At 40.8% G+C, this 72089-nt stretch overlaps 1 protein-coding gene and 1 long non-coding RNA gene across 2 annotated transcripts; both read right to left on the reverse strand.

The window, feature by feature from the left end:
- Positions 1–5810: 5810 nt before the first annotated feature.
- On the reverse strand, positions 5811–7572 carry LOC307254490 (uncharacterized protein; the record flags this gene model as incomplete). The annotated part of the gene is made up of 2 exons (XM_080032884.1): positions 5811–6708; positions 7370–7572. 2 exons carry the CDS (start codon positions 7570–7572, stop codon positions 5811–5813), a joined length of 1101 nt encoding a protein of 366 aa, XP_079889010.1.
- Positions 7573–18863: 11291 nt separating this feature from the next.
- Positions 18864–50618, reverse strand: LOC307254808. The gene is made up of 7 exons (XR_013845001.1): positions 50520–50618; positions 32503–32631; positions 32305–32394; positions 21265–21524; positions 21062–21115; positions 20310–20443; positions 18864–19649 (listed from the first exon to the last, which is right to left on the reverse strand). It is a non-coding gene; the product is annotated as an uncharacterized lncRNA (long non-coding RNA).
- Between the last annotated feature and the right edge of the window lie 21471 nt (positions 50619–72089).

Genomic DNA, 72089 nt, shown 5'->3' on the forward strand with positions numbered 1-72089 from the left:
AATCCTGTTTGCCACAATCGTAATAGTTTGTTTATTATAACGAGTTTGCATGCCCGCTTTTACTAAGGAGTGGCTTCCGTCTGGCCACTCTACCATACAGGCCTGATTGGTGGAGTGCTGCAGCGATGGTGGTCCTTCTGGAAGGTTCTCCTCTCTCCACAGAGGGACACTGGAGCTCTGTCAGAGTGACCATCGGGTTATTGGCCACCTCCCTTCAAGCCCTTCTCCCCCGATCACTCAGTTTAGAGGGACGGACAACTCTAGGAAGAGTCCTGGTGGATCCAAACTTCTTCCATTTACCGATGATGGAGGCCACTGTGCTCATTGGGACCTTTAAAGCAGCAGAATTGTTTCTGTACCGTTCCCCAGATCTGTGCCTCGAGACAATCCTGTCTCAGAGGTCTACAGAAAATTTCAACTTCATGCTTGTTTTGTGGTCTGACATGCACTGTTAACTGTGGGACCTTATATAGACAGGTGTGTGATTTTCCAAATCATGTCCTAACAACTGAATTTACCACAGGTGGAAACATTTTAATCATAGTAGCCCCTCACCAAGAGAGAACAACACTCAATTCAATTCAACATTTAATTGAACACCATGTCTGGCATTGCTCAATCAGACAAACTTATTATTATTTTTTTTTTTAAATCTTTATTTAAAAGGGACAATGTACAGTTAGAACATAAATGTTGCCATTTGATGCACTATACCAGATTATAGCTTTAAGATAATTTGCATCTGTAGTCCCTTGGCAGGTCACAAAAATACAACACAGTAACAAGACAGATTATTAGTATACAGGGATAAAACACCACAACAACATGGCTACACACGTCTGCGTGCAACTCCCCCCACCTTCCTCATCCCACCCACGCTCACACACACAAAAACAAGTCTAAGGACCAAATTAGTGGTTGCAGAGCTGAGCAGCTTTTAACAGATTTTTTAGGTTAGATTTGAAGACTCTGAGAGAGCTACTGCCCCTTACGGCGTCAGGTAAGGTATTCCACTGGTTTGTGGCTCTTACAGAAAAAGCAGATTGCCCCGCTACAGTGCGGCGAAATGGTATGGTACAATCTCGTATGGAGGATATTCTAGTGGATCTGATGGAATTTGACGAGCGAGCGTGGACAAAAACACATAATGACTGTGGGGCCAAACCATTTAAAATTTTATAGACCATACACAAATTGACGAATAACCTAAAATTCTCAAAGCTCAATAACTCATGTTTCTCAAGTATCCTACAATGATGATAACGAATTGGCTTTTTGTCCAGTGTTTTTAAGGTTTGTTTGTATAAAGACTCCAGAGGTCTCAAAGTAGATTCACCAGCCTGCCCCCAGCAGGTGATACAATATGACATGCGGGACAAAATCATGGCGTGCATAAATATCTTGGCTGCATCCAGAGAGAGACAATTTCTGATGTGTTTAAAATTAACTAAATTGTATTTTATGGTTTTAACCATTTTTTTGACATGTTTCTTAAATTTTAAATTTGGATCCAGAAACAGGCCAAGATATTTAAATTCAGTAACTATATCAATTCGTTCACCTTTAATGAGAATCTCAACATCAGGGATTTGTACCATGGTTTTAGAAAAAAACATACATTTTGTTTTGTTTACATTTAAACTCAAACATGATTGATCAAGCCAAAGAGTGATTCTCTCCAGTGCAGTTGTTAACTTAGCAGCTGCTAAGTCAGCTGTTTTAGCATGTACATGAACAACAGTGTCATCTGCATACATCTGCAGATCGACGTCAGCACACTGTTCAGCAAGATCATTAATATAAAGACTAAATAATAAAGGACCTAATACCGAGCCTTGTGGGACTCCCATAGTACATGTCCTGTAACTGGACTGTGCATCACAGACTTTAACACATTGCCTCCTGTTTGATAAATATGACGACATCCAAGCCAGAGCTCTAGGCGAAAAATTAAATTTAGAAAGTTTTGATATTAAGACACTGTGGTTAACTGTAGCAAATGCTTTACGCAGGTCTAAAAATACAGCACCAACTACTCCGCCTTTATCGAGCCGTGATTTAATTTGCTCTATTAAATGTAAGGAGGCAGTCTCGGTTGAATGGTTCGCTCTAAAACCAAATTGCATACAATGTAGACCAAAATTGCTGGTGTTGAAATGAGGTCAGTTGTTCAATGACAACCTTTTCAGCAATTTTTGAAAATACTGGCAGTATGCTTATAGGTCGATAGTTACTAGCTTCAAGGCGGTCTCCAGATTTAAAAACAGGTGTGACAATGGCACATTTCCAGTCATCAGGAAAAAGACTACGTTTAAAAGAGAGATTAATTAGGTGAGTGACAGGACAGGATAAAATATCCTTATGTGACTTAACAAACTTGGTGTCAAAGTGAAAAGCATCTCTAGATTTTGAGCTTTTCAGAGAGCTGATGATTTTTTGTACTTGTGACACATTTGTTTCTACCAGTTCAAAGACCGGGGCTGTTTTATCTAGTAGTTATGTATATGTAGCCTGGAACCCATAAACAAATCTAATAACTATAGAGATAGGTGTGGGCTGAATTAATAGGCTTACTAAAAGAGTGCTTGTCAATGGAACGATGGAGTCATTTACTGGTGTATGTGTTTGTTAATTGGCTGCTGAAGCTCAGAGAAGGTTATATTTATGCTTCAGAGGTGGAGAAGGACTGGTAGGGGGGTTTGCAGTGAGGTGCCATGAACACTTTATTGCCCCAGAACAGAAGTTGCCATTGATCCTTGTGATGAGCACAGAATACAAGACACATTACAGAGTATGCATTGCCCTGCAGCCTATAAATATAAGCCCTGAATACACCTGCATGCATGCCCATATGCATATACAATAAAAAGCATATTTTACCAGTAACCTTATCACATTTTATCGCAGATAACATTTAACAACCTCCATATCTATAAAATAGTTTAGATCTCTGCAAGCCAAGTGAACCGTCAACAACTAATGAGGTATTGCAAAATGCTTCAATCATATGGTTTCAAGGATTTGCCTTTTGGCGACAGAGTGACTTTTATAGACATGGAAATAACTTACGGGCACCTTTTAAATGCTACATCTAGAGCAGGGGTTCTCTAACTTCTCTATAGCTTAGGGCCAATTTAGGAACCCAACATTGGACCAGGGGCCGCCGAAGGAAAAAACTGAAATCATTTCAATGACCAGGTTGCGTCTTTACAGTTTACATGTATTTGTCTGCATCCAGTAATGTGCAATTAACACATTTTAATTAATAAATGAAGGGCTAGGTTTCATTTCAACATTGGCGGGGACACATTCTAAGCGGGGTCTGGGGGACCATAACAATTTGAGGTTCAAACATTTCATTTTGTGCATTCTGGTTCATTTGTATGCAGTACTTTGTGCCTTCTGTATTTATTTATGGTGGACATGTTAAGGAAAAAACAACTAGCTCCCAGTGACGCAAATCTAATACAATATAAATCAGTAAGGCAACGAGGCATTCTGGCTCTACCAAACTTTCGTTTTTACTATTGGGCTGCCAACCTGCGCTGCCTTTCATGTTGGTCTTCCGTTCACAATCAGCCCAATTGTCCTGACTGGGTAGCCATGGAATTACATACAGATGATAATATGTCCGTGCCTGCATTACTTGGATCCCCACTTCCACTCCCCTCGATTAAATCTTTAAAATATCCGGTGGTTAAACACTCTCTAAAGGTGAGGTGGCGGCGTTGAAAAGGTGAGGTGGCGGCGTTGAAAAATCCTATTTTTGCATAGGGAACCATTGGTTTAAGTTAAGTTAAGTTACTTTATTAGTCAATGGTTGGTTACATTGAAAGTTGTCTTTTCGCATATCCCCTCTCAAGTTACCACACTTCGGAGGGGGTCAGAGCGCAGGGTCAGCCGCAGTACAGCGCCCCTGGAGCAGTTTTGGGGTTAAGTGTCTTGCTCAAGGACACAATGGTAGAGATGGTGGGCACCGTAGACGTAATACCAGCCTCTGCTAGTTTTACAACTAACACCCTCCTGTCCGGTGCCGGGGATCGAACCAGCGACCTCACGGTTACTGGTCGGCCACCTTTCCTCTAGGCCATCTTACCGCCATCTTTAGGCGCGAGGATCCGTTGGCCACGGCAGAGCGGCGCTTTGGGCGCTTTGGAAGCGTTACCAAAGCGTCAACGCGCCAGCAAAGCGTCAACGTGCCATGAAAAAAGATGAAAAAATTGAACTTTCAACGCTCCGTTGCGTGACGTTTAGCCGCATTGGCCAATCAGCGGTGAGCTTGACCCGACGTCACTGGCAGAGAGACGGAGGACAGAAAAATCTCAGACTGGAGGAGCAAATAATCACCGCTGTGTGTGCGAGACCGTGTCTATTTAACACGACGTTGGAGTCCTACAGGAACAGGAGGGAGCAGGCATGGGTCGACTTGGCGGAGGACATTGGGTTTCCTGGTAAGTTCAGTGAATAATGTGTATTTTGCTTGGCTTCAGCTATCGGCTGTGTATTACTATGAAACAAGTTAGCGCCGGTTAGCGGTAGCATCAGTTAGCGATAGCACCAGTTATCACTAATATAAAGTGATACTACTACTTTTACAGACTGTCCCGATTGTCAGGCTTCACAAAGTGAAATGTATATTATGTGCTTGTCAGTGGACGTATGTCGCAGGAGATGGAAGAGCCTCAGGGACAGGTATTTGAAGGAGAGAAAAAAGAAAGTGGAGGGAAAAAAGAGCGGGTCAGCGGCAGGGACAGAGAAGAGGTGGAAGTTCTCTGCGGTCCTTTCTTTCCTCGACCCCTTTGTCACTCCGAGGGAGAGCAGTGGCAACTTGCCTCGGGTGGCAGAGGAGGTAGAGGAGAACGGGGCTGCAGAGACGTCTCTGTCAGGGGCAGGAGAAGCAGAAGCAGATGAGGCGGCAGCAGCAGGTCCATCGCAATGTGCAGGTTTGTTGACAAGTGAAGACACGTATACAGCTTCTGTATTATGGTCACATTCTGTATAGAGAAAAGGTTTATAGTGCTGCACGATTATGTCTCCATCTTTAATGTGCTGTAATATAGATAATTCATATATCTTCCAAGCCAAAACAAATAAGACTTCTTTCTCAATAACATAGACCAGCCCTCAGGGAGTGAGTCCGACCCTGATGATGCCCCTGCTGCTGCTGCTCCTGTCCCTTTCCCTGCTGCTGGCCGAGTACCTGTCCCTGAGGCTCTTCCATCTCCTGCTCCTGTTCCTGTTCCTGTCCCTGGCCCTGGCCCTGCCCCTAGACCACCGAGCGGTATGTACAGGACAAAGATGTATAGCATTCATTTCAGGGGTTCAACTATGTTTATGGCTAACCGTTAAAGCTTTAACTGATATGAAGACTGTTAATGGATTACTACTATAAGTGAAAGTGACAACACTTCCAACCAACCACACATGCATGTTCAACAGGTGTATTGATAAAGTTTTGGCTTTTCACTTGTGAAGGTAGTATTGCACTAACTTACACATTATGTTTTACATTTTATACAGGGAGGAAGAGGAAGAGAGGAGGGGTCCTTAAAGACCCCAACACCCCACTCCAGGAGGCCATCCTCCAGGCCCTGCAGGCTTTCTCTGCCCGTGCTGCCCAGCCTCCCCCACCACCACCACCGGAGTCAGCTGCTACCAAGTTTCTCCTCGGCCTAGTTCCTTCCCTGGAGAGAGTGTCACCCGATAATATAACAATTTTAATAACAATCTAATAATAATGAAGGAATCATCTCTTTCGTTTTGTGTGGGTGGCTCTTAAAAGAGCCGTTTTGGGGTTGTAGTGCACTGCACTAGATGATGGTGTTCTGCCACGAGAGGGACCCTTCTGCAGAGAAGTAATCCGTGAAGGTCTCACGGATCCGGATGGCCTCTCTTGCTGGGTTGTTGGCAGCCACTCTCCCCAGCCCTGGCAGAGGCAACACCACACCACTCGGGAGGCCCTCCCTCACTGCTGCTGTTGGTGCTGTTCTCCGGAGGAAGTTGTGCAGCACGCAGGTGGCCTTGACGCATCTCTCCGCCAGCTCAGGACGGACCTCCATGACCCTCCTGTATATCCGCCACTGAGAGGACAGCATGCCGAAGGCGTCCTCCACCACCAACCGAGCCCGGGACAGTCGGTAGTTGAAGACGCGCCGCTCTCGGGGGACGATGCGTCCGGGGAATGGCCTCATGAGGTCGGCCCGTAGCGGAAAGGCCTCGTCCGCTACAAAAACATGAGGCAGGGGTCCTCTCTGCGCATGCACTGACAGTACTCTGTCAGAAGGGAGCTTAAGATTGCCAGCACGGAGGGCCTGACCAAACGCTGAGTTGGCCAGGATTCCTCCATCACTGGTTCTCCCGTAGCCCCCCACATCAATGATGCGGAAGCAGTAGTCTGCGTCGACAACTGCCAAGAGAACGATGGAAAATGTTCCCTTGTAGTTGAAGAACTGCGAACCGGAGTTCGCAGGGGCCTTCAGAACTACATGCTTCCCATCGATGGCACCGCAACAGAGAGGGAAGTTCCACCGCTCCTCGAACTTCTGAGCAATCGCCCTCCAGTCCTCCGTGGTGGGCACCGCCATGAACTCCTCCACCAGGCTGTCCCAGATCTCCGTCACCCCATCGGACACGATGGATGCCACGGTGGAGGCCCCGACCGGGAAGCTGTTGGCGATCGTGCGAAACGAGTCGCCAGTAGCCAGGAATCTGCAACACATGAATAATTTATTTTAGCCTTATTGAGAGTTTCAGTTGTATACCAAATCTGTAAGTCAATTATCTCACTGCACAGGTAAATGTCTTGACAAGTGTTTACACTGGATTTGCATCAGCTTATTTTACTTTCAAAAGCATGACAAGTAGGTCAATTTGGAATTTACTCACATAGTACAATAGGAGGAATGAATATGTTGGAGCCATGATGCATTCATTTATTTTGTTTGTATAAAACTGGTGACATGCATGTATATGAAGATTTGCCTTCATGTTGAAACACTGGGTGGAGCATTGACATAAATGCAGACAGAGCAGGTAGGTGCAAGAGGGAAACATGTGCAATGAGGAAAGCAAACTGTTTTATCACCATGTCGTGTCAGCACGCTTTCGTTTGACTTGTGTTGAATTTAACTCATTGAATATTGCCTGTGATGTCACAATGGCCTATGCCACGGGTTAGCATAGTGCACGATGCTTGAATAAATGGGTCACAACTCAAATATAAACAGCGCATTGGAAATAGACGTAGGCCTGTGCAATTTCAGAACACGCGCCCGAACAAGTTCTCCCCGTTATGTGGATAATGTTCGACTACAGAATGTGCTGCTTTTGATAAATGAATTGGGCTATGAAACCGCAACTTACCGGAGACATGGACAGGCGCTCCGCAGCTGGTATGGAGCGCCTGTAGTTGGTGTCCTGCCGGGACATCCTAGCACCAACCCGGGCTAGCAGGTCATCAAACTGGGCCCGAGTCAATCGAAAGTACCGCTGAAACCGGCCGTCATCCAGGCGGAAGTTCCTGCAGCAGGTGGTGAAACTCACCCAACTGTGGCCATCTGCGGAGGATGTCATGCACCCAAACACGGCGGCGTTTGGGTTTCCTCCGTTCCTCGGACTCCCACAAGAGATAGAGCGCAGCGATGGGGATGATCATCTCACAGTCAGCCATGGTTGATCAGCAATAGAAAAAGCGGGGGAAAATAAGTTTCGGGCGGGCTCATCTACGTAGGCCATGACGTAGGTGCTTTTGGGCGCGTTGGACAATTTTTTGACACAAAATGACCAAGCGCCAGATCGGGCGCGTTGGTCGCTTTGGCCCAAAGCGCCAACGCGCCCTGTGTGTTCTCACCTTAAGGATATGGGTTCAATTGAGGAAACATTTTGGGTTGCATAACTTCTCCCTGCTGAGCCCTATTGCATCAAACCACCTTTTCAGAACATCAACCCAAGATCCTGTCTTTAAAGAATGGCATAAGAAGGGTATTGTGCGCTTCAAGAACCTGTGTATGGGTAACACTTTAGCATCATTTGAACAACTAAGCAACAAATTCGGTCTTCCAAGGTCAGATTTTTTTCAGATATCTGCAAACAAGACATTTTGTGCTATCCAAATTGACCAGCTCTTCTACGTATACCAGCAGACACAACCCTTGTTGATTTTGTTCCATCTCAAAAGAGACTTGTGCGTTCTATGGCAGGATGTTGGATTTAAGACATGCCTCTATGGACAAGATCAAAGCAGCATGGGAAACGGACCTGGGCTTCTCTTTAGCGGAAGATACATAGAGCTCCATTCTTAAACATGTTAATTCCACCTCTACACTGTAAAAAAAATAATAATAATGTTTTACAGGGAATCGCTGGCAGCTGTGGTTACCAGAAAATTCCTGTAAAAAAATACAGCAGCACAGTAGATAACTTAACCAACAAAATATGTAAATTGATTTACAGTGAATTAAATCACGGCTGAATCACATTAAAAAACTGTTAATTCTACAAACATGTTTTGTTAATTTCGCATTACGGTATATAATAAGACTATTTCCTGTAGTTTTTACATTTAATAAATGGTAAATTTAACAGGGAAATATCATAAAAAAAAAACTAATTTAAACTGGTAGAACAACTACGGTGGCGCTGAGCATTCACCAAATAAAAAAAAGTTTCAGAGCAGGATCTCGTAATTACGAGATAAAGATCTCGTAATTACGTGATAAGGATCACCCTCTCATTCATCAATAACGATGTGTGTGTGTGTGTGTGTGTGTGTGTTTGTGTGCAGACGAGGTGAACCTAGCCATAGGAAAACGTAGGCAATAGCCTTGGTTTCCGGACTACAATGGGCCCCATAATCAATACAATTATTTTAAATATTTGTTTACTGTTCATTCATTAATCAGCGATCGCATTGGGAAATGAGGGACACACTTTCACTTTGTATATGCAGTTTGTTCATTATGAGCCACCGGAGCCACCGTACTGTGTTGCCTCATCCAATCAGAATGCCCGGTGGGCTAGTTCACTTTTACCTGCTGTTTGTTACTGTATCGGAACGCAGTTTTATTGAATGCTTTGATTAAATGCAGTCGTTAAACTCGGTGTAATCCATGACTCATACAAACACATAAGAACTTTCTACAAGGAGGGCATGACAATGATAGCCATGTCAACTTTGTGCAGATATGCAGTCACTGGGACTATTCAGGAGAAAAGCCCAGTCGGACCTCAGCAGCTGATCACGGGCGTAAAGCCGAAAGTGTGTCCCTCAGTAGCCTACCCGATGCGATCGCTGATTAATGAATGAACAGTAGCCTAAACAAATATTTAAAATAAGTTTATTGATTATGGGGCCCATTGTAGTCCGGAAACCAAGGCTATTGCCTACGTTTTCCTATGGCTAGGTTCACCTCGTCTGCACACAAATACACACACACAGACATCGTTATTGATGAATGAGAGGGCGATCCTTATCTCGTAATTACGAGATCCTTATCTCGTAATTACGAGATCCTGCAGTGAAACTTTTTTTTATTTGGTGAATGCTCAGCGCCACCGTAAACAACAGTAAAACTTTGCATTTTAAATGGTGTTGTTCTGTATATTATACATAAAATCTATTTATAATATGATGTATTTTTATGTTTTAATAATCAAGTTTTAATGTAAAATCTACTTATAAACCTGTAAAATGATAATACTACTACAGCAAAACATGCAAAAATAAATTTTGAGAAAAGACAAGAGAGGAAAATATCACTTATGGGGAATTTATTTAACAGCCATTGTCAATAAACAATTGGATGCATATTTTTTCTCCAACATAAACAAACAAAGCTACATGTTATATTAACTTTGACTAAATACAAGTTGAAATACTCCAGATGATTAGCCTTTTTAAAGGTCACATATTATGCTAACTGCACTTTTTAAATGTGTTCTAACATATCCATGGGTCCACGGTGTGCCTAGAGACTGCCAAAATATTTTAAAAAAACAATCTCACCTGTTCTCACTCTCCCCCTTTCTGAAATCCCCACCCCTCCCCCCCAATATACTCCAGTCAGAATTTTCCCCTTTTCTGACCTCACAAACTGGAAAGCCAGAAGCTTCCACTGTGCAGCCCACACCCCTATTTCTTATTGGTCCACGGCCCTGACAGACAGAGGGCGAGGCGTATCTGGCTTCGCTTCCGGACAGGGGGCGGGGGCAGCTCAAAGATTGTATATTTACGAGGGGAGCTGCAGCTCTTTTTAAAAAATATGCCATTGTGAGATTAGCTGAACATCAGCATAGTACAATAAATTATCTGAAAGTTTTTTTCAGCAAACAATTAAAGAAAAACGTATTAGGGACCACTAAGACCATATAATATGGTGTATAATAGTACCGAAAAGTGTATAATATGGGAGCTTTAAAGGTAACATATTATGCACTTTGCTGTCAATTTTATATGGTCTAAGTAGTCCCTAATACTTATTTTTTTAGATGTTTGCTGAAAAACCCGTTCAGATCATTTATTGTAGCAAGCCTCTATACCCTGATTGTCCTCTGATCTCAGGATGACCTATATTTGTGCGATCTGGCTGGCCCCTCCCACCTCTCTGCCGGGCTTTCTTTATATGGCCATGGGGCTCTCCCACCGTCTCTGCCATGCTCTCGCGATACTAGAGAGACACTACGTGAGTCGTGACTGCGAGTGTTTACCCCAGAGGCTCCGGGCCGGAGCTAAGCTAAGAGAACAGTTTGACATGACCTGACATGATTAAAACCAGTGAAAACAGTAGCTTCAAAGTTTGATGTCTAAAAACGAGTCATTTTCAGACTGCTGTGGGGAGTATAAACAGCGTGTTATGAGCAAAACTTGGTGCTACAACAGAAGCTACATGGACGCTAACGCTAAAAATAAGACTCAGACGATAAAATAAACTAAAAGTACCACACATATCAGTGAAAAAAATATATTCAAAATTGACTTCCACACTATTAAGTTACAATCCTTTGTCCTGTTAAAAACGAGGTATTTCCAGACTGGTTTGGGTAAAGGAATTATGTTTTTATGACCTAAATCTCATTGCTTGTCTCGAAGCTAGCCCGTGAGCTACCAGCTAAGAATGTGAGCTACCAGCTAAAAATACCACACATATCAGTGAAAAAAATATATTCAAAATTGACTTCCACACTATTAAGTTACAATCCTTTGTCCTGTTAAAAACGAGGTATTTCCAGACTGGTTTGGGTAAAGGAATTATGTTTTTATGACCAAAATCTCATTGCTTGTCTCGAAGCTAGCCCGTGAGCTACCAGCTAAAAATGAGAGCTACCAGCTAAAAATACCACACAAATCAGTGAAAAAAATATATTCAAAATTGACTTCCACACTATTAAGTTACAATCCTTTGTCCTGTTAAAAACGGCATTTCCAGACTGGAGTGGGTAATAGAATTATGTTTTTATGAGCAAAAGCTGAATGCTTGTCCCAAAGCTAAATAGCTATACACCAGTCAGGCAAAAGTATCAATAAAAACATTTCTTTCAGTTTCACTGTTTGCAAAAACCCACAAGTAGCTTCCTATCCGTTGTGTTATTAAAAACATATTTAGCATAATATGTGACCTTTAAATCTGACATTTTTCTGTGACTTTTACAAAGTGCCAGGCGGACAACAATAACAACCCAATTCAATCAATTTTGTTTACATGCTTAGATGTAATCAACAGGTCAGATCTGTGGAGAGGCGAGCCCCCTCACAGTAAGAAGGCACGTTTGTTAAAGTATTTTTTTCCAAAACTAATTGAATAAATGCAAGATAGATACGTTTAATATGATACTGTGGAACATTACTGTAAAGCAAGAACATCTTCATGAAACAAGCAGGTGGCAGAGCCTCTACCAGAAAAGTTACATAGTGCATCTCTACATATTACAAGACTTTAAAACAAAAATACCTCTTCTCAAACAAACAGTCAGAGTCCACAGAAAGAGTCCATATTTAGGGTTAACGCCACTCGTGATCGGAGAGATCCTGTATCAGGGTGAGGACTCGAGGGTTCAGGTTGAGACGACATTTGGAGTTTTTATTCTCTACTTTGGTTCCTTTGTTTCTGGGTTCATCGAGAAGAAACACCTGTAAAATAAAAGCATATTAAGCATTTTGATTGATCAGTTTAAAAAAAAGTACTGGTACAAGAAGAAGAAAAAAAATATATAAATATATACAGCCGCGGAAAAAATAAGAGAGCAGTCTGTATTTTTCTTAAATCTTTATCTCTACATTACTTATTGAATATGCTTTAAATTACAATATTTTTAATTGTGAATTTGGTAGAAATGTTGTCAGTAATTTATATTATAAAATCTAAATGTTAATTTTACTCAAACATATGCCTCTAAAGAGTAAAACAAGAGACACGGCCGAGACTCAGGCCACACCTATAGAGTCAAGGCAGAGGCCGACCCAGTTAGTTAAAGCTCCCATATTGTGCAAATGCACTTTCCCGATGTTTTTGAACATAATTATGGGTCTACGGTGTGCCTACAGACTGCCAAAGTTTCAAAAAAAGAAAGCACTCTCCTTTTCTCACTCTCCCCTTTTCTGAAACCCTCCACCTCTCCACCCAATATACTCCAGTCAGAATTCTCCCCGTTTCTGACGTCAAAAACTGGAAAGCCAGAAGCTTCCACTGTGCAGTCCACCCCCCTATTTCTTATTGGTCCACGGCCCCGAGATCCTCTCGAAAAATATTCCTTCACCCCCATGTTGTTTGCTTGTTGCTAAGCGACAAGATGCCTGTAGTACGGCAAAACATGATGAATGTTGCATAATCCACTAATTTATCTTAACCACAGCAGCCTCGTTTTTAATAACACAACGGATAGGAAGCTACTTGTGCTTTTTTTCAAACAGTGAAACTGAAATAAATGTTTTTATTGGTATTTTTGCCTGACTGGTGTATAGCTATTAGCTTTGGGACAAGCATTCAGCTTTTGCTCATAAAAACATATTTCTATTCCCCACACCAGTCTGGAAATGCCTCGTTTTTAATAGGACAAAGGATTGGAAGGTATACTGAAGAAGTCTGACTTTGAAGATAATGTTTTCACTGATTTTAGTGGTATTGTTAGCAGCTAGCTCCCGAGCTAGCTTCGCAGTAGCCACCATCTTTTGCAGCATTTTTATTGTGAACATGCCGTTTCCATTAGAGTGTGGCTGTCAGTGCATATGTATGAACATAGTCTTTCATGTAGACAAGGATAGGTCATGTCAAACTGTTCAAAGTGTGTTACTAGCACTAGACTTGGTTCTTCTCATGGGTAGGCTAAACCTAACTATTGACCAAGTATCAGAACGCCGGCTTAAGCGAAAACCTATGGGGGCAAGCAACCCAAAAGTTAAACTTAAGGTAGCTGCACTACTTGTAACCTTAATCAACAGGGCACTATGGATTAAAAACGGCCGGCGTTCTTCTTTAAGACCGGGACCTTGGAGCCCGACTCACAGCCATTTTTTACAGTGTATGCGCTCGACATTGTCTGATCCAATTCAAAGTGGTTCATAGGGCTCATATCTCAAAAACCAAATTATCCACAATTTACCCTGATGTGTTAGTCCACTGTGCGTAAAATGTAACATCTATGAAGCCTCTCTACTTCATATGTATTGGTTGTGCCCCAACCTTTCTGGGTAGATGTCTTCCAAACATTATCTCAGGTGTTACACATTGTTGAGATAGGCAAGAATATTGCAACTTTTCATTGTAAAAAAATCTTGTTCTTAGGAGAATGTGAAATGTATATTTCTTGTTTTCGTAGGGAAAAGTATGATATTTTTAATAAGACAGGCAAGGTAACAAGTGACCTTTAATATTAAGGTAGAATCACTAAAAGTGTTGTATTCAAGTTTTTATCCTGAAATATATACATAATTGTGAATTCATAAGGCCTCTCTGAAAAGGCATGCCTGGGCTTGTCCTGGGACAGGTCAGGGGTGAGAGAGACAAGGGGGGCAGTGGGTCCTTGAGCTGGACACACACACCCTCATTTTTCCCCCCACCCTCTCTCCTCCTAATACACACACCCACTCTCTCTGTCTTCAGACAATTTAAGGCCAGGGTTTTGAGCAAGAAGGTCTGCTGGTTTTTGGGGAAGTTTTGACTGTTCCACTTTTTGTTCTTTTAGCATGGACGAAAGACTTAGAAGAAAAACTCGAAAGAAACACCCTGAATCTTTTTGAGTGCAAAATACTTAGAAAAATTGAGAGCAGTTATTTTTCTTTTTAAGAAGGGGAAGAAGCTCTAAACCAATTCTACTTTTTATTTTTCTGAGAGGTTTGGTAAGGGAACATTTGGGTTACTAATAGGAATTAATTGATGAACCAGGTTTGTGGAATGGCATCAAGCATCACGGTTTTAGACTGTTGAACCAACTTTTCCTGACTATTTGTGTTGCAAAATCACCATTGTTATAGGTATTTGAAGAAATTAAAATTTTTATGACTTTGGTGAAAGCTCGGCCATTTCCTCAAGGGTATTTAAAGTTGTGTAGACAGTGGACAAACATCACGGTTTTAGACTGTTGAACCAACTTTTCCTGACTATTTGTGTTGCAAAATCACCATTGTTATAAGGATTTGAAGAAATTTTAATTTATATGACTTTGGTGAAAGCTCGGCCATTTACTCAAGGGTATTTAAAGTTGTGTAGACAGTGCAAGGGAGTAGGTTTGATTTGGACATTGGTGGGGTCCGTGGGATATGAAAGTGCTTCCTAAAGTTGATAGGTTTTTTTTGTATTCGCAATGATAATTGAAAAAAAAATCAATAAATCGGCTTAATTAACATGTTTATAATGCATATCTGAATATCAAAAGAGAATATGCATTCTGTAATGTTATAGGTTAAAGCAACTAATGAAAGAAAATGAGTCAACTTAGAAGAGTTTTCAACTTTACTCTGGTGCAACTGTAAACAACATCAACAACATTGTAAATAAATATTTAGCTAACCAAGTACTGAGACGTACATCATCCCTGGCTTTAAATTTCAGAAGTTGAAATAGATTGTCAATATTTGACACAATGCTGAATCTCATGACTAACATATTAATCATCATTGAACCTCACCTGTGAATTTCCAGCCTTTCTTCCATCTCCTCCAGCCTCTCCTTCTCTAGCCTCTCCTTCATCTTCTACAGCGTCTCCTCCAGTCTCTCCTTCTCTATCCTCTCCTCCTCTATCTCCTCCAGTCTCTCCTCCTCTATCTCCTCCAGTCTCTCCACTGTCTGTCACCTGACAGAAGTATGTTGATGCATGACATATGAACAGATATATTAGGGTACATACACTCAACAAAAATATAAATGCAACACTTTTGTTTTTGCTCCCATTTTTCATGAGATGGACTTAAAGATCTAAAATTCATTCCAGATACACAATTGTACCATTTCTCTCAAACATTGTTCACAAATCTGTCTAAATGTGTGATAGTGAGCACTTCTGCTTTGCTGAGATAATCCATCCCACCTCACAGGTGTGCCACATCAAGATCCTGATCTGACATCATGATTAGTGTACAGGTGTGCCTTAGACTGTCCACAATAAAATGCCACTCTGAAATGTGAATTTTTTTGCTTTATTGGGGGTCTGGGGACTCAGAACCAGTCAGTATCTGGTGTGACCACCATTTGCCTCATGCAGTGCAAAACATCTTCTTCGCATAGAGTTTATCAGATTGTCAATTGTGGCCTGTGGAATGTTGGTCCACTCCTCTTCAATGGCTGTGCGAAGTTGCTGGAGACGGCTTATGGTGGAGAAATGAACATTCAATGCACGAGCAACAGATCTGGGGCCGGTTTCCCAAAGCCTTCGTAGAGCCTTCTTAACGCTACGTCATTCGTAACCCCTACGTAGAGTTCCTACTTAACATTTCGCCTGTTTCCCCAAACCTTCTTTGCTACGAATCTCTTTCGTACGTCCTACGTTGGTAAGGTTGGTCTGGAGCGCCTGCAGAGCCTTCTTAGCTCTACCGTAGGGATGTTTCAGCTCTCATTTGTGTCATTTAACTAATACATCTGACTGTATTTCATATCAAACGGACACAGCGATGACTGTATTAAATAACAAACTGTTAAAAACGATAACTGTATATAGCGTACATTTCACATTTAAAGTAAGCTATATATTTTAGCAGAATACCATTCACTCTGATTCACAAAGTGTTCAAACTATAAGTAGCCTACATAGTCATCTAACTGACTTGACAATCAGCATTAACTGATTGGATGCGATGTCCGTCAATATGAAAATAGGCTACTTTATACGTGATACACTACAGCCTACAGTCGGATCGTTTTTATCAGTTTGATATTTAATACAGTCATCGCTGTGTCCCTTTGATATGAAATACAGTCAGATGTATAAGTTTAATGACAAGTGAAGTCCCTGCGATCGCTGTGGCATCGCCAGAGATAGGCTTGGCTACTACAGACCCCCACATTTCCTTCCGTAAGCACCATGCGTAAAACGGACACGAGTGACATCCCTGTTGCGCATGGAACTGCCACAAGTCATTCATGAAGAAAATAATTGATGGAAACAATCTTAATCTCCTCCGCTGTTTCTATATTTTTCTATAGCCTAGGCTACCTTTTTTAAATCAGTAGGCCTATAGGCTATGGTAATACGTTCGACCAAGGTTAACACTAGAACCATCGCACTGCGGAGCTGTCAGCTGAGCCGGCTCAGCTGACAGCTCCGCAGTGTGCGTCGGATTCTCCGCCTCAAAACATGTAAACGTGTGAAAAAATTAATGAATAATCAATTAAAGCTTACCTTAAAATAAGTGTGCCATGTTACTGTTTATTGTATTTAGGATTTTAGCTCATTTGGACGCTGTTTGGGCCGTCTGTTTTTATTGATATAGGCCATTGGCGATATTATATCTACTTTCAGTTTCCTTACTGACCCACCACGAAACGTGATTATTGTTCTTAAAGATACTTAGATTATAAAGCAAGAGGTGTTAAATAAATGTTTTGGTTTAGAAGGATTTCTAGTAATCTTTTATTCGCAAAGACTTGTCATGCAGCTTCGCATGAAATAAGCAGGAAATGGAACTCTGAGCAATCGATTTCAGCAGTGTACGTACGACGTATGGAGTGTTTCTCCTAAGAGACCGTTCGGGAACCACGACTACAGAGGTAAACAACTTTGGTAAGTCATAACGTAGGAGTCTTCGTAGCTCGCTAAGAGATGACGTTATCGGGAAACCGGCCCCTGGTTGACATTCCTGCTGTCAGCATGCCAATTGCACGCTCCCTCAATGCTTGTGGCATCTGTGGCATTTTGCTGTGAGACAAAACTGCACATTTCAGGGTGGCCTTTTATTGTGGACAGTCTAAGGCACACCTGTGCACTGATCATGATGTCAGATCAGCATCTTGATGTGGCACACCTGTGAGGTGGGATGGATTATCTCAGCAAAGCAGAAGTGCTCACTATCACACATTTAGACAGATTTGTGAACAATGTTTGAGAGAAATGGTACAATTGTGTATCTGGAATGAATTTTAGATCTTTAAGTCCATCTCATGAAAAATGGGAGCAAAAACAAAAGTGTTGCGTTTATATTTTTGTTGAGTGTATTTTCAGATGCATAGCCTACTATCATGCAACTCCAGAGTTAGAAGGATTTTGTGTATTTGGGTTTAAAGGGGCTTTAAAATGTTTGACAGCAAATCCTGCAGTGGCATGGAGGTACACTGCTGAACAAAGAACAGTATAGCTTGACCTTGTTCCACCCCCAAATCCTGACACTGATCAGCTCCCCTACCTCCACATCACCCATGGCTGTCTGCTGTGTGTGGTGGCGGTAAACAGGGCCTGGTTGGGCTCTGACAACTATAAACAGTGGTTGAACTTGGAGAGCTGCTGTCTTTTAAACAGCAGTGTTGTTCGTCATGTTAGCGTTAACAGGGGCACGTGGTAGTTTTCCCCACCAGTCACTCCGTAATAACACACTTTCATGCACTCACCAAAAAATAATGGATGATGTTGATGTAAGGAGAAATTATGGGTTATGTCGGCATATCCATTGTGGGAAACTGTAAAGGAAATATGTAACACACACACACATCAAAAAATGCATGTGGAGACATGCTTTACATACACACACACACACAGCCTTGTCTTTGTCACATTGTAAGGCCACAAGACCAGCCCATGCTTTCTGGGGACCACCCTTTCTGAAGGTTTTAGAGCACTGAAAAAAATCAGGCAGAATCCTGGAGTGGACATGAACAAGGATGTCACTTCAAATTATCAATTAGACAAAGTAAAGTTCCTTCACCTGACTAGGAACCTCTTCATGGGGACTTTTCTGGTTTTTAGTAATAAGTGGGGCAATATACACACACTGTCTGGTATTTATTATATCCTGGGCTCCACTTAACACACATGTATGTTTAACTTACTTTGTGGAATCACTTACCACCTTTGACTGTCAAAGTAAGGGCTGTGCTGTTTAACCATGATATTAATCTGCTGCAGTTTGGTAATGTGTGTCAAAATGTAGGTTATGTTACGTAATTTAAGTATAATTGTACTGTATAGTACTGATGAAGCATCGATAATTATTTAGGCTACTACAGAGTTATATAAATAGTCTTTTAAACCAGTGTGACACCTGCATAGATAGCCTATATAGAGGGTGATTTATATTTTGTTGTGAAATTGTGTAAACAAGTAAACATGAACAGCCAGAGTGTTTAACAAAAAGTTTACTCAACTACAACCATGTCATTGTGACTCAGGCAATAAAATCCTCTTATTAACTGCACAAAAAAGTATCATCTTTTAAGTTAATCGTTATTACAGGCCACAAGTCCCAAAAGTAAGAACACTATACTGACACGCACTTACACACCTGTGCGTGTCAGTATAGTATATAATAAAACAACCATGATTGTATTGCATGATCACATTTCAGAAGATAAAACAACCATGATTGTATTGCCCATGGGCAATACAATCATGGTTGTTTTATTCTATTAGTTGAAAACCTTTACTTGATGGTTACAGGAACAACCATTCATTTCAAGTAACCTAATTAAGGTATCAAAACATTTCAAACAAAAATGCCAATGGCTGTTGGACATAACAGCAAATTAAACGGTCACATTGTACCAAAAACTTAAAAATACTAAGCCCCAGGCTTTCAAATATCATTCATTCATGTTGTGTGGGTGAAAGGGGGGGGGGGGGTACCACTGTGCCGCCCCGCGCTTTCAAATATCGAGTGTCATATTTTAACAAGAACACTGAGCAGTATCCAAATACTGATTCTCTTGCAAACGGCAGTTATCCACAAACGGATATGATTTAACATGTAACACAACAAGCATAATAACATAACATTTATGTCAACGACATAAAGTTATTACTTCAAACTTTTTTCTTGAGAACAGTGATTCGATTCTTAATGTAGAATTTTATGGCAGACCAATTTCTGTCTTTGAGAGCTACTTTCTCCAGCTTAAGGCACTTATCACAGTCACTCTTCCCTGGGACACAGCATGAAGTGATGAAGGACATCAGGTGCTTCTCAACAGCAAGGATCTCCTTTTTATCCCACACCTTTCTCTTGATAGGTGGACGACCTGTATAGCAAGAGAATAGAAAAGTCAATAAAGACAAATTTTAAGAGTTTGACAGCAGAAGGGAACATATTTTGTTGCTTACTTAATAAAATACTTACAAGACCCGTCAGGTCACAAATGACTCAGCTAGTATCAGCTTGTTTTAAGTGCTGTATGGATGAAGATACACTGGTACATGTGCTATGGTCATGCCTTAAGATTAATTAATTTTGGATGTAGATTCAGTTACATTGTCAGTATCATAAAGAGGCAATTTGTGCTCTGTTCCAAGTATTTGCTTCTAGCCCTGCATACAGTAGTGCAAGCAAGAACTGTAACCTATGCATCAAAGAGAAAATGTTCATTATATATAGGCCAGATCTATCTTCACTAAACAAACGCAACAAACTGGTGTCATCTTGCAGGTATAGATGAAAAGCATTGTTGTCCAGCACGTGATAGGCCAACCTGTACACGCCCCCACCCCCTACGTACATGCACTGTAAGCATATATTGAATGTCGGTCGAATGTTTCAATAAATCCCCCGAGGAGTGGTGTGAGCCATGAAACAGGTCTGTTGGGATAAAATAACCTTGTGTATTTTTTATTTATACGTATAGATATCTAGATAGGTAGATAAAATAAATACGGAGCCGAAAGTTTGAAACAATCAACTTTACCTCTGTCCCTTTTTGATGACTGGCGGTGAGAGGCTTGTGGAGGTGTCATGGTGCCTTGCTGTGGTGCTGTATCCCTTTGGCTGAGGTCTGGCATTGTCGTCTCTTCCATCTGGATGTGACTTGACTCCTCTCCTCTGAAAACCAAGACAAAACAAGTGACAAAAACTAATATTAGTCGTCACATCACAGTAAATTTGGCCTCAGGGCCAAACTGGGCATACTTTAAACAGATTGATATTGGCTAAGTCCGATCCCTTCTTTAATGTATTCTATGGTGTTTGGCCACCTCAGCCTGCTTGTATTGCTGCTCTCTTTTACAACAAAGTTCTACAATGGGAGAATTTCACTGCATAAAGTGGAAATCAATGTGTAAATAATTTGGATGCACTGGTTGGTGAGTTCTGATAGAGGTTGCAGAAATTCACTGAACTTGATGGCAGTAATTAATTAGTAGAGCAGTGCACAAAAATCAGCTAGCAGCGTATCATGTTTAGCCATATCAAATAATTATAATTTATGACTCACGTCAACTTAACATTTGTGACCCAGGATCCAATTATTCAATATTAGCTCAAAAAAGTTAAAAATAAGATCTGTCAGATACATATTAAAAAAACATTATTGTAAGTATAAGAATCAGATTCAGTATCGGTAGATACCCAAAATTAAAATGGATACTTGATCGTGACATCCCTACAGTAAATGGATAGCCTTCAATACATAAACATGATCACATTTCAGAAGATACTTACCTTCTGAGCCTGAATCACACACCACCTCTGTGTCGCTGTCAAGGTGCACATTCTCTGTGAGTTAGTGGGGGATTGGAAGAGGGGTAGAAGGGAAGAAAATGACTGTTAGCGGAAGCCGAATGCAATCTTCTGATTCTGAGATGTTCCAATAATGCCCAAGAAAAACACAAGACATAATATATAATGTAGATAAGCAAATTTGCCTTTATGCACAACAGTAGGCGACTGTGGCTCAGTTGGTAGAGCGGGTCGGCCGATGATCAAAGGGTTGGAGGTTCGATCCCCGCCCTGCCACCTGTGTCATAGTTGTTGTGTCCTTGGGCAAGACACTTCACCCACCTTGCCTCGTGTGAATGTCGATAGTTAGCCTGATATCGGTGTGTGAATGTGTGTGTGAATGGTAACGTGGGAAAGGAAAACAGGTCTCCCTTGCAAAAGAGTCTTCGGTCTCAATGGGATTTACCTGTATAAATAAAGGTTAAAAAAGAAAGAAAAATAATTAGTACCGTCAGGATCAATGTTGATTTCATCCAGGGTCTTGCCTTTGAACTCTGCCATGCGTCCCTGTTCCAGAGCCATAAGAACTTTGCTTACTTTAGCAAGTTGGAGGGTGCCTTCTGGAAGTCTGTAGAACTGACGATGCACTCTTATATCATGACCAAGAAAATCAGCTAACTGATCCAGCTCTGTATTACTGAGGTTGAGAACTTGAGACAGAGTTCCTGTTTGTTTGCGCAGTTTTGTAGAGGTGAGACTTTCAGGACTTTTGGCACCACAGATCTTGGCATAGTATCGAAGGCAAGCAGACCCACTAGGGATGTCCATGGTTAACTGGTTAACCGTTAAGAAGATCTTTAACCGGTTAATACTAAAGGTTAAATGTAGGGGTGTAACGGTACACGTATTTGTACCGTACCGTGACGGTACAGGCACGTATTTGGTGTTACAGAGGTGGACCGCGGTCCGTATGTGGCGTACATAGCGTTATGGCGAATGTACATTCTTGTTTTGCGGTGTGGAACTTAAAACTTGTGGTCGGAGTTCCCCCCGGACCATTTAGCCTGCGGCTCAGCTCGCACGTGCGCAGTAGCAGCCAGCGATAATGAGAGTCTATTATCTCCATGGTGAGCATGAGAGTCAGGCAGTGTTAGCAACTTAGCCGCTATATTCAGCGACTTTTCAGACCGCTCTGGCGACTCTTTTTTTAAAAAAGCCACCAGCGACCAATCTAGCTACTTTTTCTGGTGTTATTGGTGACTTTTGGAGACCCTGTGCTGTCGCTAAAGCATGTATCGCTCTTAACACTTCTAAACGAGCAGCGGCCAGCGGGTGCTCAACGGCCACTCCCCCCGGTCCCACAGCACTGACAGGCGGCCGAGTCCTCACGCAGCAGTCCCTCCCAGCTGCGGTCAGGGCAGGAGATACACACCTCTCCGCTCTAGTGTTCCGTTTGCATCACTATTAGCAGTAGCAGCGTCCCCCCCCCCCCTCTTTTACAGTCTATGAGTAGTGCAAGTCAAAATGATACAGTGCTTTCGAACAGAGAGCGAACTGCATGGCTAAAGACAACAAGAAACCGGAGCGCGCAGGCATCCCCCTGTCATTCAAATCCCGTTTGAGGGATAATTTCGGATTCCAGGTGAATTATGAAAACAGTGATAGACGTGTGGAACAATGTCGGCACACAGGTTATTGTTTCACCGCGATCGCTTATGTAGGAGGCAACACGTCGAACATGCATACGCATTTGAAAAGGCACCATCAGGTGTTTGGCTACTCTCACCATTACTGTGAAGAAAGACGAGCTGGGCAAAACCCAGACATTATTTTCTTTTTTATACTGAATACAAACAAGCTGTCATTTAATTAATGCTGCAGTAGCACTTTTATTTGATAATTTTTATATTTATAAGAGCACTTTAGAGTTTAAGAGAGCTGCAGCAATATTTTATTTTTTTCAAAGAGACCCTTAAAGTTGACATACCCTTTGTTTACACCAGCTTACAGAGCCTGCTGAGCATTAACACTATATTTTTTCATTGCAATTTTAGTTTATGCTGCACCTACACTGGTATTTAATAAGTATTTTATTTATTGGAGAATTGCAGCAGTATTTTTATATTTGTTATGCATTTTATTTATATCAATCAATCAAACTTTATTTATATAGCACTTTTCATAGAATCAAATGTAACGCAAAGTGCTTAATACAACTCCCCCCCACACCCCCCACCCAGAGATATGCATACATGCAAAAACATTCCCCCTCCCACCCATCCATACCCCAAAATAAGAAATTAATTAAAAACAGGAAGGAAACTGCGCTGAGGAAACGCCATCATCAGAGAGAAAACACTAGAGACTGTAAAACTAAAACAATTCAAAATAAATAAATATTACTGTCAGCTAGTTACTGTCAGCTAAAGATGTTCATTCTCCGTTAACTATGAACCGTACCGTACTGTACCGTACCGTGACTTCAAAACCGAGGTACGTACCGAACCATGACTTTAGTGTACCGCAGTGTCACCAAGGTTGCGTTCCGAATCGCATACTCTTTCTTTTTTCTATTCTACATACTACATCCGACGATAAAAAGAATCTAGTTAGGATGCAGTAGACATACTATTGGGACATACTTTTCTCTCTTATTTCATCATAACATTGCGCCTTGATCTTGCCTCTTGCTTTTATATCCGTCGCATCCCCGTTTGTTTTCATAACATGGACCTATAGGCTTCGTCGATGTTACGTCACTTCACGTGCGCACTGGATTGTGGGTCAGAATCGCCCAAATAGGATGCACTTTTCAACACTAACAATCTTGGCCGCATGAAGTAGACCATCCGGGTATTCTAACCATCCTAAATCTGGCCACAAGAATCGGGACATCCTAAATCTTTTTTCTACATACTATATAGTAGAAAGTATGCGATTCGGAACGCAACCCAAGTCTCACGCTTTGGCCGTGAGACACACGCATATCAACCAGTTCACACGCTCACAAGCCACACCTCCAATTTCTCACGCAGAGAAATGAATCCCCGTAATATATATTTTTTTTTGGTACTTTTACTTTGAAAGTCTTATTTTGAAAAGCTAAACGGACTGAGTTCCGTGACATCCTCTTTCTGCCATGCTTTCTGCATGCGCGGTGTCTTTATAGGTCCATGGCCGTGTGCAGCCATGGACCTATAAAGAAAGTGTGCAGCCCGTAGCCGCAGCAGCCACTTGGCAAACCACCACGGCCACGCCCCCCTGCGTTACACTACAAAACTAATAAAAACCCTCCGCCTCCCAGTCCCGCCCTTTGTTCAAATTATATGGAAAATTAATGACAACAAGGACGCCGGTATTAAATGAACAAAGAGGTAAGAACACCTTAATTCAAATCAGTCACTTCACTTGATATATTCAAGCTTGTTTTGCATTATGTTATTGGGCTGGTTGACACACCAACACATTTTTGTTCTAAAATGTTGTCAACATTAATTGAATGAATGTATTGAGTAACTAAGCTTAGAGGTTACTGTGGGAAAAATATGTTCTGAGAAGACATCAAGTGTCATAGATTTAATATAATAATGGTGAATTGAAATTGGATAATTGGATAATAATAATAATAATAATAATAATAATAATAATAATAATAATAATAATAATAATACATTTTATTTATATAGCGCTCTTCTCTCACTCAGAGCGCTTTACAAAAACAAAACAATAAACAAACAAAAATAACATGTAGAGTTGGGTTGGTGGGTGAACTAGGGGCAGGCAGAGGAGAAGAGATGGGTCTTGAGTTTGGACTGGAAGATGGTGAGGGACTCCGAGTCACGGATATGTTGGGGGAGGCTGTTCCAGAGCCTGGGAGCTGCCCTGGAGAAAGCTCTGTCACCAAAGCTGCAGAGTTTAGATGTGTGGGTGGAGAGGAGACTGGCTGAGGAGGATCTGAGGGCCCGAGGGGGTTGATAGGGGGAGAGAAGGTCAGTGAGATATGGGGGGGCCAGATGGTTGAGGGCTTTGTAGGTGAGGACCAGGAGTTTGTAATTAATCCGGAAAGAAATGGGGAGCCAGTGGAGCTTTTTGAGGACTGGGGTGATGTGGTTCCACGAGTTGGTGTGAGTGAGGAGACGGGCAGCTGCATTCTGGACACGTTGGAGTTTGTTGATGGAGGTGGTGCTGATGCCGGCGAGGAGTGAATTACAATAGTCAAGGCGGGAGGAGATGAAGGCATGGATGAGTCTTTCAGCAGCATGGGGTGTGAGGGAGGATCTAATCTTTGCAATATTACGGAGGTGATAGAAGGAGGTTTTGACAGTGTGACAGATGTGGGGTTCAAGGGAGAGGGTGGGATCAAAAATAACCCATACAATGTTGAATAGGCCTACATATAGAATAATTACCTTTATTACAGTTTAACCAAATGTTTTAACAATAGGCTACAGGAGATATTTGAAAGCACTACACATGCATTGTAGGCTATTCAATTAAATTTGTGTCAGCGAAACCGTGAATGTTCTCTTTTACTTTACATAAAAATGAATGCAGAAAAGGCACACATTGCTTCATAAAAATTCACCAGAATGCAGGAAATTAAGTGTTTAATGCTAAAAAAATTCTGGGGGGGACCCCCAGACCCCCACTTACAATATGTCCACACCTAATGTTTAATTAAAACCTGTCCTACGACTTTGCAATTCATGAATTCGTTTATTTTAATACGATTTTTGACGTTTTATCACATTTTCCAATTGTCTTTTATTTCTGATTTATTATGAACAATATGTAAACTTGCAGGACACTAGCAAAAATTATTGGGTGGGAAAGAGGACACGGTTTTGGGTCCCTCGGCCAAAAAATCTCACTCCAAACTTTTGGTGAAACTTGGCAGCCCTGGTGTACCGTTACACCCCTAGTTAAATGGTTAAACAAAAATATATATCTTAATTTCTCTGAAATCCGGACTCTTATTTTGATATCGCTAAACCGGATGTAAGAATGCCAACTGTCGGTAAAGAATGAAATGAGTCGTGTAGGCTACGCTCAACTTTATAATAAGTCCATGGTACGCTCCCAGTCACAACTTATGGTCACAACGCTCCCATGTCATATGTTTGTATAATTTAATTAACAGCGTGGGCTCCCGCTAGCTTAACATAGTGCTAGCATTAGCCTTCTTGAGGTGGATGCTGTACTGCATCTATCACCATCTCAGTGAGTGTGTGAGGGAGTGACAGAAAAGCCAGGCAGTGAGTGCGCGCCCCCTGCACAGACACAGGTCTGCCATGATTGTGTGCCAGGATCAATAGCGAAAATCTGTCATAAACAAAAGCGTTAAGGATCATTATGCAGTGCTGATAACATCGGAGCTTATCAATATTACGGTCTTTCAAAATGTTGCCCCGTGCTCAGCACTACTTAGCACCGGGTTTCAGTGGGCTACCCATCCCCTAAGCCTGTGTGTGTGTGTGTGTGTAAATGTCCCTTTTCAGTCACTTATTGCACTTTCTGCTCCTACATTCGCATACCAGGGTTCTCAACTTTTGGAAATTGTTTAGAGTGAGACAGAAGCGGACTTCCCATGCGAGCGCGCGAGCAAAATTTTACTGTGTGTTTATTTATTAATTTAAAGCATAATAATGGTTTTTAACACAAGTTCAGTTCAATATAATTTATTTGTTTTAGTTAAAATATAGCCTATTGTAGTAATTTTATGATGAAAGTATAACTGGATTAATACCAAATGCCAGACTAGTGAGATGGGTGTAGTTATTTCAGTAAAACTCTTAGTTCAGTTCAGCAAATATGGATACTGGATATTACTGATGCTCGCTGTTGTAGCTTTGAGTGGCAGATTTTGAGGCCTTCAGGATAGGGGTTTTCTGGCTCCCACTTGAAGCACTGTGGCTCCACACCAGCCATTTAGACCATCATAATGGAGGACAATGTTCCTTCTAGGGCTAGTCTGTTTCTGGTGCTGGTGAAGACCAACCATGGAGAAGATCTATTTTGATGTTATTTCAATCATTGAAACAATGTTATTTCAGGGTGCAAACCTGGTCATAAATCAACCAAAACCATCAGAAAACAACATTGTTTCAATGTTAATTAGATCATCGCATTAACCTTGATTCAATGTTGAATCAATGTTTGTCTGCTATCTTTTTCGGCGTCCGCATTTGAATGTGGGAGCACTAAAACCAACTTGGCCCCTCAACTAGCAGGTGAAAAATCGAAAAGCAAGTGCAAAACAAAAGCATTATTAGCTATGTCTTATGGGCTTCATGAGGGGCCTCTAAGGCCAACACACACATACAGAAATAAACTTTCTACATGTAAATTATATACTGTTCATAAAAAGTAGCTTTCCACCCTGTATCTGTTCCAATGGGCCCCTCCATCATATAACATGGGTCTGCAGACCAATCTTCTGAAATGTTTTTACAGTTGCAGAGTACTGCCTGTTTAAGAAAAATAATGTTCCTTCTGCAGCTCAAGATTTGATTTAAATCTAAATTTTCCAGATTGATTTTTCAGATTGATGCATTTTACTTTAAAACTGTACCAATTTTCTTCCAGGGGGGCATGCCCCCGGACCCCCCAACAAGGTACAGGATATCTCCCACAGTATCCCAAAATCCTGTGGGAAACACTGACTCCCTTAATATGTTTATGCCAGTAAACGTATGTATCTTTGCGGAAAAGTCAATGTAACTGACTGGATAGGGAGGGGGGCGGGGGGTCTTTAAGAGTCTGGGCCTATTATCTCATAATCCGTCTATGAACCAACTAGTTTCCACAATCTTTTTTATTTTTGCGGGGAGCATGCACAAGCATTATTCATAGAAAAAAATAAATGTGGGGGGCCCCACACAGGGTCTTGAAACGGGCCCCGAGATCGTTAGGACCGCCCCTGCACGCTTGTCGTGTAGCCTGACGAAACGCTGCGCCTTCTCTCTGCCCGCTCGGCTCTCGCAGAATGCATTAGTGGGCGCAACAAACGCCACGGCCCGTGTGAAACGGCCTTAACTACTGAACGAAGGAAATCAAATGAGTTTTTCCCCAAAAAACGGGACAAATTGTGTCCCGGGAGAGATTTTTCTTTCCTCGGGACAGCTGGTGAAAAAAGAGAACAATTTCGGGAAAAACGGGACGGGTGGCAACCATAGATAGGCTAGTATAAATAAGGTGGCAACACTAGGTGATGGTGGTGAAGGCCAGGAGTTATCGAAGCTATAGGCTATAAAAAAAATTGTTTGGCAGAGTTATAATTTGCGTGAGAAATGCAAGGTGTGGCGTGGAGCGTGTGAATTGCCTGAAATTCGTGTGTCTCACTCTCATTGCGTGAGGGTTGAGAACCCTGGCATACTAGACCTCTTCTCACAACAGACAAAGGTGCCGTGTGAATGTCAAAATGTAGGCATTTAAATTGGCTACTGGTGCCTGAATTGTTTTTAAATTAATATGCCGGTCCTTGGAACAAAAAAAGGTCGGGAGCCCTGCTATAATGCTTCATGTATTTCACTATAAATAGGCTACATTAAATCTTAACGGTTAACCGGTTAATAACCGTTAATTCTGGTGGTTAACCGGTTAAAGAAAAAATTCTAAATGGCCATCCCTAAGACCCACGGTAGCAGGTAAATGCACTTGGTCTTGCAAATAAATATGCATTATCATGAGGAACCCCACATTCCTGCCGTTTGCTGACAAGCAAATCCAATTATTGTTTCATTGCTGGGGTCAAAAGCACAGGAACCTTTCTTCCCCTTTTTTCCTCTTATCTCTAGCCGCCTGAAGTGTTGACAGAGTTTATTTTCCAAGTCTGTGAGGGCTACATTCACATCTTCCTGGGGGCCCGATGGAGTTTGAGACAAATATGCAGAGAGGGGCATTTTTGACACCTCCCCAGCTCTTCGACGGTTGAACAAAATGACTTGTGTCAATGTGATCTTAGTCAGCAGTGACCATGTCTGGGACGAAGCCTCTGTTGACAATTTACTGTGACTTTGTTGTTGTTGCGCATCTAAATAAGAATGCAAGGTCTGGACGTCTTTTTTGAATGGAAGCAACAGAGGGGCATTCCACTTAGATTCCTGAAGTGTTCTCAGTGATGCAGACGATACCATTTAATTCCATCTTGTTTCATAGACTCTGCGAAATGTACGAGCATCTTTTGCTGCACTGTAGTCCTTCTGTACATTTGCACGGCTTTCAACAAGCATTGAAATCTTTGTCAAGCTATGTCCAAGTTTGAGAGCAAGACTTGGGGTCTTGTATTGATTGGTTTTACTGTCATGACCTGCCACGTGTTTCACTGCTTGAACAACATGCATGAAATTCGCAGGTTTGATGTGCTCTTCCATGGTCTTCAAAGGAGTAGTTTTCCTTGAGCATACCAGAAGCCTCCCCAGCTCTCTCAATTTCTGCCGAATGAATTCATGTTTGCCAACATCATATCCAAGCCTGTTATACAGATGCTCACCAAACTCTATGATGCATGTATCAGATTTGACTGCAGAATAAACTTCATCTTGAACCATGTTGTTTAACAGCTTCCATAACTCTACTCCAACACCAGGAGGTGGAGGAACAGCAAATGCACAAAGGGCCTGGACACGGATTTTGCCAGGTTTTTTTTGTCGAACATCAGGCCTGAACTTGCAGATCTTCATGTGCCGCCAAAGGACCTTCTTTGTGAAAAAGCCTTGGCAATATACACAATGCAGAAAATTCTGTGCTTGAGAATCCTGTTTTGGTTGCTTGCGAGGTACAAGATTTCCTAGACCAGTATTTAATACTTCAACATTGTGTGCAAAGTTGCCCCTATTTCTCAGATGTTCCAGGTGCATTCGTCTTTCTTTGGATCCTTTTGGGAACGACAGAGCCTGTGCAACCTCTGGCTTATTGAAATGAGCACGCTCCAAATGCCTCGCCATTTTTCCAACTCCTAACTTACAGTACAAACAGTATTGCTTTTTGTTATACATTCTTGTCCCGTAATCCTTTTTACAGACGGCAGGTATGGAAAGTGAACCATCAGGCACTCCATCTTCTATATGGAGGGAAGATGCACTGTCAGGAAGATTCTGATCTAGATTTGGCGTTACGTTTTCAAGTAGAACTTCAGTGTCTCCCATTTCACTCTGTTTTGATGAGTGCCCACTAGTGGTTTGTGTTCTAGGACAGGATGAATGGCTTAAACGTCGCCTTTTACATCTCACACCAGAGACTCTCTCTTTTCTTGAGCATGAGCGTCCTCTGTTCAGCACCTGCTTTGAAGAATGACTGTTCAGTTTCGTTTTTGAGAGACATACAGGTCCTTCTCATATAATTAGCATATTGTGATAAAGTTGATTATTTTCCATAATGTAATGATAATAATTGAACTTTCATATATTTTAGATTCATTGCACACCAACTGAAATATTTCAGGTCTTTTGTTGTTTTAATACTGATGATTTTGGCATACAGCTCATGAAAACCCCAAATTCCTATCTCAAAAAATTAGCATATCATGAAAAGGTACTCTAAACGAGCTCTTAACCTAATCATCTGAATCAACTAATTAACTCTAAACACCTGCAAAAGATTCCTGAGGCTTTTAAAAACTCCCAGCCTGGTTCATTACTCAAAACCGCAATCATGGGTAAGACTGCCGACTTGACTGCTGTCCAGAAGGCCATCATTGACACCCTCAAGCAAGAGGGTAAGACACAGAAAGACATTTCTGAGCGAATAGGCTGTTCCCAGAGTGCTGTATCAAGGCACCTCAGTGGGAAGTCTGTGGGAAGGAAAAAGTGTGGCAGAAAACGCTGCACAACCAGAAGAGGTGACCGGACCCTGAGGAGGATTGTGGAGAAGGGCCGATTCCAGACCTTGGGGGACCTGCGGAAACAGTGGACTGAGTCTGGAGTAGAAACATCCAGAGCCACCGTGCACAGGCGTGTGCAGGAAATGGGCTACAGGTGCCGCATTCCCCAGGTCAAGCCACTTTTGAACCAGAAACAGCGGCAGAAGCGCCTGACCTGGGCTACAGAGAAGCAGCACTGGACTGTTGCTCAGTGGTCCAAAGTACTTTTTTCGGATGAAAGCAAATTGTGCATGTCATTCGGAAATCAAGGTGCCAGAGTCTGGAGGAAAACTGGGGAGAAGGAAATGCCAAAATGCCTGAAGTCCAGTGTCAAGTACCCACAGTCAGTGATGGTCTGGGGTGCCATGTCAGCTGCTGGTGTTGGTCCACTGTGTTTTATCAAAGGCAGGGTCAATGCAGCTAGCTATCAGGAGATTTTGGAGCACTTCATGCTTCCATCTGCTGAAAAGCTTTATGGAGATGAAGATTTCATTTTTCAACAAGACCTGGCACCTGCTCACAGTGCCAAAACCACTGGTAAATGGTTTACTGACCATGGTATTACTGTGCTCAATTGGCCTGCCAACTCTCCTGACCTGAACCCCATAGAGAATCTGTGGGATTGTGAAGAGGAAGTTGAGAGACACCAGACCCAACACTGTGGATGAGCTTAATGCCGCTATCGAAGCATCCTGGGCCTCCATAACACCTCAGCAGGGCCACAGGCTGATTGCCTCCATGCCACGCCGCATTGAAGCAGTCATTTCTGCGAAAGGATTCCCGACCAAGTATTGAGTGCATAACTGAACATAATTATTTGAAGGTTGACTTTTTTGTATTAAAAACACTTTTCTTTTATTGGTCGGATGAAATATGCTAATTTTTTGAGATAGGGATTTTTGGTTTTTCTTTACTTTTTTGCCAAAATCATCAATATTAAAACAATAAAAGGCTTGAACTACTTCAGTTGTGTGTAATGAATCTAAAATATATGAAGTCTAATGTTTATCAGTACATTACACAAAATATTGAACTTTATCACAATATGCTAATTATATGAGAAGGACCTGTACATCTCTCATTTTTAGGCATTGGCCCAGGCTTGGTATCCGTTTAACTGGCTCAATAACTTCACTTGTGTCTGTATCATCAGAATGATCCGTACTAGTCTGAGGAATGTATTCCTCTCCACTGTCACCTGAGGTGTCAAAGAGCTCATCCGAATAAAATTTAATCCGGTTGACCATCTTTAAGAAAGAAAATGTAAATTAAATGTATGTCAGCTTAAATAAAGTATCTATTGTTACTCCACTCAAGATAATAACAATCAGTAATGAAATGTAAAGCCAATGTATTCATCTTTTCTCCCTCACTGTGTGTTGCTTACTTGTATGCTTTTGGTCCTCCTCAGTCTTGGGATAGTGACTTGGTCCTCTTTGGAGAGGCAATGTTCAGAGTCTGAACTTGGACTTGATATCTAGGGTGTCCGAAAGAAATGTCTTGTTAAAGTTTTGACCAATGGACGAAGAACAAAATGATATAAAGAAAGACATGAAAACGTTCGAGTGTATAAACATCACAATACCAGAAAGCTGGCATTTAGGGACACAGGATTTGTGGATGTAGCCTGAGGTTCATCAGAATCGGTGTAATTTACAAGGGAAGTAATCCTGACTTTTTTAGTTGGAGAGTGAAGTTCTGGGTCTTCTGAGCCCTATAGGAAGAAAAAAGATTTGATAACTTTCAATTTTTATTTTACTATAAATTATCAACTGGACAATCAATTAATTCACAAGTATAATAAAGTATTACTTTTGTTAAAAAAAACGTAACTATAGCTGGAAATGAAATAAAAATCATTTATACTTCATAAATTACTGAAGTCACATGAAAACATCATAACTATACTGTGCTTATAAGAAAATACTTTGACTCATACTTAACAGATTTGTTTAAATGATCAGAAACATTGGGGATGAAAAGTGACAATTTAAAAAAAAAGAATTCCACAGGTAGATACAAAAGATGATTGCCATTATTTTACTTAAAGATTTCCTCCATCTGACACAAAGCAGTTTTACTTTTGATCTGTAAGTTGTTTCTGATTTATAACATTAATAAGCTGCCTACTGTTCCCATTACAGTTAACAACAAATAAAGCTGAGGTCTGACTAGATGAACTGACCACAGACCAACAGCTGGTCTGTCTGGTAGAGAGTAAAACTGAGCTCAAGTTCAAGGATGCATGTTAATGATGGTGTTTTGTCAAGTTTAAGGAGAGAAAAATGAAGATAAGTCAACTTAAAATAGTAAAATATTACTCAGTAACCGTGGACCCCACAACTCATGAAGACCTGACACGTGTGTGTCTGACACTGGTCTTCTTAAAGCACTCTGATTGGACCAAATCTAGAAGGGGTGTAACGGTACATGTATTTGTACCGTACCGTGACGGTACAGGCACGTATTTGGTGTTACAGAGGTGGACCGCGGTCCGTTCGTGGCGTACATAGCGTTATATGGCGAATGTACAGGCTTGTTTTGCTGTGTGGAACTTAAAACTTGTCGTCGGAGTTCCCCCCGGACCATTTAGCCTCCGGCTCGGCTCGCACGTGCGCAGTAGCAGCCAGCGAATGAGAGTCTCTTATCTTTTCATTTCATTTTCCTTTATTTAACCTCGAAAGATCAATTGAGGGGTGACCCTCTTTTACAATGACGTCGAGTTTGTACATATACACAATATACAATGAGAATACATAACAAGTTTACACACACACACACACACACACAGACAACAACAATTTAAAACATTCAGATCAATTGAATGAGAGACATAATAGCCTAATTAAAACAGTTACAAGTGTAGAGGGGCTGATTCAAAATAATAATTTTAAATTGGTTAACAGTTATGAGTGTATTTATTTTAATTGTATGTTGTAGGCTGTTCCAGGAGTCAGGGGCACTATGGCTAAAAGCGGTTTTACCAAGCTCAGACCGGGCATAGGGGACATATAACATGAGCATCTCAGTTGAGCGGGTTTGATAAAGCCCATCTGAAATAAGCAGCATTTCTGTCAAATATAGTGGTAGCTTTCCAGTCAGAGCTTTATATATAAAAATATGCCAATGTGCATCACGTCTCTCCTTAAGGGAGGACCACCCAACCTTTTCATATAAAACACAATGGTGTGTATCATAAGCATCTCCTGTAATGAATCTCAAAGCAGAGTGAAATACAGAGTCTAGGAGTTTAAGGCATGAACGAGATGCATGCCGATAAACCACATCACCGTAATCAAGGACAGACATAAAAACTGCCTCAATAATCCTTTTCCTACTGAACAACGGGAAGGTGGCTTTATTCCTATAAAAATAGCCAATCTTTTGTCGGAGACGACAGACAAGATTTTTTATGTGAAATGTAAAAGAGAGTTTTTCATCTATCCAGATGCCAAGATATTTATATTCAGTGACTCTTTCAATATGAGATCCATTATTTGTGTGAATAATAAGATCATTAAAATGTGTAATTCTTGCTCTGGAAAAGCACATATATTTTGTTTTTTCTATATTAAGGACAAGCCTGAGATCCACTAGACAGTTCTGCAGGGTGTTAAAAGAGCTCTGTAGGTTCTGAACAGATTGTTGCACTGAATCAGAAATGCAATACAGTACAGTGTCGTCAGCATACAAATGGGCATGGCAGTTTTGTAGTGATGAAACAATGTTATTGATGTAAATTGTGAATAGGACTGGACCTAAAATTGAGCCCTGCGGAACACCATTTGTAACTGTTAAAAACTCAGTTTGGTAGCTTCCCAGCTTAACTGACTGCTGTCTATCAGAGAGATAGTCCCTAAACCAGCTACATGTAGAATAATCAAAACCAATTTCATGCAGCCTCTCTAAAAGCAAATGGTGATCTAAAGTATCAAAAGCTTTTGACAGATCAACAAAAAGTGCTGCACAGTGCATTTTTTTATCGATAGCTGTAACAATGTTGTCTAAGACCAAAGTGACAGCAGATATAGTACTGTGGCCTGCCCTAAAACCAGATTGAAATGGACTCAAAATGGAAGCACTGGATAAAAAGGATTTCAACTGAGTATTAATGACTGATTCTAGAATTTTTGCCAGGCATGGGAGTTTGGAAATTGGCCTGTAATTGTTAAGATCACTTTTGTCACCCCCTTTATGTAATGGAATGACGTGAGCTTTTTTCCAGACTTTAGGAACAATACCAGAAGAGATGGAAAGATTAAAAATATGGGTTATTTGTTTTGATATGATAAGTGCAGAGAGATTTATTGAAAATGGGTCCAAATTGTCCTCTCCCATGTACTTCCTGGGGTTGATGGCAAGAAGCGCATCTACAACAATACTTGTTGGGACTTGAACAAGGCTGAAAAGAGGAGTTTTAGAGACAGGTGGTATGCTATTTTTATTTCTCGTGGTGGTAGGCGTAGAAGGCGTAGATACTCCATTGTGAAAGAGTTTACCAGCAGCTATAAAGTGTTTATTGAAAGCTAAACCAATTTCTTTCTGATCATTTAAAATATGATCATTTATTTTTAACTGACTGGGAACAGTGCTAGAATTGTTTTTGTTATAATTCACAGCCTTCCAAAATAGTGCAGGGTTGGAGTAGCAGTTTGAAATTAGTTCGAGGTAGTAGTCTGATTTAGCTTTCCTAACCATGGATATGCACCTATTTCTGATTTGTCTGAAAGCAGTCCACTTGGAGTTTTCACCAGAGCGTCTAGCTAGGGACCATGCTTTATTTCTCTCTGCAAATATATCGGACAATTCATTTGTGAACCAGGGGTTTGATCTATTTTTTACTCTGTGCTTTTTAAGGGGTGCATGCTTGTTCAAAATGGAGGAGAAAGTATTGGTGAAAAATTCTAAGGCCAATTCCACATCAGATATTTCACTTGTGAGATGAATGTCACTTTGATAGAGTTCATTTAAAAATGCTTGCTCGTTAAAACCTTTAAAATTACGCTTAATGATGATTTTGGGTTGAGATTTTTTAAGATGAATACTTCTGATACAGGCCACCGGGCAGTGATCACTGATTCCAAGCTCAAAGACACCAGCAGAAACTATTTTATTGCTTTGATTTGATAATATTAAATCGATCAAAGTTGATTTTGCTGGGTTTTTTAGATTTGGTCTTGTGGGCTCAGTTATTATTTGTGTAAGATTTAGGTTGCTACATATTTCTTTAAAAGGTTCAGAGGCACCAGAAAGCCAGTCAATGTTAAAATCACCCATCATAATGACCTCTCTATTTACATATGGAGAGATTATCTCCATGGTGAGCATGAGGGTCAGGCAGTGTTGCTAACTTAGCAACTTTGTCGCTATATTTAGCGACTTTTCAGACCCCTCTGGCGACTCTTTTTTCAAAAAAAGCGACCAGCGACCAATCTAGCCGCTTCTTCTGGTGTTATTGGTGACTTTTGGAGACCCTGGCTGTCGCTAAAGCATGTATCGCTCTTAACTTCTAAACGAGCAGCGGGTGACTCCGCGGCCACTCCCCCCGTCCCAGAGCACTGACAGGCGGCCGAGTTTTTTTTTTTTTTTTTCAATATTTTATTTTTCAATTTTTCAATTTTACAACAGTAACAAGACAAACAAAACAGAACATGTCACCACATACTGTAGAGCAACATTTTGCGGCTGCCAGTTTAAAAAAAAAAAAAAAATATATATCATTAGTCTCTCAGACCTACATACATAGACACAACACACTTATTCACACAGTTAGAAATCTCTATGGGGATGGAGTAATCTGGCACAGAGACAAAAAAGGGCCCCAAATTCTCAAAAAGAGTTTGTTCTTCAGATTATTCTTATTAAGGCGCAATCTCTCCATCTGTATAACGGACATCATATCCTTAAGCCATTGTTTAAAGCATGGTGGGCGGGTGGACTTCCAAACCAGCAGAATGAGCTTCTTAGCAACCAGCATTGCTAGTTGCAGAGCAGCTTGTAAATCATGTGACAACCCAAAAGTTCCTGTAGAGCAACCAAAAATAGCAAGCACATGATCCGGCAGAATGTCTCTGGAATAGGCTTTTGAAAGCCACTTGAAAATCTCAGTCCAGAAATTGTGAAGTGCAGGGCAGAACCAGAAAAGATGTGCCAGTGACCCTTCAGCTGAAAGGCATTTGTCACATGTAGGAGACACTGATGGGAATATGCGGTTCAGTTTGGTTTTTGAATAATGCAGTCTGTGCATCACTTTGTACTGGATTAGCCTGTACCGCGAGTTAATAGAACAATAATGAATCCGAGACATAGCTTCCTCCCAGAACTCTATTGTTATATCTGAATTCAGATCCTTAGCCCATGCTTCCCTTATATGTTCTGAGGACACCACAGTCGAAAAACAATTCACAAATTTTGATACCAGCTGCTCAGAATCTGGCGGGAGCAAAATATTCTCAATAAAAGGGTGAATGATGGGTGAAGACTCAAAGTGTGGAACATTCTCTTTAAGATAATGCCTAGCCTGAAGGTAACGGAAGAAATGAGAGTTTGGCAGTTTAAATTTGGTGCTTAATTGCTTAAATGACGCAAACCTGCCATCAATGTACAGGTCTGAAAATTTATTAATACCGCTGTCTTTCCAGACCGTGAACACAGCATCTGACTGTCCAGGCTTGAAAAGATGGTTTTGGCAAATGGGAGCATAAACAGAAACACTGAGGGGCCGGCAAGCAGTTTTAATCTGATTTAATATTCGTATGGAATTCTTTAGTGTGAAGTTTTTCTGAAATGACTTATCTACCGGGGCGGGCCTTGAAAAAAGGAGGGCAGGTAGTGAAGAGCTTTTGACAGCAGAAGCTTCTAACTGTAACCATGAGGGAATGTTTTCCGTCTCTGTACCGTTCCAGTAGACAAGAGCCCTGGAGTTAGCCGCCCAATAATAATGTCTGAAAATGGGAAGACCTAAGCCTCCTTTTTTGAGGGGTTTATGAATATGAGCCTTTGCTATTCTATGTGATTTATAACCCCATATAAAAGGCAGGATGATAGAATCAAGCTTCTTAAAAAAAGATGCGTTCAAGTATAGGGGCAGGTTCTGGAAAAGATACAGAAACCTGGGTAGGCTCACCATTTTGATTGCATTAACCCGTCCGATCATGGATAAGGGCAGCATCCTCCAGGACTCAATATTTGCTTTCAGTTTTTCTACAGACTCTTCAAAGTTAAATCTGAAGAGAAGCTTCGGGTCCTTGGTCAGCTTAAGTCCAAGATAAGTGAAGCGATCCTTCACAACTCTAAATGGCAAATTTTTTAAGAAAACATCGGTCAATAGATCTGCTATTGGAATGAATTCACTTTTTCCCCAATTTATAACATAGCCAGAAATCTTACCAAAATAATTTATATAATTCAGTCGGATGGGGACAGAAACTACTGGGTCATCCAAACAGACCAAAAGGTCATCTGCATACAAAGCCAAGCGAGTCTCCGCACCACCAAGTGTAATACCTTTAATATCTGGATGCTTCCTAATGCCAATTGCCAGGGGCTCCAATGCAATGTTAAAAAGCAGAGGAGACAGTGGGTCCCCTTGGCGGACACCACATTGCAGAGAAAACGGGCTGGATGTATCTCCATTTGTTAATATAACGGATTGTGGGTTACTATACAATATTTTGACCCATTCTATAAATTTATCACCAAAACCGAATTTCTTAAGTGTTGCAAATAGATAAGGCCATTCAATCATATCAAATGCCTTATGTGCATCTAAAGACAATATAGCAGCTCCATCCTTTTTACCGTATTCGGCATGTAGGACGTTGAGAATTTTGCAGACATTACAAAAGGAATACTTCCCTGGGATAAATCCCGTTTGGTCTGGATGGATAATAGTTGCTATATGTTTTCCCAGCCGATTTGACAATACCTTTGTTATTATTTTAAGATCATAATTGAGTAGGGCGATGGGCCTGTAACTACCGGGATCAGTTTCATCTTTATCTTTTTTTAATAAAACACAGATATTTGCTTCATTAAGGGAAGATGGGAGCTTCTTGTCTCTAAACGTGTCATGAATCATTCTTAGCAAAATTGGTGCAAGAGCATCTCGGAAGACCTTATAGAACTCTGGTCCGAACCCATCAGGTCCCGCCACCTTACCAGTGGGAAATGATTTGATGGCTTCCTGTAGGTCTGATAACGAAAAGTCTAAATCCAAATTCTCCTGGGAAACTACATCAAGTTGTGGGAGCTCAATAGAGTCAAAAAAATTATTTATATCTTCCTGTGGAGCTGTTGATTTTGAGGTGTAAATATCTGAGTAAAATTCTCTGAATCTGTTATTAATTTCCTTTAAATCTGTCAACATTTGACCAGAGCTTGAATTTATTTTGTAAATGGCTCTTTTGGCCTGTTCCCCTTTTAACTGTCTGGCCAATAACGTATGCGGTTTGTCACCAAACTCAAAGTTTCTCTGCCTTAGTTTAAGTAGAAGGTTGCTAACCTGATCTCCCAAAATAGAGTTGTATTCATATTTTAATTTAAGAATATTGTTATAATCTGACTGGAGCAGAGAGTTTCTGTAGGCCAGTTCTGCAGCCGGCAGTTCTTTCTCAATCACTTCCAATCTGCTTCTCTTAGCCCTTCTTCGTGTTGCTTCATAAGAAATAATGTGGCCTCTAATGTACACTTTAAGTGTCTCCCACAATATTGAGTCAGTCACCTCCCCATTGTCATTGGTCTCAAGGAACTGTGAAATATGCTTTGCAATGTGTTCTTTAAATGTCTGGTCCGTAAGCAAAGTTGGATTGAAACGCCAGCTATAGGCTCGCCTGGGGACAGACAGCTGAAGGTTTAGAATAACTGGACTATGATCTGAAATTATAATGTTGTGATACTTGGTGTGGTCAATGTTAGAGATTAATCTAGTGTCAACTAAGAAATAATCTATTCGTGTATATGATTTATGTCTATGAGAATAAAAAGAATAATCACGATCAGAAGGATGTTGAAGTCTCCAGATGTCTACCACTCTTTTGGATTTCATCAAATTATTTAGAGTTTGTACAGTATGAATATTAGGTGGCGGGGCAGAGGACAGCCTGTCTAAGTATGGATCAAGATAGCAATTAAAATCACCCCCAATCAGTAAGTGGCTTGAATCGTCATCCGGGATCAAATCAAATACCTTACGAAAAAAAGCTGGATCATCCGTATTAGGGCCATAAATGTTTACCAGTGTAATGGGGAGTGAATTGATATGTCCAGTTAAGATAATAAACCTGCCATTTGGGTCAGTTTTGGATGAATGTAAACGAAAAGGTACCGTCTTTCTGAAAAGAATAGCAACCCCTCTGGCATTGGATGTGAAAGGTGAATGATAAACCTGTGAAATCCAATTAGCTCTGAGTTTCCTGTGCTGCGTGGCTATAACATGTGTCTCCTGCAAGAATATAATGTCAGATTTAAGTGACTTCAAAAGTGCAAATACTTTTCCTCGCTTAATCGGATGACCTAATCCGCGAACATTCCAAGAGACCAATGATATAGAGTCAAGCATATAATTCATTTATAAGTACCTGCATATGTCATGAAGGTATGCATAGAGCCTTTAAACATGATGGCATTAAGGTGAAATATGAACAGAAAATCTAACTGGCAGCCAGTAAAAAACAACATGCAGAATGGGTGAACACACAACAAACACAAGAACAAAACCCCAACCCATTGCTTCCCCAAACGAAGCAGAGTTACCCCCATCCTCTTCTGGGACCGTCGGCTAATAAAACCCGGAGAGCAAGAAGAAAAAAAAGCACCTCCTTAGCACAGCCCCTCAATGGTGCACACAAGAAAAAATAGGTTTCAGAGAGAAAGAAAAACACTGCCACATTAACAGTTTGATCAAAACAAAGTTAGACTCTTACATTCAGTCCAGCATAATTGTGGGCCTATTTCACGTTAGGCTACTTGGTCTACAAACTTACTGGCTTCCACCGGGTCGTTGAATGTTTTTACTTGCCCCTGATGATGAATGAAAAGTCTGGCGGGGAAGCGCAGAGAGTGCCGAATCTCCTTCTCTCTGAGCTTTTGTAGCACCGCACGAAAGCCTCGCCGTTCTTCCATCACCTCCGCGGTGTAGTCGGGAAAGATGAGAACTCGGTGTCCTCCGTAATCCAGTGTGCGCTGTCTCCCGAGCCGCAGGATCCGTTCTTTCTCTTGTGCCAGATGCACCCGTGCGATGATGGTGCGGGGCCTGGAGCCGTCCGGTGGTTTGGGCTGTTGAGTGCGGTGCGCTCTGTCGATGACGATCGGCTTGTCTTCCCCCAGCAACTTGGGTATCAGATTGGACACAAATTCAGTCGGCCTCCCGTTCTCCTCACCCTCTGGGATGCCAACAATCTTGATGTTGTTGCGCCGGGATCTTCCTTCTAGATCTGAGAGCTTGGCGCGCAGCCGTTTGTTTTCTTGTTTCATGTCCGCAACTGAGGTTTCCACGGTGAGGATGCGCTGTTCATGGTCCGCTGTCACATTTTCGGTGGTCGATAGTCTCTCAGTGAGCGCTTGCTGGGCGGACATGAGACTCTGAAAATTCTGCTCGAACTTATCGAACCGCTCGTTGAAAGACTGTAAAAGCTTTTTTGACATTTTCTGCCAGATGAGTGGGAGCTCGTCCTCGTCTTCCTCCATCTCGGCGAGCGGCACGTCTGAAGTTTTCTTGCTAGTGTAGGAATTTCCAACATATTTATGTTATCTTATATTAAAAGAAGTCAACACAGAACTTTGTGTTGATCAGAGTTTAGGGCAAGAAAGTCACAGGTCATACAGTGACCTTACAAACTGCAACAACAACTGTTGACACACACAGCACACAAACTGCGACACAGCTCACAAAGTTGCAAGCAGAGTAGTAAGCAGACACCGGTCCCATGTTGAAATATCTGTCCTACGAATAGGCCATTTGACATTAAGAAATGTTACACTCACACACACACGAACACCCACACACCCCCACACACACACACTCACATACACACACACACACACACGCACGCACACACACACACTCACACAGACACCCACAGACACACATGCACTTACACACACACAAACCCACACACAGACACACACACATACACACATACACACACACTCTCACTCACACACACACACACACTTGCACACACACACACATTCACACAGACACACACACACATGCACACGTACACAGACACACACACACACACAGACAGATAGTGTATTTAAGCCGAGGCCTTCACTAGATCGGGGCCTTGGCCTTTGGCTTTACGCCCGGGGAAAGAGAGCTGCTGATGGGAACTCGGTACCCCCAATTGTCAAGAGTAGGGCAGGGTAGGATGAGATCTGAACTATTGTAATGAATAAGTACCTTTGTGTTTATAGTAGAAGTTGTCTACTAAGCTGATATCCTGTTATGTCAACCTTTGAATAAAGAGTCCTGTTAGACCGATCTCCTTCTCCTCCGTGTCTATCTGAAGCCTGTGAGATGTCTCCTTCTCTCTCAAGTAATATCAAATGTAGTGGAACAATTGGCCCCTCGGCCACGATGACAACACATGGTTTCCACCACATAAATGGCGTTGTCGAAACGGAAGACCTTCAGAAGTTGCAGCAGACAGACAAACGGCGGCTGGGTAATGTATATTTTGCCCTAAACCAATGTCAACCTGTCTGTGGTTTTTCTTTGAAAGTCTGTTAAACTTGCGTGCTTGTATAAGGAAAGCAGAATCATAGACTGTCAGGATAAAGTATCTGCTAGTCGTTATAACTGAATCTTGGCTTTTCTGTAAATTGTTAAGAAACTTGTTTTGTTGGGAAAAAAGAAATGGTTGTGTTGTTTTAGTTGGTTGGCCTCTTGGTGTTTTTCCTGTTTTAACATTCCATATTGTAAAGAAATTCGCTGCAGCGTTAAAAAGAAAAGAGTTTACCTGTCGACGTGGCCGGCATGAATCACGAGCACACATACATTTGTCTGGTAACAAATTATGTTCCCACGGTGTTCATATACGTCAAATTGTTATTCACAGCTGGCTGAAATAATAAGATATTCGGAGACGGACATTCATTGCTCAAAATGACGGCGTTATATGAAAAAGGGCTCCTGGGAGAGTTTGTTTTTCATATAAGCATGAAAACCTGCTCTGTCTGAAAATAGCATTTTACCTGATCATTTCTATGCTTAATAAAGTACGACAGAATCACAGGGTCATAGACGTAGTTTCCCGACAGAAGAGGTTAAAAAACGTAGAAAAGAGATGATAAAAACCTGAGGAAAAAAGATAGAAAACGAGATAAGATTATGGGAAAAAATATAAAGAGTAAATTAACTAATGTAATGCTGTTTGTTGCGTTGATTTTGTATTATGATTTGTGTTGCCATATCATTGAGCAAGAAGTGTTTTCTGTGTGCAGGCCTGAAAATTTCTGTGGCATGGTTGCCAGATTAAAGGAGAGAGCAGTGAAAAGAGTTGGTTACGTCAAGGTTGTTGTGTGGGGACCGAGAGCCGCCTCAGTAGTCTCCTCGTAAGAAGAATCCCCCCCGCTACCCCCTCCCTCCCGTTTTGCTCTAAGCCTGAGTGTCAAATTTGCAGGCTGGGCTAATATTAGCTGCCTGCAGCCGGAGGGAGAGACAGTTAACAGTAGCTCTGATTTTTTCATTTAAAAATCTGTAAGAAAGCATTAAAGTAAATAAATTGATTAGGAAATAAAATCTAATGGTACATTCTTTGATTTGGCTTAACATAAGAATTGGTTTGTACTGAAAATAAAGCATCTAAGTTAAATTGCCTGTGTTTTAAGACACTGGAGATATGATAAAATGAAACATCTAAGTTAAATTGCCTGTGCCCTTAAGACACTGAAGAGACATATGGGATAATAAAAAATAAAAGAAGAGGTGACATGTGTTTAGTAAGAATTAAACTAAGTAAGAATATGGGTTTATTAAACTCTGTGAGTACAGGTGTTAAGTGAACTAAGTTAGGATAAGTATTATCGGAACTGTGAAAATACCTTACAGGGGTTTCAGTGATATACGGAGAATAGAGACAGTGGAGTTCTTTCCACTGATATGTAACCATTTGTTTCTCAATTGGGATTTGAAAGCTGTTTAAGAAGCGTTAAATTGCATTGTCACCTGTTATTTGAAACATAGTTCTCTGAAACATGTGTGAAAACGTGAGTGTACGTTGTTCATGTGATTGAAAGAGGATGAAAATGTCTGTTTTGTTTGTAAAAATGTTCAGTGTTGAAGTTTAAGTAAAAATGATCTCTTAAATCTAGTAAGAATCATTGAAGTGTGATTTGCCATATTTTATTTCCAAAAGAAACCAAAACAGAATCTTTGATTTTGTAGGTCTAATAAAGAGCTAGATTGAATTGTTAGAAAAGGGTTAGACCTGTTGAGTTTAACTAAAAAGAAAATTAAGTTACTAAGTGATTTTAATTAAGGTTTACATCTGAGTAGGCTAAAAAGCATGCTCTAAATTGCAGTAAAAAACAGTAAACCTTGTGGTTTTTGGGTAAGTAATAAAATCTTTTGAATAACATCGTGATTAATTAAAAAGTAAGAGATTTTGCGAGCAACAGTTTTGAAGGTTTGAGAATCCCTTGGTTCTATGATAAGTGTGTAACATTTCCTTTTTCTCTTCCAGAAGCTGTTTAACTGAGAGTGCACTGGAAGAAACGATTACAGTGCACTGCAATGTAAAGGTTTAGCATTTGGGTTGAAGAGTTAGATAAACAAATAAATCCCCTTTTTAGTAAAAATTCATATTGATAAAAGATTATCTGAAGACCATTCTAGGAGAAATTATTATGCTTGCAATTGGTTTTGGGGCACTAAAATTCGAAGGTTGTCACAAGTCACAATACCTTTTCTCTGCCCAAAAAAGAAGAGAAGAACACAGAATGTGTTAAATATCAAGAAAGAAGGAAAGAAAGTATAAAGACGAAAAGACAAGTTGCCTGGCATTACCGATGCCGCAAAAAGACAATTTACAAAAGATATTTGAAAAACGAAATGGACTGAAATGCAAAAAAGAGATTTAGCTGAGGACTGCTCTGCTCAGCTCAGAGCAGTTCCAGTTTCAGTTTTGGTCCTGGAGCCAACAGTCTGACTGGAGTCAACGCATACCGACAGAGAACGCTCTGCCAATGCCAGACTGAACTACAAAGATGGAGGCGTGTATGCACGTGGCTAAGTAACACCGTGCCAAAAGTGACATTCAATGCCCTGTGTGTGGACTACAGGATGGAAGGAATACAAGAATGGCAAGTTATATGTGCCATAATGACATTGCTGACTTTCTGCCTTGTGTTATAGGAAAGCAAGAGACATTGAAGGAGCCGATGAGAGGGGTTTCCTTTGCTTCTGAACTGAAAAAGTGGACATTCCTTCTGTAAAAGGAGGGTGGATTCAACTGCTCCACTTAAGAAAAAAGTGCAAGTACTTAAATTGTGACAATTTTCTGATTAATGGTGTTTCCCCTAAAGGTAGATTTGTGCAAGCAAGCAAGCAAATGAAATAGGTCTGCTTTGGACATAAACTAATCTAGTTATGCCTTTAAGACAACATAAGATTTTGAGAAAAGAAGTATGTAAGATTAAAAGTTTAAAGGACTATTTTGATAACTAATAGGTTTCCTCTTTTATGCATTGAAGAAAAGTATGTTTAGGGTTATTTCCAAATAAAAAATACAACTAGGGTTTACCAGTTTCAAATCAATAAAAAATTGTGTTGTTGCTTTCTCAGCCAAAAAGAAAGCAAGCATGACTAAGGATTATCACTTTAATGTTTTTTTTCAGACAGAGATTTAGTGTTTTTAAATATTCCCAAGTAAAGAAGTTTAAAGATAACAAAGTTAATAAAGTTAATAAAGAATAGATATTCCCAAGTGAAGAGGTATTAAAAATATTGATGAAATAATTGTTGATTAAGTAGGATTTTGAACCAATCTTATTCTCACACTTTCAGGAATACCTGAGTTTTTTAAGGGTTGCTCTGTACATTTTACCGATTCAAGAAATTGGATTTTTTGAAAAAGGGTTAGCATTCTAAATTTATAAACCGTTTTGGGGTTTTGTTGATAAGAGGGCTGGGAGAAAGCCACATGTTTGTTTGTTCCTGTTTGAATACAATTGCTCACACAAAAAGTGAGAATCTTATTTTAGCTGAATTTTTAACTTAATATGCTCCTTTTTGTGTTTCAAATAGGAATTTGAAAAAGGAGGGAAAGGTTGAGAGAGCACATTAATTTAAAAATAATAAAAGTACATGGTAAAGAGTTTAAGAAAGCACGTTAATTAAAATAGAGAAAACACTACACAAGCAAAGTAAGTTTAAAAAGAGAGGATGATCAAAATACTTAATATCCATTTAAGTTAATAAGTAAGTTATAAGTAATTTATTTAGGGTTCAGGATCAACACTCTATTAAATAAAGTAAGAACAAAACATACTTGTAGTGTTGTTGGTAATGTCATAATCCATAGCTGTTCCAAAAAGTATTACTGCACAGTTGGCCTTTCCAAAAAAGCTTTGTATCAAGTGTGATTACATTACAAGTGTTTGCAGTAATACAGTAAACCTAGGTAACAAAATTAAGTAAGACAAACACAAACTCCCCAGAAGTTATTTAGAGGTTGTGTCAGGTAGGATTCTTTTCCCTATCTGTCTTTCTCTGTCTATATCTATTTCTCCGATGGCCTCGATAAAAACAAGGTGCAGAACCTGATTCCTGCTGTGAAAGATTGGAAAAGTATCGTGCTGAAATCTGATGCTAAGCTACGCTCTCAACTCGTGCTATCAGCGTGATGTCACTGCCGTGTCCAAGTCGCGATGTCACAGGACAACTGACAGCCGAGACCGAGAGGGGGTCGCTTTCACAACTAAACAGCCCAACCCAATCCCAGCCAGAAACCAGGGGTCGTCAACTCGTCCCATCCAGCTTGTGCAGACATCTCCACAGCCAGCACGAGGGTGCCACCTGTCGGCTTGGAGGAGCAACTCGACACTGGTCGACGAGAAGTCCTTTCCACCGCCAGCGTCGCCAACAACAGAGAATCGAGATGCAGTCGTCAATGTCGTCATCTGGAAATTCGAGAGGGGTCGCTCTCGTCTCCCCTTCAAAACGATTGAGTCATGCACCAGTCATCAATACCCAGCTAAGGCACCAATGCATGGGTGCACTGGGCTTCCCCACAGCCTCCCCAGAAATGGGGGGAGGCTGTTGTGTTGTGCTTTTCGCACAGAAAGAATTGCCTGTTTAAGCAATTCTAAAAGTATGCTCGTGTCGTTTCTCGCAAGTGCGCGGGTATTTGCGGGACTGGACAATGGTCCGAAGAACAAAATATGGAAGACAATTGTGAAAGTCATTATATGCTGTTCAATTATTGTTATTGTTGTTGGATTTTAAGAGGGTCTAATAGGTTTTATTAAGTTTCATACTATATAGTTAACAGTGGCCACTGTCGTTTTATTTTGTCAAAGTTTATCATGTTTGATGTTTGATTTTGTTGAGTTTAAAGGTTGTGCATTTTTCATGCTTCAAGGGATAAATGTTGAAATTCTTTGGTGCACCGTATTTACGGTGCAAGGAGGGAATATGTAGGAATTTCCAACATATTTATGTTATCTTATATTAAAAGAAGTCAACACAGAACTTTGTGTTGATCAGAGTTTAGGGCAAGAAAGTCACAGGTCATACAGTGACCTTACAAACTGCAACAACAACTGTTGACACACACAGCACACAAACTGCGACACAGCTCACAAAGTTGCAAGCAGAGTAGTAAGCAGACACCGGTCCCATGTTGAAATATCTGTCCTACGAATAGGCCATTTGACATTAAGAAATGTTACACTCACACACACACGAACACCCACACACCCCCACACACACACACTCACATACACACACACACACACACGCACGCACACACACACACTCACACAGACACCCACAGACACACATGCACTTACACACACACAAACCCACACACAGACACACACACACACACATACACACACACTCTCACTCACACACACACACACACTTGCACACACACACACATTCACACAGACACACACACACATGCACACGTACACAGACACACACACACACACAGACAGATAGTGTATTTAAGCCGAGGCCTTCACTAGATCGGGGCCTTGGCCTTTGGCTTTACGCCCGGGGAAAGAGAGCTGCTGATGGGAACTCGGTACCCCCAATTGTCAAGAGTAGGGCAGGGTAGGATGAGATCTGAACTATTGTAATGAATAAGTACCTTTGTGTTTATAGTAGAAGTTGTCTACTAAGCTGATATCCTGTTATGTCAACCTTTGAATAAAGAGTCCTGTTAGACCGATCTCCTTCTCCTCCGTGTCTATCTGAAGCCTGTGAGATGTCTCCTTCTCTCTCAAGTAATATCAAATGTAGTGGAACAATTGGCCCACTCGGCCACGGTGACACCTCCTTGTTTTACTACACTAGCTTGAAACCCAAACCGGCTAGCAGCTGGAGTTGCTCCTTTTCCACCTCGTGCAGTTTTGCTGGACATGCTCATATTCATCTTTTTAGTTGCCCAAAAGAGTAACAAACCACTTATCAGTGACTATAAAGAGTCTCACGTTCAAAAAGGCAGTTTAAATTAGAATTATTTCGTGCACCACGAGGAGCTCAAAAAAGCACGTCTACACTGTCCGCATCGCAACCGGAACCCCCAGGCGGCCGAGTTTTCACGCAGCAGTCCCTCCCAGCTGCGGTCAGAGCAAGAGATAAACAGATCTCCGCTCTAGTGTTCCGTTTGCATCCCTACTAGCAGTTGTAGCAGCGTTCCCCCCTCGTTTACAGTCTATCAGTAGTGCAAATAAAGATGTTATACAGTGCTATCGAACAGAGAGCGAACTGCATGACGAAAGTCAACAGGAAACCGGAGCTTGGAGGCGTCCCCCTGTTATTCAAATCCCGTTTGAGAGATAATTTAAGATTCCAGGTGAATTATGAAAACAGTGATAGACGTTTGGAACAATTTCGGCAGAAGGGGCATTGTTTCACTGCGATCGCCTATGCGGCAACACGTCGAACATGCATGCGCATTTTAGAAGGCAACATCCAGGTGTTACTATCACCGTTACTGTGAAGAAAAAATGATGCCACATTGTATCTCCTGCCTGATGCTGTGTAACGCAGTATTGTTACTTTATCTAATTTTCATGGCGTGCACAACATAGAGTGCACCGTCACTGGTGAGGTGGGTTTTGTTGATTTTTTAAGACCACTTGACCACCCAAAAGTTGTGTGGTTTGCCGAAAATCACGCCAATCAAAAAAATTAAAAACAAATAAATAAATAATAATAAAAAAAATACGGGCGATAGTGTATTACAGAACAGTTAGTGGCGTTCGGAGCGCAGCATCTAGGTCTACTATAGGCTACTGACGAAAATCACACAACACATTGCATCTATTTATTAACAATATTTATGAATTTAGGCTATATTTTGCTGCTCCAACTCAAATTCAGCCCAGCCAGCCAGGCGATAGTTAAGTTTCAGTTTCGTTTTCATCTCCGTGGTATACAGCTGTTTGGACCAGCTGATCGGCTCCCGACAGCAGGAGTCAGTCTGCATTCCAGTTGTAGCCTACTGGGAAGTCGGATTTATGGTGCCAGTGATAACTGAACTAAATGATAAAATAAAGCGATCTTCTCCTTCCTATATCTGTCTATCTTTATCCCTCCACTGCACACTCAGTCACTACTATCCATGCTAAAAGGAAGCAGGATTATAACCTCATTTAGCACATTATTTTTAAATATTTTATATTATTTATTTATTTTCTCCCCCATCTAATTTTGACGATTTTTAGAAAAATGTGTTGGTCTGTAAGCGCTAAGGGAGCATGCTTAAATGAAACCTGTGAACCTTAACTTTTAAATGTATTTTATTTCATGTTTCTATGTGCTACGCAGGCTTAGATATTAAGGTTTTGGTAGACTTGACAATTCATACTATTTTTTCAGAAAACCCTCAGGCATTAAGGACATGCATCCTAGATTGCAATAGTCATCAATGGGTTAAGAGAGCTGCATCAATATTTTCTTTTTTTAAAGTCAAAAAGACCCATTAATAGCCTACTGTATATTTTTTCATTGCAATTTTAGTTACTGCACCTACACTAGTATTTAATAAGTATTTTATTTATTGGAGAATTGCAGCAGTATTCTTTTTAAATTTGTTATGCATTTTATGTGTATGTTACATACTGTCAGCTAGTTACTGACAGCTAAAACTGTTCATTCTCCCTTAACTATGAACCGTACCATACTGTACCGTACCGTGACTTCAAAACCGAGGTACGTACCGAACCGTGACTTTAGTGTACCGTTACACCCCTAAAATCTAGTCATAAAAACCAGAATGCTCATTTATGTCCAATCATACTGACCCAAACAAAACCAAAATGTGTCTTCTAGTGAAAAGACCGCAGCAATCAAATAAGAAAAACTTAGAACTAAAGTATAGTTGAATGATAGACATTTAAATACATTCTGACAGACATTTGTACCTGCATCTGGTCGCATGAAGGTCCCTGAAGAGCCTCATCTTTGGATCTGCAGGTGTCAGTCTCAGAAGACTCAGGGGCAAAGCAGACTCCTTTAACCTGAACAATCAGTTGAGAATTATTATTGAGCAGTTAGTGAGCAGTGACACCATTTCAGTTGCACAACAACATCAACCATAAGTAGATACACAATATGGCCAACAATGACTGTGGTTGTATTACTTAAAGATTTCCTCCATCTGACACAAAGCAGTTTTACTTTTGAAATGTTTAAGTTGTTTCTGATTTCTAACATTAATAAGCTGCCTACTGTTCCCATTACAGTTAACAACAAGTAAAGCTGAGGTCTGACTAGATGAACTGACCTCAGACCAACAGCTGGTCTGTCTGGTAGAGAGTAAAACTGAGCTCAAGCTCAAGGATGCATGTTATTGATGGTGTTTTGTTAAAGGCCTACTTCACCGGTTTGAATATGAAGGTGTATTGAATTCTGAGATCCTATGTAGTATAAATGTGCGAAAAAAATTGAAATCGGTTCATCCTAGCCTGAGAAAAGGCAGAAAGAGTGTTTTTTGTAAACTACTTTGTAAATATTACTGTGATGTCACAGTAAAAGACATCACAGTAATATTTACAAAGTAAGTTTTTTTTAACCCTATATTTCTCTTTCTGTGATGTCACGAGAAGGAGAAATATAGGGTTAAAAAAAACACTCTTTCTGCCTTTTCTCAGGCTAGGATGAACCGATTTTAATTTTTTTTCGCACATTTATACTACATAGGATCTCAGAATTCAATACACCTTCATATTCAAACCGGTGAAGTAGGCCTTTAAGTTTAAGGACAGAAAAACGAAGATAAGTCAACTTAAAATAGTAAAATATTATTCAGTAACCGTGGACCCCACAACTCATGAAGACCTGACACGTGTGTGTCTGACACTGGTCTTCTTAAAGCACTCTGATTGGACCAAATCTAGTCATAAAAACCAGAATGCTCATTTATGTCCAATCATACTGACCCAAACAAAACCAAAATGTGTCTTCTAGTGAAAAGACCGCAGCAATCAAAGAAGAAAAGCTTAGAACTAAAGTATAGTTGAATGATAGACATTTAAATACATTCTGACAGAAATTTGTACCTGCATCTGGTCGCATGAAGGTCCCTGAAGAGCCTCATCTTTGGATCTGCAGGTGTCAGTCTCAGAAGACTCAGGGGCAAAGCAGACTCCTTTAACCTGAACAATCAGTTGAGAATTATTATTGAGCAGTTAGTGAGCAGTGACACCATTTCAGTTGCACAACATCAACCATGGGTAGATACACAATATGGCCAACAATGACTGTGGTTGTATTACTTAAAGATTTCCTCCATCTGACACAAAGCAGTTTTACTTTTGATCTTTAAGTTGTTTCTGATTTCTAACATTAATAAGCTGCCTACTGTTCCCATTACAGTTAACAACAAGTAAAGCTGAGGTCTGACTAGATGAACTGACCTCAGACCAACAGCTGGTCTGTCTGGTAGAAAGTAAAACTGAGCTCAAGTTCAAGGATGCATGTTATTGATGGTGTTTTGTTAAGTTTAAGGACAGAAAAATTAAGATAAGTCAACTTAAAATGATAAAATATTACTCAGTAACCGTGGACCCCACAACTCATGAAGACCTGACACGTGTGTGTCTGACACTGGTCTTCTTAAAGCACTCTGATTGGACCACATCAAGTCATAAAAACCAGAACGCTCATTTATGTCCAATCATACTGACCCAAACAAAACCAAAATGTGTCTTCTAGTGAAAAGACCGCAGCAATCAAAGAAGAAAAGCTTAGAGCTAAAGTACAGTTGAATGATAGACATTTAAATACATTCTGACAGAAATTCGCACCTGCATCTGGTCGCATGAAGGTCCCTGAAGAGCCTCATCTTTGGATCTGCAGGTGTCAGTCTCAGAAGACTCAGGGGCAAAGCAGACTCCTTTAACCTGAACAATCAGTTGAGAATTATTATTGAGCAGTTAGTGAGCAGTGACACCATTTCAGTTGCACAACAACATCAACCATAAGTAGATACGCAATATGACCAACCATGACTGTGGTTATATTACTTAAAGATTTCCTCCATCTGACACAAAGCAGTTTTACTTTTGATCTTTAAGTTGTTTCTGATTTCTAACATTAATAAGCTGCCTACTGTTCCCATTACAGTTAACAACAAGTAAAGCTGAGGTCTGACTAGATGAACTGACCTCAGACCAACAGCTGGTCTGTCTGGTAGAAAGTAAAACTGAGCTCAAGCTCAAGGATGCATGTTATTGATGGTGTTTTGTTAAGTTTAAGGACAGAAAAATGAAAATAAGTCAACTTAAAATAGTAAAATATTACTGAGTAACCGTGGACCCCACAACTCATGAAGACCTGACACGTGTGTCTGACACTGGTCTTCTTAAAGCACTCTGATTGGACCAAATCTAGTCATAAAAACCAGAATGCTCATTTATGTCCAGTCATACTGACCAAAAAAAAAACAAAATGTGCTTTCAATTGCAATTCTGCAGCAATCAAAGGAAACAAGGTTAAAGTTAACCCTCTGAGGTCTAAGGGTATTTTCTCGGATTTTACATACTTCTATAAATACCTATTTTAAATGTGCAAGAAGATAAATAATACCAAAGTGTTTTATATGGAAATGTTCAGAACCCATTAGCCATTAGTTTTATGAGGTCTATTTATGTCCTAGACCACTGTGTAAATAAGTAATTGGCTTGAATGCTGAAAAATGCATTGCAATTTTTGAAAAACCTGGAGATTTGTGTGAAATAATAACCTTTAGTCATCCTGAGGAGTTGTTTTGGCTCTTGAAATTGCTTCTCCCAAGCCTTAGCCTCAAAAATGCAGTGGAAATTTTCCAAAAAACAGTAGGGAAGTGCACAAAACATGACTAATATGAATTTTGGTCCAAACGCTTTTTGGTAGAAATGTTGCCTCTAACTCTACTTTCACAAAGCATGAGGAATTTAGACTGAATGAAGACTTTGTACCACATATAAAGACTCATGGGATGTATACTAATAAAAAAGGGCGCATCACAAAAAAAAATTCAAACAAACAGTTTACTATATATAACAACACGCAGGAAAAACAATCATTACAAACTATTTACACACTATGTAGTATACACTATTTACAAGCTAAATGTCAATGCCATGCCACTTTGCAAAACAGTTCCTGTCCACTTGCAGGCAGAGGGCAACATTGCAGCTGGGTGTGTGGGGGCTGGTGGTATTCGAGGTGTGGGTGGCGCTCGGGTTGGTACCTGGGGAATTTGGGCACGGGACCTATTTGATGCGGGTGATGGGGTAGCTGGAGTTCTTATACCTGTGCTCCTTTTGGACATGGACCTTGTGCTGGGCAGGGAAGAAGGTGTTGACACAGGTGGTGCTGATGCTGCAGGAGTGGAAGGTGCTGGGCTGGGTTCAGGCAGCTCTTAGTCCTGTCTGTAAAAAAAGGACAAGAAAGACTGAGTTTTCTTCTTTATAACTGAAAACCCCAACTGCTGTTTACCTTCTTCCCTCCCCAACAAAAGTTAGCACCTTCTAATGTGTGGGGGTAGGGACACACAGTTCTTAGCATCTTAGATGTGTATGTAAGGGGAGGAGAGACAACTGATTTCCAACTGTCCTTTATTTTTATCTTCATTGTACAAAGCAACAAGTGACCCTTGTTACATTATAATACTAATAGAAATGTTTACACTCTCTCAAATTTCACAAATTGTGTGCAAACAACAGTTGATGCAAAACTGTTTCCAAACTAGATTATTTTACTATGACACAAGGGAAAGACTTCTACACTGAATAAAAAACTATATTTGACATGCCACATTATCGTTTTTTATTTATTTGTTTATTATTAGATAAGTGTAGGCTAAGAAACTCTCTGAAACGTCGCAATGTTGTGCTAGAAGTCAAGCCTTGGAAATAAGAACCATTACGCGACAACTGACTATTGCGCACAGTAAACGCAAGTTTCAGATTACAAGAGATTTTGTAAATTCTCTTACCTGTCTTCAAACGGGTCGATGTGATCTTCATAACCACATTCGTCGCCTGAATCAAATCCTTCGATGTCAGAATGGCCATCTTCTTCACGCGTGAGGCGACCTCAGAGGGTTAAAGTTTGACCAGTCACATTAATAACAATAGAGGTTTTACAAAAGATCATCAAGATTGCTATTCCTCGTCCCTGAAAGTCAAGTCTAATATACACATCACCTTATTCGACAGATATAACTCACTGGAAACAAGACAGAGTGACAAAAGCAAGAATATATAAATAGCTTGTCCTTTTTTATACACAATAATTTACACTAAGCACAGTGTAAACTTGAATTGCTTTAATTCAGTTAATCCAAAATAATGTATTGTACAGAGCAGACTTCAACATCCTGCAATCCTGAACTACACAAAACGAAAGATAATCAGAGGCAGAAACACCAGTATTGGTTCAAATCTAAGAAAAGAAATGGTGCATCATTCTGATCCACACATTTATTTTAATGTTCAACATCAATAGTCATCCAAATGAGAGACAATGATTTTGACAAACCTGTTTCCTCCAAGGCCAGTCAGTGCCTCCATAGTTATAGGTGATCTCTTCTCCAGTATTAATGTCCCTCAGAGCAAAGAGACAGAAATGTGGCTTGCCCTCTCCTACGACCTTCTTCATCCGACAGTTTGGATGGATGTGGTCATCATTGACCAGCCTTCCAAGACTGTCATCTTCTTGTGCTGCATCGACACTTCAAACATAAAATAAATTACTTATAAAGGCTCCACAAATTCATATCATTGATTGTTGAACTATTTAGCGAAATAGATAACAGTGCTAACGGCATGGTAGCACCTTGTCCCCTACGCAGCAGCGGGCTTGGAAGACTGAGGAAGACCAGGACACCGCTCCTCCTGTCTCCAGGTTTCAACCTGCACGCACCCCTGGCCCACAGCTAGGCACGCACTTCTACACACCAATTGAGCTCTTCAAATTGTGTTTCACTGCACACACTGTACACACACTCTGTAGCAACACAAACAAACAGGCTGCCAAAAAAATTGCCATGGGTAAAAAGTTTAAATGGACTGATTTGACAGTTGAGGAGTTTTACAAGTACATTGGACTCCTCTTTTACATGGCCCTGGTTAGACTACACCACATTGCTGATTACTGGAGGCAGAACCACAGTTTAACCTGTCAATTTGCGGCAACAGTCATGAGTAGGGACAGATTTGGTGTCATCTCCTGGAACTTACACATAAGTGATCCAGGCTGCACTTGAAAATAAGAATTTTGTTCTTAATTTGCTTGCCTGGGTAAATAAAGGTTAAATAAATAATAAATAAAATAGGAAGAAGGGAACGCCACAATTCGACAAACTCTTCAGGGTCAAACCTCTCCTCAATTTGATCAAAACCGCAGCAGAGACCTATTTTCATCCACACTAAAACCTGGCTGTGGATGAACGGATGGTAGCCTCAAAGGCTAAAACCGGAGTGACTCAATACATGAAGGCCAAACCTACTAAGTGGGGTTTCAAATTGTTCGTTTTGGCGGACTCAAGCAATGGCTACACCATAGATTTTAACTAGGGCTGTCAAGCGATTAAAAAAATTAATCTAATTAATTACAGGCTCTGTGATTAATTAATCTAAATTAATCGCATACTTTTATGACACTTTTATACCTGTTTATAAACAGCTGTATAGCCTGCTACAGTTTGTTTCTCTCCCTCTCTCTCCCTCTCTCTCTCTCACTCACTCACTCTCCGTCTCTCGTAACTTCTGTCTCCACAACAGACAGCGCTGCACTGCCGCCTATGCCGATTCATTCACCATCGTCGTACTCATAGGCAAAAATATTGACACATACACATACACACACACACACACGGGGCGGGCGGCGGGAGACGAGACAGCTAGCAAACAAAATTGAGACACAGATGAAGATTGAGAGATAGGCTACTGTTTTGAACCTATATTGTTGCACCACTAAATCAATAATGCCCAGACACTGCGGAGAATAAAGTAAGATGTCTTCCTACCTTCATGCTTATTTTCCATAGAGCCCTCGGCCCCGCCCTTTCCTCTGCTTCTCTCTCCCTTTTACCCGTGCGGGCTGTAAGCTACAGGTGCAGCTCGGTGCAGCTCACCAAGCTGCGCACCACTTTTGCACTGGGTCAAAGGGCATTATAGAAGTGCGATTAATCTGCGTTAATTTTTGTAATCGCGTTAATTTTTCTGTGATTAATTAATCGAAATTAACGCGTTAATTTGACAGCCCTAATTTTAACATTTACACAGGGAAAAGTGACATCCCCTCCGGACATGGCCTCTCTTACGATGCTGTAATGTCACTTGTGCAGCCATACCTAGGGACAGGGTATCACATTTACACGGATTGTGATGCGTCCCTTTCATTACACATCCCATGGACCTTTTTATATGTGGTATCAAGTCATTATTCAGTCTCATTTTGCTTAATTCCTCATATGTGGTCAAAGTAGAGTAAGAGACTATTTGTATTTTGGCAAATTTGATTTTAGTCATGTTTTTGTTGCACTTCCCAACTTTTTTTGGGAAAATGACAGTGCATTATAGAAGCTAATGCATTGTAAATGGGGATAATGCTTTCGCTCAGCAGGATAGTACTCTTTTTGTTTTCATGCCTGTTCACTTTTCTTGGCTCATTTGTTGTCTGTCTGTTCTCTTCCAGTTTTCCCTGGTGGAGACAAGACGGTGTGGATCAGGTCCTTCCTCTGGCAGCATCTGCAGTCCTCCTGCATCCACACTATTCATATTTTATTTTAGTATTAGCATGTTAACATTAGTCAATTATTGTATTCCTTCATGATTTTTTTGTAAGTGACATCTATTGTAAAAATCGGACTTCAAATTTCAGCATTTGGCAAAATATATATATTTTTTACATTGGTCTAGGGCAATATTGAACCTTCCTTACTTAGAGCTGAGAGTGTTCTTAACATTTTGATATGAATCACCTGGGTATTATGTTATCTACTTGCCCTCTAAAATGGTCATTTATAAAAGCATGTAAATCGAGAAAATGCCCTTAAACCTAAAACGTTGGGACAAAAAATCATTTTTGTCATGTTTTTTGTACTTCTCAACCTTTTTTTGGAAAAATTCCAGTGTATTTTAGAAGCTAATGTTTTGGAGAGGCAATTTCAAGAGCCAAAACAATTTGTCCTGGGGAATAAAGGTATTATTACACACAAATTTTGAATTTTTTCCACATTTTTCAAAAATCTTACTTCAAATTGCAGCATTTGTGTCAAAATATTTTTTTTCACATTGGTCTAGGACAAAATTGAAACTCCCTAATATAGAGCTGGCAGTGTTCTGAACATTTTGATATGAATCACCTGGGTATTATGTTATCTACTTGCCCTCTAAAATGGTAATTTATAAAAGCATGTAAAATCGAGAAAATGCCCTTAGATCTCAACCCAAAAAACTTTTGGACAAAAAGATCACTAGTCATGTTTTTTGCTCTTCCCAAACTTTTTATGGAAAAATTCCAGTACATTGTAGAAGCTAATGTTTTGGAGAAGCAATTTCAATAGCCAAAATAATTCAATCAGATGAATAAAGGTATTATTTCACACAAATTTCGAATTTTTTCAAAAATCGGACTTAAAATTTCAACATTTATGTCAAAATATTTTTTTTTACATTGGACTAGGCAAAATGTAACCTTCCTCACTGAGAGCTGAGAGTGTTCTGAACATTTGTATATGAATCACCTGGGTATTATGTGATCTACTTGCCCTCTAAAATGGTAATTTATAAAAGCATGTAAAATCGAGAAAATGCCCTTAGATCTCAACCCAAAAAACGTTTGGACAAAAAGATCATTTTATTCATGTTTTTTGCTCTTCCCAACCTTTTTATGGAAATATTCCAGTACATTTTAGAAGCTAATGTTTTGGAGAAGCAATTTCAAGAGCCAAAATAACTCAATCAGATGAATAAAGGTATTATTTCACACAAATTTCGAAATTTTTCAAAAATCGGACTTCAAATTTCAACATTTATGTCAAAATATTTTTTTTTGCATTGGACTAGGGCAACATTAAACCTTCCACACTGAGAGCTGAGAGTGTTCTGAACATTTTGATATAAATCACCTGGGTATTATGCTATCTACATGCCCTCTAAAATGGTAATTTATAAAAGCATGTAAAATCGAGAAAATGCCCTTAGGGCTCAGAGGGTTAACTTCAATGTACTCTAAGTAATATGTCTTTATTAAATGAATGATCCCAATAAAACAAATGCAGAACAATATTAATCAAAAAACAAAAAGATGAAAAATGACAGCTGGGTTTAGTCCTGTGTTCTGAGTCCCAGGCTGTTCATGCTGGTCCTGATTGTCCTTTGCTCTGACCCCCAGATAGTAGCTGGCTCTAAGGGTCTTGTGTTCTGACCCCAAGACTTTTTTAAACTAACTGGTTCTATCTTTCATTTGAATGATAATTATTGAATATGAATTATATGTTGTATTTGATCAGAGTTACTTTCAGTGTTTAGATTTTTTTTTTTTTGCTAAATTGACCAAACCCCATGATTCTGTTACTCGTCCGACATTAGTTTTGGAATATTTGATTTTCAAGCTAGCTGTCAGGATTGTAACTGTTACAACATGTGTTGTTATGGTAGTTTAGAGTGGAAAAAGCAAGTGGTTCAGTTTACCCCCTTGATTTTTTTGGTCTGTCTCAGTTTACCCCGAAGCTGGGGTAAAGTGAGACACATGACAACTTTTTTTGAAACAATCATATTTTCACTGCCGTTCGTCCTGAATATATTCTGATATAGTACATTGCTAGGAAACATCCTGAATTAATGGGAAATGTATACATTTGACTGATAAATCATGTTAGCTCGCTAAGAGGAGAGCAAATGTAAAAAGTGTCTCACATTACCCCGTTCTCCCCTATGCGATTAATTTAGATGGATTAATTACAGAGCCTGTAATAAATTAGATTAATATTTTGAATCGCTTGACAGCCCTATTTTTAATGTTTCACTGTTTCAAGGGAAACTCTTCCTCTCATCTGAGCGAGCACAGCAGTCTCTCTCCACACTCGGCTTTGTGCTTCCCACTACTTCCCACTACAAAGCAAGACTGTTTCAAATCAGATTCCTTTATTAAATCCATTTGAGTGTAGCTTTAAACATGTGTAGCATACCTTTAGATTTCCCTTACAATGACATACACATACGAAAGGTTAGATCAATTTGTGTCTTCTAGTGGTGTGCAAAACTGACCAAAAGGCTGAACGGTTAAACGCTGGGATGTGTATATCATGCGATTCGCACCAACTGGAAAAATACATGCAGTATGTCCAAAGCTGACATAGACATGAGATATTGCGGATACGTTGAAACACATTCAGTATTCTGATCAAATCAGTGTCATTCATCATTATGGAGACAGCATCATTTGCCATCTCCCATGTTGGGATGGTAGCAATTAATATTTGTGCACGTCGCCATTTTGTGAGATTTTTACTCTGCCTCACGTCGGGGGGAGGGAGATAGCTGACGTATACCTCCGAGGCAAAGTGAGGGACAACGGGCGGAGAGCTGTCACTCAAGAGATTGCGCCAATACATTTTAACCTCCAAAAGAATAAAAACTAGCCTGCTAGAAAAAAATTCACCCCCCTCAGTGTTGTGATGGAGACATGACCTAAACATACAGACTAAAATGGTTTTGTGGACCAGGCTGTAAATAGGTTTAATAAGACTTTGAAAACGGCCTGTCTAACAAGTGAGTCACAGAAAAATTGCTCAGTCCTGGTACCACCCCCAGTGGCCCTTCCGGTCTACTACAGTTTTGGTCACTTCCTTATTGGATGCTGGTAAAAATCACTGAGGTTGGGGCTTAATAAGGACCTTACAATTTGACCTAACTTAATAGTTTACTTTCAATTTATTTCCCTTAATTAGTTTTCCACTACCTCAGTGGGCCACAGCTGTTGGTTAAAGAGCACCTGTTATGCTTTTTCAACTTTTATGACCTATAAACGTTGTTATAATGATTTATAGTCATGTTTAACCATACTAAAGTGTCAAATAACATGCATTTAGACGTATTCCCTGCTGACCGTCTGGGGTGGCTGTGTAGAGCGCTAAACACTAGGGCAGCCGGTCGCGATTCACTAGTTCAAATTTCTGGGATTTATCTACGTAGACCAATCCAGATTTTCCATGTATGGAAATGCTGCAACGTGCTCAGGCACGTTCCGGCCATGCCCCCACCTGCCTGCTCAAATCTGCCCATGCACTGCTGAAAGTGTTCCGGAAGGTAACCAATCACAACGGAGTGGGGTTGGCAGGAAGGGGGGCAGCTCTTCTGCTCTTCAACGAAGGCGGTCGCATACTCTGTTCCCTCCCGTGCCCTTATCTTCCCTGCTCTGCTCTCTGTCTTGTGCTGTCTTGTCTACATCTCTGAGCCTCTCTGTGCATATTCCTCCGAAACCTAAATTATGGATCTGATCAGCTGGGGTCTTTCTGCAATGGATCAAATTTTCGCAACGAGAAAAGTGGGCACAGGAGAAGCCCCCTGTCCTGATGGAACCTTTGCTGCTGGATACACCTGGGACGCCTAGAGTAGATGGAACTCGATGTGTCTAGCAATACTTTCCATTGAGGACGTCGAAGATATCTATGTGATTGGGCTTATGGTAACAGGGTTCCTGCTGTTTGGAGTTGAAGGGTTCCTGTTCTACCGCAACGTTAATAAGGCGTTGGCAGCACATCAGGCCATTGAAAAGCTGCCCGTCTTCGAGGGCTTGTGCCGGGTTGTCAATGCACAGACTCAAGTATTAAGCGAGGTGAATCGCAAGCTGGAAGTGATTCCCGGACTTTCTCGAAAGGTGGATGAAATCTGGGGTGGCATGGGCAGACCGTAGGCGCTTGAAGAAGGCCACTGGATTTCGGCTATTTGGATTACAAACCAGTGACTCTAAGACAGGCTACACATTCCAGCGCCTAGTCTCACTCGCAAAACAAATTTGCAATATCTCAATTCGGCTCCCTGCACTGACCTTGGTAGGTGCTATCTCTTCTCTCTCCGGGATGTTTATGCAGAAAGACGCTCTACCCCCACCCTCCCATGACCTACTCTCCTGTGAACTCTATCTCTGGCTGGGCCTCGAGGTCGTCTCCATGGATTCGCTATACCACCTGGCGCCTGAAGACTCCCGTTATGTCTGGACAGTTTTAGATAAACAGAACACACATACACACACACGTAGACACATATCACACATGACCCTGACCACTCAAGCCTTCTTGACTCCGTGCCCCCTCTCCGTCCCTCGTTGCAGATCGGATGCTGCGGGCGGGGCGCCTACCGGCTGCGTACGCCCCCTGGTGCCTGGGCTGTGACACTTACCGTCCCATAATCCCTTAACCCGTTCCTTTAATGTGCAATGTCTACGAGTCTTATTGTCTGTGGTGTTTATCATGTTGCTTATTGTGCAAAGGTGGTTTTTCACTGATCACACACTGCGCTCCCATAAGGAACGTAGTTCGTGATTGGCATTTTTTTTTAACCTGTCTTTCCCTGTTGTTCTCCTTTTCCTTCTATGATAAATAGGGGCGCGGCGCTGCTGCGACCCTACAGCCACACTCTCTCCTGTCCACCCATGTTATTGTCACTGTCATTCTATGTTTTTTGGCGAGGTGTGAACTGGAAGGCAAATTTCATTGTTCTGTAACGGTGCATATGACCAAATAAACCTGATTCTGATTCTGAGAAGGACGAAGCCTAGTGTTGACAGAGAATGCTGAAAGCCCTAGATAAGGGGTAGTCTCGTCCAACCAGACCATCGTACTTCATTTCATTTGTACAGAAGGTCTGGAACTGCTGTATTTGAGAAACATTCACTCACTTGTCCATACTTTCGCGAGCAGATGCACTGGAACACAGACAGGTCGGAACTAGGGTTGTTTTTGTCAACGAAATGTATGACAAAATATCGTCGTCAACGAACCTTTATCACGTGACAGAAACGAGACGAGACTCAACGTAAATGGTGGTCATGTGACGAAGACTATAATCAAATATATAAAGCTTTATTATTGACGAATAAAAACAGGACTAAATGTGGTTTACAAAAACGAAAATTCTGCTAAAATATCTCTTCATGTTTCTTGACAAAAACGAGAGGACACAAAATGTTATAAGGCTATTTTGTCTCGCCATTATTATTATTTTGGAATATTTCTGTTTCCTGAGTCTCGGGGCTGCAAACAGGCTACGGCTTCAGATTAAAAGCATTTCACTGGCTTAACATGAGCATTTAACTAGACAAACGTGAGTTGGCTTTTATTTTGAAATAGCAGGAAATTAGCAGGTGACGTTGCTTCCTCAATCCCCACTCACGGCAATATGGAAGCTAACAAAGCATTATCCCCAAAATCAATAACACAATTCACGGAGAAAATGACTGCTGAACATTTACATTGCGGGCTGCAGCCTGAAGTTAGGCTAACTGTCAATATGCGGCCAAACGTACTCATGTCATCTTGACTGGATTCCTGTCGGACATTAACCATGACTCCTGTGTTCCCTGCTCTCCTGATACATGCAAAGTCATGTTGAAAAAGTATTCCATTGTTTTCTGAAGGAGTAGTAGCCCTGTTTGTGGACGTCTATCCATTAAAACTATGACGTAGGTCCTTAGCAACGGTCATTATACCCTTGACAGCGGTCTGTCTTGCTGGAAATAACAGACCTGTAAAATGCCGTGATTTATATAGGATTTTCAAAGTTCCATGTAATAAGTTCTGTCAACAAATTCCACTGTATGCAGTCTGTGCTTCCAATCGCATGGTTCAAACCATTTGTGTTATATCTTGTAATACAAAATCTGACTTCAGTTTACAAGCAATACAAGTCATACACAAACGTTTTATTTGCACTTTGTAATTATGTTATTGTAGCTCTAGCATTCAAGAACCTTGTTTCTCTTAATTAAACTTGAATGTAATGTCAATTTTTTCTGGCATTGTCATTTGAAGCTATTTTATTTAGGCCTATTTATTTTATATAAATGTATGTCATTAGACAGGAGATTTTGAAACACAAAGAGAAGCTGAGTTCCACCTGACTGCTGTTCAGGTTGAGGAATCCGGCATTCTTACATGTTTGGTAGCTCAAATAAATATGATGTAAATTAAATCAGAGTGTCTGACGTGTCTGGAATTGCATATATTCTTGAGTCTATAAGGTAAAAATAATATAATGAGCTAAGATAACCTTGTTTGACTTGTGAAGTGGGGGACTTGAAGAACATTTTGATTATGTCTGTACTATACTAGGTAATTGTACTATATTAACTAGGTATAATTGCATTACTAAAAAGACTAAAATACAAATGTCATCAGCTTTTGTTGACTAAGACTAGACAAAAATAGTCCCAGATAATTCTGACTAAGAGAAGACTAAAATGTTCAAGACTTTTAGTCAACTGAAACTTGACTAGACTAAAAAGAGTTTAAACGTGACTAAGACTAATAAAAACTAAAATGACAATTTGACACAAAGACTGGACTAAAACTAAACTTAAAACAGACCGCCAAAAACAACACTAGTCGTAATTCAGAACTACCAAGTCGGAAATCTCCGAGTTCCGAGTATAAAGGAACGCAGCATTAAACTGAAACTGGAGCGCGACTTCGACGTCATCGTTCTCAGCCACTCGCTCTGTTCGCCGATTGGACCGGTTCGAGCAGGAATCCATGAATATACTGCAGCCCCAGACTGACTACTGAAAGGAAAATGAAATTTGGGCGGAAGTAAATAGAAGCATTTCCCGAAAATCTTCATCGTTTTTTGTGCTGTGATTCATGTCAGGTTGCTCTATATAAGTCATTAATGAGAAATTAAGAGCAGAAAAGTAGTATAATAGGAGATCTTTAAGGAAATTATATTAACATTTGTTGGAGCCAAATTGCTGTTTTTGTTTGTTTTGTTTCTTTTATTTAATGATTGAGAGGTGTGGCCTTGGGTGTCTGCAGAGGGTGGATAGCATAAATACCTGGCAACCTGTAATCATAGTCAGGTGTGTAATGGGGAAGGCCACACAGTTTTCGACCGTGCTTGTGCTCGTGCAAATGTTTGTTTATTGGAAAGAGCCTATTTGAGTTTATAAGAAAGAGCAATAACCCTTGGAAAAGTTTGTTTTTTTGTGTAGTCAATAAAAGGATTGATATATCCGACAATACGGCATCTTCTGGACATTGCATTAATTCACCCACACGCGTCAGACTTCTGTCTAACCCTTACCCCTCGGTAATGCTACAGGAAAAGCCATTACATAAGTCGAAAACTAGGTTTTCCGTTGGAAACAGACTTTAAGTTGACACGTTTTGTCAAGTGTAAGACAAGGATCATCGCGGACCAAGATTCAACAGCTGATCAGTGGGACAACTTTGGATTTCCGGGTTCGCTGAATCACTGTTTCTGTGGATTGTTTGAACAATATTGAGACGATCAGTTTCGTTTGGACAGCTGATCGAGCCGAACAACGGACACGGCCTCGCGTCGTGTGTGCTGGACCGCCAGGACGGACGAGAGGACGGCGGATCAAGCTGAACGGGACCCGGTTCCAGATCGCGGCGTTCGGGAAAGTGTACCGGTGCGCGCACTGCTTTGAGTTGGACAAGAGGCGTGTTTCATTTGGACAAAGACAATACCGAGCAGCGCATGGACAAATACAGCCGAAGGACCAAAGGTATGTAGCGCGCTACCAACGGTACCTTATATGGCCATATAGTAAAAACAATTGTGTGCACACGAAAAAAGAAAAACAAGACTAATGGAAATAAATCCAATGCATTGGTTCTGTGGGGTGTACTATTGAGTATTTCATACTTTCAAATGAATAACTGAGTGTTGTTTACTGTGATTGAACTCAAGGTACGGTTTATACATTTGAACTGATTTGTATTTTAAAAAATGGATTCTGATAAAGGTGTACAGAGTCAAATACATGGTCAAACATTATTGGTTGAAGCCCCCACGGCTGAAACATCCTATTGGTGATGGTGACGCAAATCAGAGTCACGTGGTTAAACCTAAAACACAGTCTGATGTGGGTGCATCTCACATAATTGACAAGGTTGAAAATAAATCACAGGTTGTTACAAAACGCAAGGTCAAATTAACACATAAGGCCTTAATGGAAAAACTCTACAACATGAGAGAAAAAGCAAATTAAACAAGGCATCTAATTTGCAAGCAGGCATAAGGGAGTTGATGCAAACCGGAGGACGTCAAAACGAGGTTCAAAGGGCTTTTACCAAATACAGCCAAATATGCAAGGAAGCTAGCCTGGCATTCCCAGACCTGCCACTAGGCGCTGGCAAATTAAATTTGCTGCGCGTGTTGGTCTGGAGACGCTCCGTTGAAGCTTATCAAGACTACCAGAAATCTGGTATAACGTTTCAATTGGTTCTATCTAATATGGGCGCGCCAGAGCCCTTTATATGGTGCTCTGGGGAGGACGTAACCGGATGACGACAGTGACGTGCATGCGACGTCGAAGCTGTGATAGTAAACATCAAAGATGGCTGCGGATATGTTGTGTGAGTTTGAGACTGCTTTGGCCTCGACCCTTAACGAATTGGAAGACGGGACTCATAGCTTTCACTAGCAAGTAAGTGGAATGTTCTGTTTTGCCGACCGACAACGGCAAACGTTTAATTTAACAGTTTAACAGCTGTTCGCTAAACGAACGGGGCTTACGTCACTTGTGCATCGCTCTGATTGGTTGTAGTGCTATCCAACTGCGTGCAGTGGCATTTGAAATGCACGAGTAGGAGCCGCCCCTAGAGTTGGAAATTACTATTGATCGTCGCCAGACCCTCTATCGTTCAAGATATCAGGGTCAGGATTTCCAGGCTACAAGGAAGCAGCAAAGGCACATAATTCTCTGATGCCAATATTACCTGAGGAGGTTAGGGAAAAGCATTACACCTGGTACAAAGCCAAAATGATCAATGTTGATAGCTTTATCACTGATGTGTGTACATCAGGGGTGTCCAAACTACGGTTGGCCTGCGGCCCGCTTTTTATTGGCCCGCGGCCGATTTTAAAAATATAATGTAATATGGCCCTTTTGAAAAAAAAATATATATATTTTTTTTTGCATTTCTTAGTTAACCCACTAGTGCAGGGGTGTCAAACACTGACTGATTGGCCCATGGTACATTTTAAAAATATAATGTAATATGGCCAGGGCTGTACGCTTATTTTTTTAGGTGGTAGCACTGGTGCTAGCAAGCAAAAAAATTCAGTAGCACAAAAATAAATTTGGTAGCACACAAAGTATGATCAAAAACTTGCTTAACCTTAACCCTTGCATTTCGCTCTAATTACCTTTGAGCATGTCATCTTGGTCTCATTTGAGATTCTCAATTAATATTATATCCCAGTGTGTTCAGTAATAATTATGGAAAAATGAATAGGGGTGCACTGATAGAATAAAAAAAGAATCTAACCTGCCAATTGCAATTTTTTTGCTGATTCAGAATTATTATTATTATAATGTCCTTCTGTTAATTAAAACCAAACTTTAAAACATTAAACATAGCCTATTAAATAAATAAGTATACATATTGGTACAATTTAGGATAAATTAAATAGGTTGTTGTGAATGTGTTGGGAGTAGCTTTTCAGTGGCCTATTTAAAACTTTGTTTAAATAGACTAGGCTACTGATGACTGCTCGCTGCAGCTGAATGAGTTGCCTTTCAAGCTAGAAAAAAGCGCTAACTTCCTGTTCTTACCGGCTTCAAAATAAAAGTCAACTCACGTTTGGCTAGTAACAGGCTTTTAATGTGAAGGCGCACAGGAAATGTTCTGTTTGTACACGCGCTAACTTAACTGCGGTAATGTGCCGTCTCCTTCCGGTAATTGCCGTAGGTGAAGTTCAGATCCCGAGGACACATATCTTTCACCAGCCAAAGTGGAGGGTGGACTCAATAACTTACTTTCCTAAGACTCATTTACCCGCAGTGTTAATGTAGAGCCCTCTAAGCAGTGTTGTGCAGCACTCCTCTGTGTTTCAAAGACAGCCTCTCCTCATTAGCAAGCTGTCGCAGGAGTGCGAATGGATTTGTATTCATCATCGCACGTGATCAATTTCAGTAGCAAATGCGATCAAAACTGTCGCACTGTACAGCCCTGAATATGGCGCTTTTAATTTTTAAATAGGCAAGGCTAGTTTATTTATATAGCACAATTCAGACACAAGGCCACTCAAAGTGCTTTACAGGGGCAAGATTAGAATACATAAAACATATTATAAAACATTTAAAAGCGAATAAAAGAAGCAAATAAAATTAAAAAATTGAAACAAATGGCAGGTTAAAATGGAAACAAAAAAGTCTTCAGACTCGATTTAAAAGAACTGAGAGTTGCAGCAGACCTCAAGTTCTCTGGGAGTTTGTTCCAGATTTTTGGTGCATAATAACTAAAAGCTGCCTCTCCTTGTTTAGTCCTAACTCTAGGGACTGTAAGTAGACCTGTCTCAGACGACCTAAGGGCTCTGGACGGTTCATAACGTATCAGCAGATCAGTAATGTAGTTTGGCCCTAAACCATTTAGTGCTTTATAAACCAACATCAGTATTTTGAAATCAATTCTTTGAGTGACTGGAAGCCAGTGTAAAGACCTCAGAACTGGGGTAATGTGATCCACTTTTTTGGTCCTAGTGAGGACTCGAGCAGCAGCGTTCTGAATTAGCTGAAGCTGCCTGATAGATTTTTTTGGAAGGCCTGCAAATACACTATTACAGTAGTCAAGTCTACTAAAGATAAATGCATGGACAAGTTTTTCTAAATCTTGCTGTGACATAAGCCCTTTAATTCTTGATATGTTTTTTAGGTGGTAGTAGGCTGATTTATTAATTGATTTAATGTGTTTCCTGAAATTCAAGTCGGAGTCGACGACAATACCAAGATTTCTGGCTTGGGGTGTGGTTTCTAACATAACGGATGTAAGCTGTGCGCTGACTTTTAATTGTTCATCTTTGGCACCAAAGACAATTACTTCAGTTTTGTCGTTGTTTAATTGAAGGAAATTTTGGCACATCCAATCATTGATTTGTTCAAATAATTTAAATGCACTCATTATATTACAGAGAAATATGTCCCATAAAATAAAAAGAGCAACAAGCCCATCCCAGAGGACCCTGAATAATATTTTATTTTAAATTAATATTATTATGGAAAATCTGTGTCCTTCTCCAATAGCTTCTAATTCATCTGACACAGTGTCTCCATTTTTTTTTTCATACAAAATTCTTCATATTTAGCCTCTTAATTTCCCTCTCTAAGTGCACCAGATTCATGCATTTCACTTTAAAAAATCTCCCGGGGGGGCATACCCCCGGACCACACTAGGAGGGTTGGGACCTCGGCTGGATACTATTTTCACCCTGCTGGACATTGGACGCAAAGGCAGAAAACACTGGGTGTATCATTGGCATATAAACAAGAGGGGGAATGTGTCTGTTTATAGTGCAAGGAAAGTGTTGCCGTGAAGAAGGATTACAATTTACGAAGACACTATGACCCTGTTTCCACCTGGCATTAATATGTGGTTTTTAGGATCCGATCGCGCTAACTACAGGTGGAAACACGCTCAATGCGCATTGAATGCGCATTGAAATTATCCACATTCTGAGGTGGTTTGAGACCACTTATCCACATACCCATTAACATCTCATACACATTAGGCCCCGCCCACTCAACTGCGGCGAGTGACTGGGCGGAAACGCGTACTCATTCACGCGACAATTCACGTCATAAATGCGCACCGTTGCAGGTAAACTTGCCAAACAACTGTTTGTTGTTGTTCTTCTTCTTCTTTTATTTCCGGCAGACTAGGCAAGGGCGGGGCACTGCTGCCCCCGCCGGTTAAAAACAACAGTATAAGCGGAAATGATGTATGAGCTGATTTCCATACAGCGCGGGGAATTCGAATCCGGATCGCAAACGCGCATAGAAGACGCATTGTTAAGGCCAGGTGTGAACAAGCATATTACATTTACATATAACGATCGGATTCCTCAGAACCACATATTAATGCCAGGTGGAAACAGGGTCTATGAAACTAAACATCAGAGCAGCTACATGTCCTGATAAATGTGTTATTTTTGCAAAGTGGCCCGGCCCTTCGTAGATTTTTCTGTATGTGGCCCTCAGTGAAAAAAGTTTGGACACCCCTGGTGTACATGGATGGGAAAATCAGAAATTTCAAACCCTGTGGAAAATGTTAATGAGGATGAGGACGACATTGATAATGCAATAAATCCAGATGACAGCATTTCCAATGTGGAAAGTAAAAAATCAGGCCATAAACGCCATCAGGAACTAGCGTATCCAGCAGATCTTCTACCTCCTCAGCTTGCAGGCAAGCAGAGGCAGAGAGAGCGGCACTCGCCATTCATGCTGCAGCATTAAAGCTCCCATATTATACACTTTTCGGTTCTATTATACACCATATTATATGGTCTTAGTGGTCCCTAATACGTGTTTCTTTAATTGTTTGCTGAAAAAAACTTTCAGATAATTTATTGTACTATGCTGATGTTCAGCTAATCTCACAATGGCCTATTTTTTAAAAAAGAGTTGCAGGTCCTCTCGTAAATATACAATCTTTGAGCTCCCCCCGCCCCCTGTCCGGAAGCGAAGCCAGATACGCCTCGCCCTCTGTCTGTCAGGGCCGTGGACCAATAAGAAATAGGGGTGTGGGCTGCACAGTGGAAGCTTCTGGCTTTACGGTTTGTGAGGTCAGAAAAGGGGATAATTCTGACTGGAGTGTTTTTGGGGGGAGGGGTGGGGGTTTCAGAAAAGGGGAGAGTGAGAAAAGGAGAGATTGTTATTTTTTTTGATATTTTGGCAGTCTCTAGGCACACCGTGGACGCATGGATATGTTGGAACACATTTAAAAAGTGAATTTAGCATAATATGGGACCTTTAAAGGAGAGGCATGCACTGGAGGAGCAGGAACTAGCGCTGTAAAAGAAAAGGGAAATGTTGGAGCTGAACACACAACTGGCAGCTGCTGAGGCAAAAATCGCTGTATTAAAATCTCCCAGTCAACATAGTTGTTCACGTACCCAATCAGATGGAATGGCATCATACTTTGATAAAGGAAAAAGGTTAAAGGAACCCTCAGTCACACTCACGCATGAAGAGAAAGCATATCAACCACCTATGCAACAACAGTATATAGAACAACCAACCTATATGTTTCAACAACCGCCACCCATCCAACAACCCCCCTTTTGGCAACAACAATCTATACTGCTACCACAACCACCACCATTACAATGCCAACACGCAGCACAGTACAACAGGCATGACAATGAAAGGACATTAGAACATGGAAAACCCTTGCACAAAACTCTCACAAATGAAACAGGCATTTCTCCTCAAAGCAGTGATGATTTGGCTATACACAACCTACTGCAAAGGCAAAATTAGATAACAGCCATGCTAGTAGAACAGCAAAAATATCACTTGTTACCATCCCGAGAGGTTCCATGTTTTGATGGCGATCCTTTGCAGTACAGGACCTTTGTCAGAGCCTTTGTACATTGTGTGGAGAAGAACGCAAGCAACAGAGGTGATTGCTTGTACTTCCTGGAGAGGTACACCAGGGGTGAGCCCAAAGAGCTTGTGCGTAGCTGTCAACATATGCCCCCAGACAGAGGCTATGATATGGCAAGGTATCTGCTTGAAAAACACTTTGGGGATGAATTCAAAATCACAGCAGCATATATGGAAAAGGTGCTCAGCTGGCCATTAGTGAAGTCTGAGGACATAAAATCTCTCAAAACCTATGCCCTTTTTCTACGTGAGTGTTGCAATGTAATGGAGAATGTACAGTACATGAGGGAACTCAATGTGTCAGCAAACTTAAAAGCATTGATTTCGAAGCTTCCATACAAGCTGAGAGAAAGATGGAGAGGCTCTGCATGTGAAATGGTGGAACGACACAACCGCAGGCCACAGTTTTCTGACATTGTCACATTCATCGAACGACAGGTCCAAATAATCTCAGACCCAGTCTTTGGAGACATTCAAAATACACCACCGGACACAGGAAGCAAAACTGTGAACAGGATGAAATCACAAATCATCAAACCCAGATTCAAAGGGGACAGTTTTGCAACCACTGTGACTACCATTGAAAACCCCGACGAATTATAAACCCAACCAAACTCTAAACAGGTTCAAAAGCAAAGTGATGCGTCAACTCACAACACAGTCTGTGTATGCTGCTCTCAAAACCACACACTGGACCAATGCACTCGTTTGGAGAAAATGACACACAGGGACAAGATTGCCTTCATAAAGGAAGAAGGAATTTGTTTTGGTTGCCTTCGCATAGGGCACCTCAGCAAGTATTGCGATAAGCGCATGACTTGTAAGGTATGCAACCAAAGCCATCCCAGTGTTCTCCACATTGACCA

Source organism: Ammodytes marinus (genome assembly GCF_949987685.1).
Source record: "Ammodytes marinus genome assembly, chromosome: 8".
NCBI classification, from domain to species: domain Eukaryota; kingdom Metazoa; phylum Chordata; class Actinopteri; order Uranoscopiformes; family Ammodytidae; genus Ammodytes; species Ammodytes marinus.